The sequence below is a fragment of the Hemiscyllium ocellatum genome, chromosome 48, assembly GCF_020745735.1.
Source record: "Hemiscyllium ocellatum isolate sHemOce1 chromosome 48, sHemOce1.pat.X.cur, whole genome shotgun sequence".
Taxonomy (NCBI): domain Eukaryota; kingdom Metazoa; phylum Chordata; class Chondrichthyes; order Orectolobiformes; family Hemiscylliidae; genus Hemiscyllium; species Hemiscyllium ocellatum.
This window is the reverse complement of record NC_083448.1, coordinates 4722553-4793714: the sequence shown is the minus strand read 5'-3', so window position 1 is coordinate 4793714 and position 71162 is coordinate 4722553. Positions and strand designations below refer to the sequence as shown.

Genomic DNA, 71162 nt, shown 5'->3' with positions numbered 1-71162 from the left:
GGGAGTAATTCAGGAGACACAACAGAGATTCATCCTGAGGGGAAAAAAAGCATGGTCCAGGAAACGATGAGGCAACCATGGCTGACGAAGGAAGTCAGGGATAGTGTAAAACCAAAAGGGAAACCTTATAATGTGGCAAAGGGCAGTTGGAAACCAGAGGATTGGGAAGCTTACAAAGACCAACAGAGGGCAACAACAAAAAAAAGAATGAGGAGAGAGAAGATTAAATAATAGGGTAAGCTAGCCAGTAATATAAAGGAAGACTGGAGAAGTTCTTTAGATATGTAAAGGCTAAAAGTGGGGCAAAAGTGGAAACTGGACTGCTGGAAAATGAGACTTGAGAGAATGTGGGAAAGTGTGAGGTCATGCATGTCGATAGGAAGAAGCATGGACTATTTTCTCAATGGGGAGAAAATTTAGACGTCAGAAGTACAACGAGAATTGGCAGTTGGAATCCAGGATTCTCACCAGGTAAACTTATAGGTTGAATTAGTAGTTAGGAAGGTAAATGCAATGTTGGCATTTACTTTGATAGGACATGAATATAAAGGCAGGGATGCACTTCCTAGACTCTATAAGGCTCACGTCAGACCACATTTGGAGCATTCTTGGGTCCCATATCTCAGGAAGGATGTACTGGCCCTGGAGCATGTTCAGAGGAGGTTCACAAGAATGGTCCCACGTATGAAAAGCTTAAAGTATGAGGAACATTTGAAGAGTCTATACTTGATGGGGTTTAGAAGGATGAAGGAGGAATCAAATTGAAACTTATAGAATATTGAATAGATGTTGGGAAGATGTTTCCATTGGTTGGAGAAACTAGGATCTGAGGGCAAAGCCTTGGAATAAAGGGAAGACCTTTTAGAACAGAGATAAGGAGAAACCTCATCAGCAGTGAATCTATGGAATTCACTGCCACAGAAGGCTGTGGAGGCCAAGTCATTGAGTATATTTAACACAGGAGATGGATAGGTTCTTGAGTATTAAATCACTGAAGGGTTATGAGAAGAAAATGGGAGAATGCGGTTGAGAAACTTATCAGCCATGATTGAATGGCGGAGCAGACTCGATGGGCTGAATGGCCTAATTTCTGCTCTTGCGTCTTATGATTTCAGATTACGCATGATGCTACTGAATGGCTGAGCAGATTTGAGGTGCTGAATGGTTTACTCCTATTAATTTGTGGTTTGTATCTGTCAGTTCCTTCACATTTCTGGGTATGGAGCCCTGGGCACCAGGTAGTCACAGTAGCTTGTCCAATGTCATATGCGATGTTTGACAATGAGGTGACAACCAGTGAATGTCATCATCAGAGAAAACAATTTACCCGCACCTTGATTGTGGAGTAGGAGGCCACTTAAAGAAATAGTTTAAAGAATATGTTTGAGAATATAAGAGGAAAGAGATTAAGATCAACTCGTTTCACCTTGAGAAGTGATCTGAGCATTATTATTTTTCAGTCTCTTGCAAAGCTGCATTCCAAGGCCAGAATTTATTTAATATTTTTCCAGCTGAGTAATTATAAATAGCTTCCACCCTATTGTGTAATTCAGTTAATTTGTCTTGAAAATATTGATATCTGAACTGATCTTGATTTCTCCCTCATTTCCTAGCTTCTTCCAGACATCACAAACCCAGACGAACTGCTGTCCTACCTAGGACCTCCAGACATGCCGAACAACAGCAATGATGATCTTCTTTCCTTGTTTGAGAACAACTGAGAATCTTCCCCCCCTCACCCAATGGGGTGAGAACACCACAGTACCCTTTGGTCCACCTCTACTGAAGTTCAGCTGATACTGCCTCGTGTTGTTGACAGTGCAAAGCTGATGGAGGATGTCTGTGTGGACCGTGCGAGAAGGAGATCCATCCAGACCCATTGTAAAATGCCATCTCACACCTTTAGAGTTTGAAATACCTTTGGAACACCACTATACTGACCAGGTTTGGAAAGGCTGGCAAGCGGGAAGAAAGCGAATTCTCTACCATCAATGGTTGTCAAGGCATCAGCAGGGTAGTCTTTTACTACGAATTTCTGGATTTCAAAACATTGGAAGGCAAACGATGTGGAAGACTTGAGCGCAGCAATTAGCCCCAGGCCACTCATTGCAGACATTTTCTTTTTTTCAGCTGAGGAACGGTGTGGATTATTCTCTACATTCACTTCTGAAGTGAGGACTGATATCTTGGGACTCAAATGCCACGTACAGAACCTCCTTCCCAAAGTACAGTGGCTTTCCTGGATCCCTGCACTTTTGTTTATGTAAAAGAGATGAATGAACATCGACACTGACTCCTGAATTATTGAATAGCACGCAAAAAAAAGGACCAATTATTACATTTTTGGAAAAAAAAAGCACAAGAGATTCTAAGTGTATAATGTAGGAATACTACAGCACTGAAAGGAAAGAGCTCTCTTCTTCCCTACATTTCACAACCTGTGAGTAAAGATATTGGACATCACATGATTTTAATATAAAAGCAGTACACAGAGGTGATTAAATGACTGCGTTGTTATTCCATACCTTTTGACCATTTTTGTTCTTTTGTATATTTGAAAAATACATTTCCCTAATTTTAATGGAGACTTATCTGAACACATCAGTACTGTTCTACACGTAGTAGCTTTTTCACCAAGTCCGCGTGGCACTGAAATCCAGCTTGCTTCCCCTTTTAACGGGTCCTTCAGCAAAACAACTGACAACCGAGAGGTCTACAGCATGGAAACGGGCCCTTTGGACTAACATGCCCATGCCCCCCCACTTTTCACAATGGTGCAAAGCAAATGCACAGTGAGAAAAAAGAAAGACAGATTGCCATTTAAGATGGAACTCCTAACAAAACTGACACCCTCCACAGCCATGACCAAAATATAGAGGGGGCATGAACTGGTAAAAACAGACAATTTTCATAAAGGTATAACAACTTAGTTGAATAGCAAGAGAGACAGAAGACGTTCATAAGTTGCAAGGGTCAGGCTAACGGATTGGAAAAAGTAGAGTTAAACATCCCTGAACGGGGAGAGAGCAATGAAATGTAAATAAAAGTTAACAGCACGGGGGACCAGGACAGTAGGTTCCAGTTGAAGTCAGGAACTGTTGTTATTGCTGTTTAAGGGATCATCTGTTGTGCTGAGAGGGAAGAGACGCTGTCCAGAGGGGTAGAGAGTGATGAAGACAGCACATTGTTCTAACGGTCAGGTTTTGCTTTTCTTAATTCTCCCATGTTTACTTTTAATTAACTGAGCACCATTTCCTGAGCAAAGGTACAAGCAGGCAGCTGACCCCGAGGCTGCCTTGTTGTCACAAAGTGCTGAAGGGTTGTGGAGGACTTGATCTGAGTTTACCTCCCTCAGTTTCTGCTGGTGCTTTCTGTGCACTCCCCTTATTCCTCAGCCAGTATATTCTTTTTGAGGTACTGTAAAAGGTTAAATTATCATTGTCTTATCACACCACAGGAGTGTTCTCTCAGAGAGAGAGAGAGAGAGAGAGACTTAGGAGATGTATCAAACAGTAATGTTGAAGATATTAATCTCCTAAATAATATCCCATGGCTCAGTGATAAGTGAGACGAGAAGATAACATTTAGTCATTTTATGTAGTTTCATGAACATTTTAAATCTTTCTTGACGGTTTCCTGTGTGTTGACACTGTACCAGTTGCAGTAAAACATGTACGGTCCCAATAATGCACTGCAGTATTGTGCTGTACTGTTATTTTCATGGTTGTGAAACTATATTGACATAACTAGATATTTTGATTAAACTTTAACGAAACTTTAATAGGACATTCTAACAAACTTTATTCTGATAAGTGAGTCAGGCTGTCTGTGAATAGCTGAATTTCCATTTATGAAGACTGAATAAAAACAGCAATATCCAAATGTATAATATAACCCGAACAGTCAAACAGTTATCCTTGTTCCAGTTTATCTGCTCTGTTCCCATATCCTCATATTCCCATTTTCCTTCAATCACCGACCTATGTAATGTTTTAACAGTAACTCCAGTGGTACATTCCACTGTCGCACGAGCCTCAGTGTCAACAGGTTTCTGAATCAGGGACCGGTCTCTGTCTGCCTTTATTTTTTGTTCACCCTATCCTCTTGCAGCACTCTTTGGCCCTCAGATTCCACTTCCTGTGCCTCCCTATCTTTCTGCAGATTTGGATATCATGCGAGTTCTGGGCTTATACCCAAATATTCATATATAAAGTGAACAAATGTAGCACAGCACAGTACATGTTGGTTTTGCTCTGGGTCTATCTATTACTACCTAAAACATAACTTTGTTCTTCATTTCTCTAAGGAACAATATATATTTCCCATCAGATCTTGTAATTTGTCCTCCTTGTTTGGTCATTAATGTGGACTCTGTTCAGCTGGCTCCCATGCTACCTCTCCGCTCACAATCAGTCTTCGGTTTGAAGGTGTGTTGAAAATATTGCTAATGTTATCATCAATACAGTAACACCAATACAACACACCCTCACTCAAATTTTTACTTCTGATAATTGTAAATTAAACAGAAGATGGTTTCTATAAATTCTACCAATGCATATCGTTCTGTAATTTTTTCATAATGTAACTGCAATCTAGAAAACTGCCACCATAATTCTGGTCGGAGACTGACTGCTGGACGTGGTTTACAAAATGTAACTTGCTGTAGAACATATACCAAGTGCTGTGTGCAGATAAAACCCTTTAAGTATTTTAATAGAACAATGCTTTGGAAGAAAATAATTTCTTTATAAGTGCCAAGAAACCTTCTGATTTTGGGAAAATTATTTTTTATATATACACACATATGAATGTTCCTGTTTTATTACAGTGCTGATCTTACTTTTGGAGTGCTTTCAAATTATAGGACTAAATTATCTGGAAAATTTGAATCAATTCTGTTTTTTTAAGTACCAAAACAATTGTCTTATTTGCATGTTCCTGATTCACACTGTATATAATGATTTGTGATAGTCTCTGTTCTGATGTACTGTTGCTGTTTAGTTATATGTTCTAAATGGTTCAGCACCAAAAGAAAAAAGGGCTGGGAACGTCATCTTTATGTTTAAGATTAATTCTGAAGTCAGCATTCATTTCAAAACAATAGTTTTTTGAAAATATATTTTGAGTGTTTGTCTTGCCTTTCATGAAGGCTGGACTTCATCTCGGGTACAGTCTGAGAGCTAACTGCCCTCAATTAGTTTTTTTTCAGGTGACCATTCTTGACACATGAAGCTTCACAGCAAGTCTCAATAAACCTTTTGACCAATGTTGTCTAACTTCAGCTAGTTACCACAAACACATGCCTTTCTATCACGAGGTACCGGACAGTAAACGGTAATGGGAATTTTGACTCTTCTTTTTCTCCCCTCTCTTGCTGTCAGATCTTTAATATTATAATGACCCAAATCTTATCCTCACTCACTACTAACTGCACAAGAGCTGGAATTCGACCTAGAACCCTTGTCTGTATGGCTTGGTTGTACATTGTTCAGCAATACAGAAAAAAAAAATCCTTTCCATTAAACCTCAGAAACAATCTACTCTGGATTCAACTTTCTTTGGAAGTCTTCCCTGGTGTTATATATATTTCTATCTAGTTTGAATCTGGATTCACTAGCATGATGTGTAGAATGTCAGAATCTTTGGAGTCTATGAAACATTCACACCCTGTATCAAAGGTTCCGAACTGTAGACCTGAAGTGGAATAATTACAAATAACTTTTGTTTTCAGAATAAAAGGTGGAACATTTCTTGTCTGTATGTCCTTGCATTAATAAAATTGATATTTGTTCTGGACATTGTGCATTTTTAGGTTCCTTTGCAATGTATTAAAATATTTATTTTGCCTTACTTCCTTGGTTCTGAGATCTGCCATTCTGTGAAACCTATGAAGAAATATACATGGCACATCATTTGACGCAGTTACAATTTTAGATTACCTGACGATGTATCAAACATTGTTAGGGTAGATACAGTAAAAGTAGGATGCAGTACAAAATTACATCAACTTTATCCTTTATTCAGAATCTGAATAATTGGAATATTGCAATGCAGAGGGGGCTCTGCAGGTCCACTGTTCCCAAGCTGGCTCTAATGTCTAGTGTTGATCTTCTCCCTGCACACCTTTACTATCCAAAAGTCTTTCTTTGCTCTTCTGAATGCCCAACTGAACCTGATATAATATATAAATGTGATGCTGCAGTTTAAAATTCAGAAAAGTGACATTTTAGTTTTTCCCAGATCAGCCTCTTGTATCCACTGAGTTGAGATTTCTAGTTCACTGGATCCTGAATAAGTGACAGTTTTGTCCCTTGGATTGAAACTTTACAAGTTCATTTCATTTATGATCCTTAATAACCATCATGAGAAAAAAAACAACCTGGATTCCCGTTTTGGGTATGAATCATCATTTGCACAACCTATCTACAACAAATACCCACACCTTCCAAATATTCCACAACTTTTAAATAATGTCATGTGGCATAGTCATGCAACAAACTATTAAAGGCTAACTTCAACTTATTCAGTAAATTATTTTTGAACTTTTAAAGAAATATGACCCCACTTATTTGCAGTCAAATGCCTTGAAACGTGAAGGAAGAGGTATGAGGTGAAGTGACAATAAAGATAAAAGATCAAATAAATATATAATTATTTTTGTTCATGTTGTGGGAATTCAGAATGTAACATTTAAGGTACATCATGGTCCTTTTAGACTTAAACAAGCCAATGAATTTTGGTGGTAATGAGCTAGCAACCTAATGGTCACAAGCTCCACTCTGGGGAAGGGTCTAGTACACATACTGAGCTGCATGTGATTCTTAACACATTTCAGGAAAAACAGGGATGGGCAGTAAATACTGTCAAGTGTTGTCCACATCCCAAAAACAAATGGTGTTGAAAGGCAGGCTTTCTTCTTACAGTAACAATAAAATATAAAAGACTTGCAAGCAATTTAATCGGTGACTCAGAACTTCTTAAAGTTAACATAAGTCTAGCTTGCAGTTATATCTTAGTGAGTACAAAGATACTTACTGTCTTACATTTCTTTACAAGTATGTTCTGGGTCATTGTACGTACATTGCACTAATGCTGCCTAGTTTGTAATAATGCAAAGCTGGAATGGCTTTCCGTCTGCACACATTCCAACTCGTGAGAAAATCTGAAGACTCCTAAAGGCAAACCCCCATAATTGTGGCTTTTCCAGCAACACATTTTTAAGCTCTGATCTCCAGCGTCTGCAGTCCTCACTTACTCCTAGCAATATTTTAATGCTCTATTTTAGTGATTAGCATCTTCTTAAAAAGATTTAATTTTATTTGCTCTATTGCTGCATTGCTAAATACACCACAAACTAAGCCATATTGACCAGAAGGTACTGTACACAAATCAATGTCTCTGCTAATTTAAAATGACATATATGTGCTCCAGTGTTAAGGCAGGCTAACTGGTCAAGACGAGGATAAGATCTGGGTAACTAAATTGTTTCTCGGATACAAATAGCAAGGTACAAGCACTAAACAGGAAGGTAAACAGGACGTGATCTGCTTGTTCAGGTGAAGAGAGTAAAAACCAAATCAAGAAAATAAATACCTTTTGCCAGCGTTCTTAAACACAGGATAAACATGAACTGGACATGATGGCTGTTCAGGTTCCGAAAGGTTAAGGCGAGTACTGTCACCCAAACTGACTAATTTTGAGTACTTTCAAACGAAACTGACTGCTACTGTACATACTATCATCAAAACTGATATTCCATGAACTTGGAGCTGAATATTTATGGACTAGAAATATCTCAAAAAGCAGTCTATTTCTTGATTCCCATTTAGTGCTTAAACCAGAGTCTGAATCACAATGACCCTGTGATATGCTTTCTGCAAGAAGAAAGCCAACAGAAACATGTACATAGCCAACACAAAGGATTCTCCCAAGTTATTCTCATCTTTATAAATAATGTGACCAATTGCTGATGGACTAGTGGCAGCTTGCTAAGAGCTGTACTAACCATGCAGAACAGCCTATTTACAGATTTCAACTGGGGTTTACAGTTCCATCAGCATCCATCCATTCATCTTACCCATCAATGGCCATTAAGTGCTCTCCAGGTACCTGCAGTTAGCCTTGCTACAGTATCAATCGCTATTTACTTCCTGATTCACATGATTGCCAGACAGCAGCTTCCAGTTTATGTAACTGGCTGTATAAATCTGGTACAAAATAAATTAGGGCTGAGTTAGAAGATGCACCACATTGATATGACATTTATACTCTGAAGATCTGAAAAATAAAAGGCCTTAAAAAAAAATGGCGAATATTCAATCTTTCCTCTTGGAATCTTCATTATTTACTGGTGACATCAGCATAAATCTAAAAAAAAAGGAAAGATCCTGCAGACCACGTCAAAAGCAACGGCTTTTGAATAAATGGCATGTTGGTTGTCATCCAGGGATAAATGCATACTATATGGCAAAATGTTTCCATTAAAAACCACATGAGAATACATACATGTATCTGAAGGCAACATCATTTAAAAGGCACAATTAACATTTCCTTCGGCAAAAATGCAAGTAATCTACAAAGAGAAAAGAATTGAGATATTTTAATGACTATTACAGTTTTATATCACATTTTCTTATTTCTTTGTGTGTTATTTTTGCCATTGTATTTGTATGTACACATACCTGTATATAAGTACATACATGTTTGGGTCATGTAATTTGGTACAAGGTATCATTATTCTGGTATGGTATCTAGCTGCTATCTAAACTTTAATGTAACCAAGATATTGGTACAGAGAACCAGCAACTGCTATTCAGAAATGAAAGACATAGCAGGTCCATTTAATAATTAACCAACTGTATCTTTCTAAGGTGCTACAAATGTCAAGTAAATTAAAGTGGAAATAGTGTGATAAAGCAATTTTGTGAAAAAAATTGTTATTTTTAACATTTCTGTACAGTAAATGAAAACAGGAAAAATGTCTGCATGTAACTGCTAAATGCTGTACTTGTCCATACACTGTGTTTCTTGTTCCTTACCTCTATACTTGATGCTGAGGGAATCTGATTGTTATTTTTAAAAAGGTTCAGAGGAAATTGTACGTAGCTTGGTGATATGATATATTCATCTAATAAATGTATTTATATAACACTACTATGAATTTTCTCACTTTCATTAATATTGCTGTCAGTATGGAAAGCTTTTTGTGTCAACTATTTTTAAAATCTTACACGTAGTTTACTTGTTGTTTGTAACTAAAACTGTTTGATGTACTTTGCCCACGCAACATCTGGTTACAGGTTTTTCAGATGGTGGATTGCATTAGTGAGGTACAAACTCGATTTTCACCCTTTCATCTCTGGTAGGCAAGTCATCGCCTGGTTGCGTTCCAGTTCTGAGAATCAGATCAGTCATAAAAGAGCCCGTTATGTGCCAATGTGGAGGATGAAAGGAGTAACGGTGAGGAGTTGCTCCTCCAACGACAACACCGTTCTCTCCTGTGCTTGCTGTCACTCGGTTTATAAGCAAGGCTAAGGCAGGAGAGGAGGAAAAGCCTGTGACTGGATTAGCAACAAGTTGCTGGGGAGGTCAGTGCTGGTGCAAGGGAATAGTTGAGGGAGAATTTGCAAGGAACCAGGGCTAGCAGCTGGCAAGGAAGACTTGAGGTCAAGGAGCTGAAGCTGGGAGCTAATGGAAGTGCCAAGAATCATGAAGGTGAGAGATCTTTTGCAGATATTGGAATGGCCTTTTTAATAGATCTGGGAGTTCTAACTGTGGGAACTCTGGGATAGGGATGTCAACCTGAGGGGGTCAGAGTTAGGGGTGAAGGTATATGCAGGAGGGTTAGGGAGAGAGAAGAAAGTGTTGGGGGAGGAGAAGGAGGCAAGAGTGTGTGTGTGTGTGTGTGTGAGAGAGAGAGAGAGAGAGAGAGAGAGAGAGGGACACACACACAAAATTTAAAACTGTCAATAAAAGAATTCTTAGCCAATTAGATCCAAGAAAATTGTAAAATGATTGAAGCAACAATTCCTTGCAAACATGTGTGGAATCTCTTGTTTAGGGCTGCATAACCTGAAGAGCTACAATACTTAGAAAAATGTAGTGGATCCTACTAAATGCACACTGTCAATTGTTGAATTTAAATTTGAGATTGACATGCAATAAATGGGGTTATAGCTGCTTGGTTCAAAAATTTGAGTTGTGTGTATATACAATGGAAACATATTAGCTGTAACCTCTACAGTTTGCAGGAGTTGTGTTAAAGTGATGGTTTTTAAAGAGTGTAGGACTGTTTGTCAGTTGTTTTGAAAAATAACCTTACGTGTATTGCCTTGTACCAATTCAAATAGTGTGGTGTCTAGAAAGTTAATGTCTTCACAATGTGTTGTGTGTTTAGGATTATTGGAGAGTTAATTATTGAGGACACTGATGGAATTATTCTAATTCTGCTTCTGACAGAGTCCAAATACCCTGCACGTCAACACAATAAGAGAAGTATTATTGCCACATGGAAGCATCATTTAATTAACGGGAATAAAAATGTGGCCTCTGAATATTAAAATGTAGCCCTTGAAAATATTTGAAGAGGAGCCCTCAAAGACAGGAGCAGCATTTGACCCTATCCTACAATACCATAGCAATAAAAGTTTGTTTAATTCATTTTTGGAATGCATAAATAATTTGTTCAAGCACATGCACAGAATGAGCTGCCAGAGGAAGTGGTGGAGGCTGGTACAACTGCAACATTTGAAAAGACATCTGGATAGCTAAATGAATAGGAAGGGTTTAGGGGGATATGAGCCAAATGTCGGCTAATAGGACTCTAATTTGGGATAGCTGGTATGAATGGACGGGTTGGACTGAAGGGTCTGTTTCGATGCTGTACTTATCTATGTCAGGCAAACGGGACTAGATTAATTTAGGATATCTGGTCGGCATGAAAGAGTTGGACCGAAGAGTCTGTATCCATGCTGTATAAGGTATCCCTTTTATATTTTTCCAGCAATCGCAGAAAGGTGATAATTTAAAGGGCTCAATTTATTCACAGCTAACAAGCTTGTTACACAGCTTCACAGTTTGGAGGAAACCAGAACAGCCACAAAATGCTTACCTTTTCACTCTTTGTCTGTTTCTTCCCTGGTCTTCTCTTTATCCTTACTTCTGTGGCTCTCTCAATTGACTACACCATAGCATTCCTGCCTCTCTATGCTTTCCTGTTGCCGTGCAGAAACGAGGGAATGCTTGCATTATGATTTTAACACTTATAGGACTTTTTTGAGCTACAGATTACGCTCCTTTGCTGCTACTTTACTGCTGCCTACTTTCTTTAAAAGGAGTTTTAAAAAATGCACTTTTTAAGAACTATTTTCCAATGTAACCTCGCATTAATGTGTGAAAGTTAACGTGTCCCTAGATGGCAATAAAAGATCACTAAAGCAGCATGGTGACATTCCATACGTAATGATTAAAGTTCAAGTACTAAAGATCAACTTGTAAAATATCAAATAAATACTTAAAACAGTACTTTTAAAATACTTGGTAGAAATATTATTTTATGAACTCACCAGTCCATTACTTCATCAGAGCTACTTCAGCTCATGGACTTTGGCCTGCAGGCTGAGAGTGCTAGAGCCCAGGTCATTCTGCAGAGCCAAGGGGGTGAGCTTCGGCTCAGACAGGTTGCAGCTCAGCAATGGAGGCATCGTTCATAGTTTGCAGAAGACTGAATGCAGAACGTGGGTGCTTTCAAGAGCAACATTTGACAGTCACTGGCCACTGAGTTACTGCTGGAAGGCAACTCAGGCAGCAGGAGTCCGTGGCCCAGAGGAGGGGAGAGCGAGAGGCAGAATCTGAGACATTTTTCAGTGGAGCATAGGAGTTTGAGAGCTAAACTTACAGAGGTTTTTAAGATCTCAATGGTGGAGACCAGAGGCATACTTTAAGGTGAGAGGAGAAAGATTTAAAAAGGATGCGCGAGGCAACTTTCTTTTTAAACACAGTGGTTCGTGTGTGGAATGAACTTCCAAATGGAGCAGTGGATGCGGGTACAGTTACAATGTTTAAAAGATATTTAGAAGGGTACATGAATCAAAGGTCTGGAGGGATATGGGCCAATTGAGTCTGGTGGGACTAATCGATCTTGGGAGTATGTATGGCACAGACCAGTTGAACTGAAGGGTCTGTTTCCTGTATGACTCTACGAATCATGGAAATGTCAAGGTGCAGAACGAAGCTTTTTTGGTCTATCATGCTTGAACTGGTTTTATTCCCTCGCATTAATATCCTGCATAAACAGACAATGCCAGGGTTGGAAACCACCTGTAATGGTCTCTGTAATTGCACAGTTTCAAGGAGGAAAAGCTTGCAACCCTCAGTGATCCGACGATGTCACGATCTACTATGGAAGCTGCTGAGATTGGCCTCTCTAACCCCAAAGTATGGCAACTTGAGGGAAATTAGTTCAATCCATCCTCTCAATTTCTATTAGCACACCTTTTGTGGGAAACGTTGTCGGGCCCAACCAGGGATCGTAAAGAATAAAAATCAAAGACAGACTCAGGAACAACTCTCAGTACCTTGCTGAGAAATTAGACTGCAGTGATCTATTATGAGGTCTGAATCCTGTTAAGCATAATATTTTTAGGCCTCGGGGCAGTTCCCGAGTTGACGATCACGGCAGGTCACAATGGCAGCAGCCCCATCACTACAAAATGCTTTTATATATTAATGCACTTGTTTCAGCTTTAAAACCAGTCCAAGCAAGTAATTTCCTGATATTAGATGTTAAGCTAACTGGTGTACAATTCCCCAGTTTGCTCCTCTCATCTTTCTTAAATATCCTCATCCGAAGTAACACACTAGATAAGTAAAGCTCAGAAATAGACCCTTCAGTCCAACTCGCCCACTAGATGTCCCAAATTAATCCAGTCCCATTTGCCAGCATTTGGCCATTACCGCTCTTAAGGTTTCAATCCGAAGGGATGGTACCTGAACTGAGAGAACTTAGGAAAATTCACATGAGATAATCTCACTTACTTCCTTCAATTTTAGGAGATCGGAACCATCTGGACACTGATCATTCTATTGGCAAAAGAAGTAATGGCGACAGGAGGAAATCCTCTTTATGCAATGAGTGGTTCAGATCTGGGTTGTATTGCCTGTGATTGTGGTTGAGTCACATTTGATTGCCCCCCACCCTTTCTTACAGTTGATACTTTGCTTTTGTTCATTTTCATCTGTCCCAGTTCCTGATTCAAAGTTCATTTCCTTGGGATTTCCTGTGCACTGACTTAGTCACCGCTCCGCCATTTTCTTATTCTCACCCGTAACCTCATAGCTGCCAGTGTGAAGGGGCCCACACTGTTTGTGTGTGAAAAATATTTGGTGTTTATTTATCTCTTGCATGCTTTTTTTGGAGCTCTTCATCTGTTTTGTCTGCCTTCGTGTGTCTATCCCAACTGTCAGAATAAGTGCTACTTCTTGTATGTTTCCTCACTTTTACTTTCTTTTGTTGCCTTTAGCAACCACAGGTTTTTTTTTGTTAAGTAGGGCTCTTACTGCTTAGGGATAGAAACTGGCGCTGTATCATTTTGTAAACTTCTTTGACCATTTCTCACTGATGCTCTCTTGCCCAGTTTACTGCAGTCAGCCTTATTTAAATACATAGAATGTTATAGCACACGAAGCCATACGGCCCACTGGGACAGTACTGACCCCTCTGAAGGAGCGACCGGCCTCATGTTATTTCTCTGCCTTATCCACATAACCCTGCAAATCTTTCCTTTTCAAATAATAATCCACTTCAGTTCTGAAAGCCTCAATTAAACGTGACTCAACCACAATCACAGGCAATACAACCCAGATCTGAACCATTCGCTGCATAAAAAGCATTTCCTCCTGTCACCATTGCTTCTTTTGCCAATAGTTGTTTTTAAAATCTGACAGCTCTGGTTCACAATTCTTCCACTAACAGCAAGCTTATCCCTAACTACTCAGTCCTCATGATTTGGAGCGCTTTGATCAAATCTCCTCTTAACCTTTACTTTTCCAAGGAGATCAGTCCTAACTTTTCCAGTTTATTTACATATCTGAAGATCCTCATTCCTGGAACTATTCCTGAGGTTTTTTTTGTTACTGCATTCCCTCTACCTTCACATGGTCCCTGAAGTGCCAGACCCAGAACTGGATGCAATTACACCAGTTGAACCTGTGTTTTGTACAGATTTATCATAACGTTCTTGTTATTGTATCCTATCGCCATATTGACAAAGCCTAGGACACAATAGGCTTTATAAACTGCTCCTTCCACCCTTCACTTTCAATGAACTATGTACATATACACTCTCAGATCCCCCCCCTCCTCCGTTGGCACCTCCTTCGGAATTGTATCTTTTATTTTAGGTTGCGGCTCTACGTCCTTCCCAGCAAACTGAATCTTCACACTTCCCAATGACAAATTGTCTACTCATTCCATGAACCAGCCAATGGCCTTTTGATGCCCGACACCATCTTCCTCATGGTTTACGATGCTTCCAAATTTTATATCATCTACAAATGTTGAAATGTTCCCCAAAAAAGGAAGGTCTGAGTCATCAATATAGACCAGAAATAGCAATCCCTGGGTGGGGGAGACATTTTTTATGCAACGGTTCAGACCTGGAATGCATCGTCTGTTGCAATTGAGTCAGATTTGATTGAAGTTTTCAAAATGGAAATAGATTATCTTCTGACAAGAAAAGGCTGCAGATAAGAAGGGCAAGTAACATGAGGTGAATCTTTCCTTTAGAGGGTTAGTACTGATACAACAGGCTGAATGGTTCACATAACCATTCTATATATTGAGTTGAGGCTGACTTAACATGATTGGATGGGACATGGCTGTCTATAGCAAACTGAACAAGTAATCTTCAGTGAGAGACGTGCAATCAGCCAATTTTGTATGTACGTTGCTTCTGTATCTTCCATTTTACGAGCTCTAGTTGTGATTGCAAGACTGATGCATGACCCTACATCAACAGTCTTTTGGACATCCATGTGCCTCTTTGTAAAACTCGAACAAATTAGTTAAAAATCAAAAACAAACTTATGGCCTATTGACAGCAAACATGAGTGAGAAGCGGCCTGTGATTGGACGAGCAGCTGTAGAAAATTTTCAAAAGGCGTTGTTCCTCTGTCAGTTGTACAAGCCAGCTGTAAATCCATCTCCACAATATCAATGGCAAAACAAAAACTGCATCTCTACATGGATAGTCTGAGTCTGAAGCTTGATCCTAATGCCAACATACTCGGGAGTAACTTCATACCCACATTATATTCTGGAAACATCTGAAGCAAACATCGCAAGGATGAAAGAAAGAAACAACTGATGAACCAACCTTGCTGGATCTGAGTGGGGTGCTGCTGCCACAACATTTTGTACTGTAGCACTTGCTCAATCATATTCTCACACAACCTCATGTATATATATTCAGGTTTAAGCAACATTAACAAGTTAAACCCTCTGCTCAAGTCCATGCCTGTCCCCTCAGACATCACGCATTTGCTAAAGGACAAAAATCCATAGACTGCTTGAATCCCCTCTGCCTTGCCTTGGGAAATTATAATGAATTGGCACTAATGAGATTCTTGACGTTGAGGGGTCTTTCTGCATCCATTTGTGTGCACCAGAGGATTATTATTGCCTTACTTATGAGCAGTTTCCCAATGTCCCACCAGTCAGACAGAAACTAGATGGCGACAGTTCCTGACATGGAAGTCAAAGAGATTACCTGGTGACTCCAGCCCTCCATCTTGGACAGTAGTCATCAATATCTTGAGGCATCCTCCATGGACAAATGACTGCCCACACTTTTCATCTATTGGGTGCTGGCATCAGGAATGGACCAACCTCAGCACACCCTCATGACACATTTCCAATCCATTTGCAATATGGTTCTGCACATCAATGCTACATTTTGCAGCACACGGCCACATTTTATTAGGTGCAGCGACAGGCTCCCAGTTTCACAGATTCAACCCGGGTGCACCTCAGGGCTTCTCACTTGCTCCCTTACTGCTCGCACGCTTTGCAACTACTTCATGTTCTCAGCATCTCTGCCTTGCCCTGTCCTTTTTTGTTCCCTCAGGTACAGCTTAAAGGTGTTCAGGTGCTACCTGTTAAGTCCAATCGCTTCCAGAACTCACTCTTAGCCAGAGATTAAATGCTCATAGCCCTTCCATCTTGCCTTGCTGCATAGGGTAGACAAAAAGCCAGGCAGCTTGTCATGGTTGTCAGCAGCAGTGATCAGTCGAGGGATAGAGATGCTGCTATACAGCACCGTATGATGTCAATCTCAAACCTACAACATGGACCAGCTGATCAAATGGCAAACACGCTGCATGTGCTTTAACCAAATGGTCATAACTAAAAGCCTATGGGGAATAGTCCAAAGTCGGGCCACACGAGACAGCCTTCAGTTAGGGGCCCTGGCACAGTCAGTCAAAGGCATCATCTGACATCAGTCCAGGGGCTTGGACACAGTCAGTCACAGTTCCTTGGGGTGGTCAGTGCCAGAAATTGTGTGCCGGAGTCAGTCAGTGATTCAGTGCAACCAGTCTAGGGAGTCACAGTACATCAGTCGGGACCTGCACAGATCAGTCAGGGGTCTGGTTAAGCGTCAATCTGGTCAGAAGGTGGGCCCACAGTCAGTATTGGGGTTTAGCTCAATATAACTCAAGAATGGTCATCAGGGTCTATTACTTTGGGTTGGAAAACAGGTAAGTGCAATGTGAAGATTAGGGACAATCAACAAACAAGTGGGGAAGGACTGCAGGAGACAACAGTGCACTGAAGGACAGGAATCATCAAGAACTGCAACACCCTGGCTTTGACAGGGGAACAGTGCAGCACGAGGGTTGACATGACTAAGTTGTAGGCTACTCTGGGCATCAGGGGACAAGTGGCATTCCCTTGGACAGGACTCTACTAAGGAATGACACTAACAATGAGCAACCTGGGAAGCTTGGTCTCTAAACAGTAATAGATTTATGAACGTGCCACTTGAATTTGCACAGAAGTGCCAGCCATATTTAATAAGTGTCCTGAGAAGGGTTTATTTTTGATTCCCTCCTCACTACATGAGAGGTGAAGAGCAACTCCTGGTTGACCGTGTCTGACTGGGTGCACAGCTGAACTTTAAAAATGGTACAAGCACGATGAATCCCGGTTCTGTTCGGGTGCTAAAGGTCAAACCTGCGCAGGTCCATCTCCTCTGACACTCACCTGCGTCACAAGAACGTAAAACACCCCTGCTGCAGCATCTCTCCAGCCACACATTCATCTATTTTAAGCACCTATTCACTGTTGGTGGCACAAGGAGTAATCCCAACATTGCTCATTTCTTAACTCTCTTCTTAAATTCTGCTTGTAGGACCACAATCTTCATACGGAGAAAGTGAGGACTGCAGATGCTGGAGATTCGAGTCATAAAGTGTGGTGCTGGAAAAGCACAGCTGGTCAGGCAGCATCCAAGGAGCAGGAGAGTCAATGTTTCGAGCACAAGCTCTACCTGATGCTGCCCGACCGGCTGCACTTCTCGACCCACATCCTTCCTGTGTCATCTAATACCCAACTTGTTGGTACTAATGTGCACTATCACTGCAGGATCTTCATCCTCCCATTCAGTGTGAAGTTGGAACCTGGAAATCAGCTCGTGTCAGCAGGGCACCCTAGCCCTGTACTGATAATCAGGCCCATACTGCACAGAACTATCCCTGACATTTGGAAATTTATTGACTTTCTCGTGCTCGTTCGTCTGTTCATCTCAATTGCCTTTGCTAACTGCTTGTCAATTCTCTGCAAATTTAGTTCAGGGCTGCCTTATGGCGCCAAGGACCCGATTTCAATTCCAGCCTCAGGGGACGATCTGTGTGGAGTCTGCACGTTTTCTCCGTGTCCGTGTGGGTTTCTTCCCACACTCCAAGGACGTGCAGGTTAGGTGAACTGGCCATGCAAAATTGCCTGTAGTGTTCAGGGATATGTAGGTTAGGTGCATTAGCCATGGGAGATCTAGAGTTACAGGTTAAGGGAATGGGTCTGGGAGGGATCGGTGTAAACTTGTTGGGCCAAATGGGCTGTTTCCACACTGTAGATGTTCTATTTAAAATTTACTATTTCATAACTGTGACCAGAGAGCTTGTATAGAACTCCTATTACGGTCTGAAATAATTTCTTATATCTTAGTTCTACTGATAAAACCTGCATTACATGCTTACATCTGAGTATGTCCTCGCTTCTGATTGATGTAATTTTATCGTTTATCCATCCTTCATCCTGGAGACTTCATAACTTTGTAACTGCAGGGTGAATGCTTAACTCGTATGAGAAAGCTGGTCGCTTTCTGCAGGGCGGGGGGGGGGGGTGTGGGGGTGGCATTTGTTCAGTAGAATTAAGGACATCTGTTCTTAGTGTCAATGGATCGCTGTAAGTGATAACATTTGTTCACTTGTGGAATGCGGTAGTACTTCATTCTCACCTCGGGGGCTGGAGTTGCACATACTTCACAATTGAATGTCGGATAACTAAATTTCTGGTTTATAGCAAAGTCTCTTAACAAGTCTCATTCTCAATAGGAAAGGAACTTGTAATTTAATAAGCTGAGTAGAAGATGTTACAAAACAATCCTGATACATTTTCATGCATACCACACTGAGTAGATTTGAATTTACGAAATTCAGCTCCCTAAGTTTGGCTGTTCTGGAAGGTGAATGTTTCATTACCCATACAAGCTAGGAAAACACAAAGCCTGAAACTGACATAGTAAGGAAGTTGGAGGATGTTCATGTATAAGACAGACAAACACAGAGATGGACAGAGACGGACACTGGTGGAAAGGTTAACTCTTTTGTGGTCTGATTTGAACGTACACTTCCTTGGCATTGATTGAATGTTTGTGTGTAGTTCACTGGAGCTTGAGGTACGGGAATGTTATGGTTTTAGTTCGCATTTTGGGAATCTAAGATGATTTTAAAAGAAAAAGTCATTTTTAGGACAATGATACTGGCCATGTTAGCTGAGCGAGGTTACCTCATGACCTTTTCCACGTAGATTAGAAGTGTCTCATTATGATGTACTGTTAAAAGGGAAGGTTGGCTAGTCAAAGCAATTGGCCATTTAGCCCGGCTTGATCAGGGTTCCACTTTGATGTGCGTGTAGCTTAACTAGTCAAGCGTACTCACACTGGTCAATGAGTTCCTCTTCCTCTGCAAAGTTTTGCTACTAAGGTCACGTGGTGCTTTTATAATTTCTGTATAAAGACAACTGGTTTGCAGCAATAAAAAGAGTAGCCTGAGAGCGCTCTTAGGGGTGAGAGCTGGCACCTCTACTCTGCTAATGGTTTTAAAACCTTAGCTCAAAGCTTGGCCTGTAGGTATCTATGTTATAGTGTAACATTGATGCTATTGGTAATTAAGGATAATAATTTAAACTAAAGCGTCTGTAAGAGTTTGTATTCCAGACCGCTACAGAGTACAATCTCCAGGATGAAACAAGAGAGGCTTACAGGTCAAGTCCATCAGGGATTCCCTGAGCAGTCTTGAATAGGTACATTAACACCTTGACATTTGTGGTGTGGTTGACTGGAAAGGAAACTGTCAAGGAAACATACAAATACATAGGTAAGTTACCGGAGAAGATTGAGAGATAACATGCATTTGGAAAAACAAGGTCTGATTAGGAGTAGTCAGCATGGCTTTGGGAAGGGGACATCATGCCTCACAGATTTGTTAGAGTTCTTTGAAGTGACCAGGAAGGTTGATGAGGGCAAGGCGGTAGACATGGTCTGTTTAAGAAGGGCGTTAAAGACAAACCAGGGAACTACAGACTGGTGAGCCTGACCTCGGTGGTGGGCAAGTTGTTGGAGGGAATCCTTAGGGACAGGATGTACATGTATTTGGAAAGGCAAGGACTGATTCAGGATAGTCAACATGGCTTTGTGTGTGGGAAATCATGTCTCACAAACTTGATTGAGTTTTTTGAAGTAACAAAGATGAGGGCAGCGCAGTAAATGTGATTTATATGGACTTCAGTAAGGCATTCGACAAGGTTCCCCATGGGAGACTGGTTAGCAAGGTTAGATCTCATGGAATACAGGGAGAACTAGCCATTTGGATACAGAACTGCCTCAAAGGTAGGAGAGAGAGGGTGGTGGTGGAGGGTTGTTTTTCAGACTGGAGGCCTGTGACCAGTGGAGTGCCACAAGGATAGGTGCTGGGCCCTCTACTTTTTGTCATTTATATAAATGATTTGGATGCAAGCATAAGAGATACTGTTACTAAATTTGCAGATGACACCAAAATTGGAGGTGTAGTGGACAGCGAAGAGGGCTACCTCAGATTACAACAGGATCTGGACCAGATGGGCCAATGGGCTGAGGAGTGGCAGATGGAGTTTAATTCAGATAAATGCGAGGTGCTGCATTTTGGGAAAGCAAATCTTAGCAGGACTTATACACTTAATGGTAAGGTCCTGGGGAGTGTTGCTGAACAAAGAGACCTTGGAGTGCAGGTTCATAGCTCCTTGAAAGTGGAGTCGCAGGTAGATAGGATAGTGAAGGCGGCATTTGGTATGCTTTCCTTTATTGGTCAGAGTATTGAGTACAGGAGTTGGGAGGTCATGTTGCAGCTGTACAGGATATTGGTTAGGTCACTGTTGGAATATTGCATGCAATGCTGGTCTGCTTCCTATCGGAAAGATATTGTGAGACTTGAAAGGGTTCAGAAAAGATTCATAAGGATGTTGCCAGGGTTGGAGGGTTTGAGCTATAGGGAAAGGCTGAACAGGCTGGGGCTGTTTTCCCTGGAGCATCGAAGGCTGAGGGGTGACCTTGTAGAGGTTTAAAAAATTATGAGGGGCATGGATAGGGTAAATAGGCAAAGTCTTTTCCCTGGGGTGGGGGAGTCCAGAACTAGAGGGGCATAGGTTTAGGGTGAGAGGGGAAAGATATAAAAGAGACCTAAGGGGCAACGTTTTCATGCAGAGGGTGATACGTGTATGGAATGAACTGCCAGAGAAAGTGGTGGAGGCTGGTACAATTGCAACTTTTAAGAGGCATTTGGATGGGTATATGAATAGTAAGGGTTTGGAGGGATATGGGCCAGGTGCTGACAGGTGGGACTAGATTGGGTTGGGATATCTAGTTGCCACGCACAGGTTGGACCGAAGGGTCTGTTTCCATGTTGTACATCTCTATGACTCTAGATAGATTTCGGTAAGGCCTTTGATAAGGTTCCATAAGGTCGACTGCTCTGGAAGGTTAGATCGCATGGAATCCATGGGGAGCTGGCAAATTGGATACACAACTGTCTTGATGGTAGGAAGCAGAGGGTAATAGTGGAAGGATGCTTGTTAGACTAGAGACCTGTGACTAGTGGGATGCCTCAGGGGTCGCTGCAGGGCCCATTGCTGCTTGTCATCTGTATCAATGATTGTGAGAATGTACAAGGCATGATTAATAAGCTTACAGATGACACTACAATAGGTGGTAACATGGACAATGAGTAAGGTTATCAGAAATTGTAGCAGAACCTTGGTCAGCTGGGGAAGTGGGCTGAGAAATGGCAAGTGTGGTCGTGCATTTTGGAAATTCAAAAGGAGGCAGGAGTTTCATGGTGAGTGATAGGGCCTTAAGGAGTGTGTTGGAACAAAGGGACCTTGGAGTTCAGGTGCATTGTTCTCTGAAAGTGGAGTCACAGATAGATAGAGTAGTGAATAAGGCTTTTAGCACACTGGCCTTCCTGATGAAGGGCTTATGTCTGAAACATTGACTCTTCTGCTTCTCGGATGCTGCCTGACTTGCTGCGCTTTTCCAGCACCACACTTTTCGACTCTGGCCTTCATCAGTCAGGACATTGATTATAGAAGTTGAGAAATCATGTTGCAATTATACAGGATGTTGGTGAGGCCGCGCTTGGAGTATTGTGTTCAGTTTTGCTTTCGGAAGGATGTTACTGAACTGGAAAGAATGCAGAAGAAATTTACAAGGATGTTGGCATGACTCAAAGGGTGTGAGTTATAGGGAAAGGTCGGACAAGCTAGGACTTTTTTCTTTAGAGCGTAGGAGACTGAAGGGTTTGTCATAAATGTGTATACGGTCATGAATGGCATGGATAGGGTGAATGCACTCAGTCTTTTTCCCTGGTCTGGGGAATAGAGGACTAGAGGGCATCAGTTTAAGGTTAGAGGGGAAAGAATAAAAGGGAACCTGAAGGACAACTATTTTACACAGAGGGTGGTATGCATATGGAATGAATTGCCAGTGGAACTATTTATTTTTCCTATCTAGCATAGGGAAAAATCTAATGACAAGCCAGTGTTCGCTCAAATCAGACCACAAAGAGTTAACACCTTATTTACAGCAATCCATTGACACTAAGAACAGATGTCCTTACATCTACTGAACAAATGGCTTCCCTCGCCATGATCAAGTGCTTTCCTGCATCTCCTTGGCAGATGTGTAAGGCTACCAGCTTTCTCAAAGGCAATATGCCAGATAGGGGGAAAAAACCCAGTAACACTTGTGAATGGCATGCACAGACACTGGGAGGTTAGTTAGCTCAGTTGGCTGGTTTGTCATGCAGAGTGACACCAATACCGTGGGTTCATTTCCCACAGTGGCTGAGGTTAACATGCAGGACTCACCTTCTCAATCTCTCATGTTGTCTGAGGTGTGGTGATAGCTAGGTTAAACTACCACCACACAACTCTCTCTAATGATACAGTGGCAACTTTAAAGCTACCACTTCTTTCGTATACCTCTCAAGTGCTCCAGTACATTCTCTTCCCATTACTACTGGTTGGGCTTTTAAATTGTGTTTTGCCCCTCTACGATACTACTAAGTGCAAAAAACTTGACCAAAAATGAGCAAGTGCAAGAGGAATTTATTGAGCTAATACAACCACCTCACTAGGTTTGCCGCACACGTAAAAATAAGACCAAAAAGGGATTCACAACTTCAGTGAGCACAAAGAAAATTTACAGGCTGAAAAAAAGGCACCTTGCAACGTTTGCTGCATATCCACACAAAAAAGGAAAATTGAGCAAATGTGAGATTCACAATTTTGATGAATGCAAGAGGGAGAGTCCAGAACTAGAGGGCATTGGTTTAGGATGAAAGGGGGAAAAATTAAAAGGCAGCTCAGGGGCAACCTTTTCACGCAGAGGGTAGTGCTAGTGTGGAATGAGCTACAAAAGGAAATGGAAGAGACTGATACAATTACATTTAAAAGGCATCATGATGGAATATGAATAGAAGTGGTTAGAGGGATTTGGGGATGGGGTGGCGAAGACAGAGCAAGTGGGGAAGAAAGGGTGAGGGGATGAAGAGGGAGGGCAGGGATAAGGTGGGGACAAAGAGGAGAGGAGGGGCCTGGGCAGGATGGGGGTGAAGGGGAAAGGAGGGGCCTGGGCAAGGTGGGGATGAAGGGGAGAGGAGGAGCCTGGGCAAGGTGGGGACAATGGGTGGAGGAGCATTGGCAAGTTGCAGTCAAAGGGGGAAGGGGTGTGGGCAAGGGTGGGGACAAAGGGGGAGGGGAATGGGCAAGATGGGTTAAAGGGGGAGGGGCATGGGCAGGGTGGGGCCGAGGGATGCGGTCAAGGTGGGGTCAAGGGGGTGGGGCATGGGCAAGGTTGGAACGAAGGGGAGTGGTCATGGTGGGGAGAGGATTGGGCAAGGTTGGGACAAAGGGGGGGGAGGGGAGTGCACAAGATGAGGACGAAGGGGGGAGGAGGGGTGTGCGCAAGGTGGAGACGATGGGGGGGAGGCGGGGAGTGGGCAAGGTGGGGGGGGAGTGGGCAAGAGAATGGGGTAGGGGACATGGGGGGGGGGGGGGAGGAAGAAGAAATGTAAGTGCTGGCAAATGGGACTAGAGTAGTTTAGACTATCTGGTCGGTGCGTGGACGAGTTGGACTGAGGGTCTATTTCCATGCTGTACATCTTTATGACTCTGTAAAAGAAATTTACTTAGCTGACACAAGCACCTTGCCAGGTTTGCTGCACAGACAAGATAAAAATAGAGCAAAAATGGGTTCACAATGTCGATGAGTGCAAGAGAAATTAACTTAACGGACACCAAGCCCTCACTCGGTTTTGCTGGATGTATTCACATCAGAAAGAAAAAAAATGAGCAATAGGGGATTTATGTTTTTGATTAGTGCGAGAGAAAATTACTGTGCTGTTACAAGAACCTTATTAGGCTGCAAAAATACTCAAAGAAATAAAAAGCAAATATGGGGATTCACAATTTTGATGAGGTGACACCAAGCACCTCACTAGGTTTACTGCGCCAACAAAAATAAAGAGCAAAAGGAATTTATGATTTTGATGATGTAAAAGAAATTTGCTGGGCTGCTACAAGCACCTTCCTAGATTTTGCTGCACACACAGAATAAAAAAAGTGCAAAAACAAGATTCCCAATTTTGGAGTGTGAGAAATTTACTCAGCTGACACAAAGCTTTCACTAGGTTTGCTGCACAGATTCACAAAAAATAAATTAGTAAAGAAGGGAGATTTTTGTTTTTGATCAAAAGAAAATTACTGGGTTGACATAAATAAGCTCCTCATTAGGTTTGCTGCATATGCACACAAAAGATGAGCAAAAAGGGGGATTCATAATTTTGAAGAATGCAAGAAAACACAAGCCCCTCAGTAAATTTGATGCGTGCGCACACACACTTTAGAGAAAGGGTATTTATCATTTTGAGAATTTTACTTGGCTGACACAAGCACCCCTTAGGTTTGTTGCGCACAAAATTAAAATGAGCAAAAAGAAGGGCTTTACAATTTCGCTGAGTGCAAGAGAAATTTACTGGGTTGATGGACACAAGCACCTCACTAGATTTGGTGCAGACATAGTGAATAATGAAAAAAAAAGCAATAATAAAAAAAAGAGGCTTCACAATTTCAGTCAATGCAAGAGAAATTTACTGGGTGCACACTTACTGAATAATAAAAAAAACAATAAAAATTGGGGCTTCACAATTTCGGTCAGTGCAAGAGAAATTTACTGGGTGCACACTTGCTGAATATTTTTAAAAAAGCAATTTGAAAAGGGGGGGGCTTCACAATTTCGGTCAGTGGAAGAGAAGTTGACTGGGTTGATGGGTGCAAGCACCTCACTAAATTTGCTGTATACATGCTGAATAATAAAAAGGAAAGCAATTTTAAAAAAAAGGAGGGGGTCTTCACAATTTGGTTGAGTGCGGGAGAAATTTACTGAACTGTCACCAGGCTTGGTGCAAACACACACACAAAAATGAAAAAGAAAAATCTGCAAAATAGGAAAATTCTCGATTTCAACCAGCTCAAGCCCATTCGCTGCAACACAAGATTTATAAAGGAATGTAATTTTTTTTGAGGGAGATGGGGGGGGGTTAAATTCAAGGTTTCCACGAATGCAAACCCCTGCCACTTCTGCAAGGGTGATTTATTTGTAAGGTGTGACGAGGAGGGAGAGGTTTAACAAAAAAAAAACAAATAACATTAGCCCAGTGCCATTACCTCTGCACCTTGACCACAGAGAACATTCTGGAAGGCGGTGACCATTTTGAGAGCTCTTTCCCTTCGACCACAACACACACCCTCCCAGACTTACCAAAAAACCTTAAAAAAAAAGAAATAACGCCGACCCCGCTCCCGACTTTTCTTTGCAATCCCCGTCTTTTATTTTTGCGGGAAGGTTGGGTCAAAACGAAATTAAAATCCGTTCGGAAAACGGGACGGGAGGCACCAACCCCACCCCACCCCCTCACCCAAATCAAACCAGGTCACCACAAAATACACACTTGAATCAGTATTTTTTTATCTAAAATAATGATTGTTTTGGGAGATTAACAATGCGGGGATATCCTTTTGTCACCGTTTACCGTTATCAGTCGATAGACTTTGGACCGTCTCGCCCACTTTGCGCGCTCCCTCCATCAGTTCTTGTCAGTTTGATTTTTTTTTTAATTTATAGTTGGGGGAGAAATGTGGAAAAAAATAATAAAACACCTTTTGGATTTTTTTTTAAAACATTCACGGCTGAGAATTCCCGATGGGATTTTTCTTTAATCAGGGCAGGCGGGAGGTCGGCGGTGGTCTGTTCCCATTGGTCCATCCGCCCGTCCATCTCGTTACCGCCGCCACGCGATTTGCCCCGCCGCCACCCAGTTTCAGTCGGATGCCCGCCCACCCGGCAGCGGGCCGGCCGCCGATTGGTGAGAGCGGCCGCCCATCCACCGGGCGGGAAGGCAGCCCGGTCGCCGATTGGCGGCGGCGCCCGTCCGTCCAGCGGTGGGGGGCGCCCCTACCGCCGATTGGCGGGGGGCGGCCGTCAATCGCCGGGTCGCCCCGTCGCCTATTGGCGGAGAGGGGTGTCAATCGGGTGAGCGCCAGGAGGCGGGTCGAGTCGGGCGGCGCAGGCTATAAAAGGAAGGCGGGCGAGTGGAAGCTGGGACGTGGTGGTCTTTTTTTTAAAAATATAATTTGAACGGGCGGCGAGGAGGCGCAACGGTCCAACACGCAATGGCGAACCCGAAAGTCTTCTTCGACATCTCTATCGGCAACCAGCCAGCCGGACGCGTCGTGTTTGAGGTCGGGCGGGGGTTTAACCCTTGCTTTGTGTTGCTCCTGGCCGTTGTTGATGGTGGGGGTGGTGGGGCAACGGCCATGGCCGCCATCTTATCACATTCCCTTCCCCATTCTCCTGATGGTCCTCCATGAGGGAGAGAGAGAGAGATGGGTGGATGCTGATGGATGGGCGGGTTCGCCTTTAACCGTGCATCTGGTTAACTATAACTATGCGCGCATCGGTTATATTTCCGATTTTTGTTTCTCTCTCTCTCTCGAGGTTGGGATCAAGCCTCTTTTCTTCCATCATAGGCGATGCTCCCATCTTTCTCTCTGTTCTGCATCCTTCTCCCAGCTTCTTCTCCCCGTTATAAGGATGTGTGCCCTCCCATGACCATGCCTGGAGAGATTCTTTTCCCTCTCCTCTTTCTCCCCCCACCCATTTTTTTTGTCTTATTCTCTCCCATTTCCCAAAAGATCCAGACCATCTCCTTGGCTTAGAGTAAAAAAACGAGGTCTGCAGATGCTGGAGATCACAGCTGCAAATATGTTGCTGGTCAAAGCACATCAGGCCAGGCAGCATCTCAGGGATAGAGAATTCCTGATGAAGGGCTTATGCTCGAAACGTCGAATTCTGTTCCTGAGATGCTGCCTGGCCTGATGTGCTTTGACCAGCAACACATTTGCAGCACCTCCTTGGCTTGTTGTGCATCCAGTTGTTTGAAGAAGGCACGCTGGATCTTGCAGTGCTAACTCGCTTGGCCCCTCGTCTAACAGTTTCTCTGTGATCTGGAGGGGTTTAGAGTCATGCACGTACCACCCTCTGTGTGGGAAAAGTTGTCCCTTTAGGTCTTTTTTTATATCTTTCCCCTCTCACCCTAAACCTGTGCTCCCCTCCCCAGGGCCAACACTTTCTTGTATATCCTGTCCATGCCCCCCATGATTTTATGAACCTCTTCTCTAGTGATTTCTGTTTTGTTGCCTATGCCACTTCTATTGTGGCTACATGTGCCTTGCCCAGACTGGGTTGCTTCACAACTAATCGTTTTGTCATCTTTGTAAATTCTGAAAGGTTGTTCCAAAATTATCCTCCTGCTTAAGATGGTTATTGCCTGTGCCACTTGTGTCTGAGACTTCATGTGGCTTGAGTTTTTAACTAATTGCTTCTCTTTTTTTCTATCCACCAGCTGAGAAAGGATGTTGTTCCAAAGACTGCAGGTGAGCAGCTTAAAGGCATTTTTTAGGCTTTTAATGGAGATGTTTATGTGCATCATTTCAGCCCTGGTTTGTGGCTAATGAATTGTGGGAAAACAAACAATTTGTAACTTAAACAATTTGAGGGCTCTCCATAAGTCAATACATGGTAGTTTAATGGCTCAGATGATTTTCAGCAAAGGTGTTTGTATAACCCACTATCAACACCACTTGACAGATCTAGCTACATTGATCCCATTTTCCAGCCTTTGACCTATAATCCCTAGAGGCTGTTGATCAGTGAATATCTAAGTGTTACAAGACTAATGCTCTTTCAGGGAGTTACAGACTCTCTCAATCTTGATTGGCATCAGTTCTCCTTAACTCTGTTCTTGACATTCCAACACTTGTCTCTGGCTATTGCCCCTTCATACTAATGGAAAAATGTGCCTCAATCCTGTACTTGGATTATCTGCTTTCCTCTTCTAAGGAAGACCCCATTAGCAACTTTTCAATTCTTTCCCATTCAATTTTTCCACTTGCTCAGGCCCTTCAACCCAGGCAACATTTGGTAAATCTCCTCTGCTATTCATCTAGTGCAATCTCTTCCTAGCTCTCTGCACAGTACTCTAGCCTAAGCTCCCTGTTCTCGTATTGTGCTTTTAGCTAATAATGCTGTTGGGGCTCTTTGGGCACCGGTAGTGCCCCTACCCTTGGGCCAGAAAGTTGTAGGTTCGGGTCCCACCTGCCTTAGATGTCTTACATGTATTAACATTTTCATTTTTTAAAAAAAACTTCCCATCTGCTTTCACTACCTTGACTGCCTTCCCTATTATCTTTCCATCTGTTATTTAAGTATTTTTAGGATAGTACCATTCATAATCCTTTCCCCTAAATTTTTTTCAGGCTGAATGGTAGGAAAGGAAAGCCTATGAATTATATAATTCTCTAGGACAGCTAGCTTTTTTTATTTGGAATAAATCCATGTTGACTGTTCCCAAATACTGTTTGAATGGATATAGACTTTGGAGTACTTGAATTCTGGCCATAACTTGAATATAATAGCAAGTCATGCTCTCAGGAGGTGTAGTTGAGAAGGCAGTTGAGATGCAGTGACTGCATTTCACCTATTCACTTCCATTTAGAAGGTTGGAGTTTTGCTCAAATCTTTCCTTTAAACAGAGAACTTCCGTCAACTGTGCTTAAAGGAACAAGGTTCTGGCTACAGAGGATCAGTTTTCCACCGAATAATTCCTGGCTTTATGTGCCAGGTAAGTCTCCTTTAAGAACTGGATATACTGTAACTATATATAAATTTTCTTTTAAAATATTCACTTGAAGTACCATACAGATACTATCTCCTGCCACAACTTAATGTCCAAATGAAAGCATGTACAAGTTGGACCAAATAAGTTAATTGCTGGTTGGCCACAGTCATGTCTTGAGTTGCTTCCAGTTGTTGTAGTAGTAAATAGCCTGATGTGCAATCTTGCTGCATCACCTTGCATTTCAAACCAGAAACATAAAGCAGCAATTCTTCAAGATTTGCTTCCTGCCTTGGCTCCGAAGCAAAGCCTTCCTGCTCAATGTCTCTGACCCACTAGTCAGTTGAAGTCTTGCTTGACGTGTAGCAAATGAGGGTTGATGAAAAGTGACTTGACGACAGTTTTCTTTGTCTTGTAATTGCTTTTTAGTTAAGTTGAATCTGGGCTACTTTGAAGGTGTCTTTAACTTGTTTGTTTTAACTTGTGTATGGGGTGGCCTGACCTGAGGAAGAGAACTCTTGGGTTCTGAGATCTCTCAAATGAGAGCATTAACTGCTCAACCAGTAAGCAGTATTGTGGTGATCAGAGATATACTGGACAGGATACTCAGCATAATGTGATTTGTATTCTTACAAACCATCAGGCCTTGGTTTAATATTTCCATCTGAAAAATGGCATGTTTCAGTAGTGACTCTTGCATCCTGAAATTTGTACAACTGAATGAATAGTACCAATCTTTTGGGGTGTGTTGAAATGGCACAGCAGTTAGGTGCTGAATGTTGCAGTGCTTGCCATGAAATAGTGACTGTCCTGGATCTGACTAATTTGGATGTCTGCATTCTGCAGGGTGGAGACTTCACAGCTGGCAATGGTACTGGTGGCAGGTCCATCTATGGTCCCAAATTTGATGATGAAAACTTCACCCTGCGCCATGATGGCAGTGGTAAATATAATTGAATGTAACCTTGCTATGTGTGGAATTGTATAAAATGAAAAGATCTTTTGTGGAAGGCAGCTGTGGGTTTTACCCCTTTTTTTTTATGGTTGAGCATTGTAACTGCTGTGAGCAGCATCCCTGTCTGAGCCAGAAACATCTGCATTAAAGTCCTGTTGTCTGATTAGAAGTCTTTTTTTTTTGAAAGATTTAGGTGTACAAACCACTAACATTCACCAAAGCATGAAAAGTTATAAATATTTTGACTGGTGATTGAACAATTTACTGGACAGCAATCCAAATGTAGCTGGGGCTCTAACTGTCTTACCAGATGTCTGTTTGAACTGCAGACCTGTCAGCATAGTCCTGCACAACTTTGGTCTGTATTATGAGAGTTGGGTGGGTGGGGAAAAAACCCTTAAGTGAAGAGTGCTGTTTTTGATGCCTAGTTTTAGTCAGTAACTAATTGTTTTAATTACAGGTATATTGTCAATGGCTAATGCTGGGCCCAATACAAATGGGTCACAGTTCTTCATCTGTACTGCAGAGACTGATTGGTAAGGATTCTTGCCTGTAGCTAGTCAACAGGTGCTCTTGTTCGAGGTAGTATGATCTTATATTCTAAGGAATGGATTATGTCATTGGCCCATGGTGGAGGATGTGGTTGGATCAGACTGACATTGGATCATGTGAAGGAACAAATAGAATCATAGAATTCCTACAGTATAGAAACAGGCCCCTCAACCCAACCAGTTCATGCAGATCGATTCTCTGAACCTATTACTCTACATTTTCCCCCTGACTAATGCACCTAACCTACACATCCCTGAACACTCAGCAATTTAGCAAGGCCAATTCCTCACTTGTATGCCTTTTTGATTGTGGGAGGAAACTTGTAGATGCAAGGAGAATGTGCCAACTCCATGCAGATGGCTGCCAGAGGCTTGAATTGAACCTGGGTCCCTGGCACTGAGGCATTGGTGCTAGCCACTGAGCCACCATGCTGCCCCAAATCAAAGCTGTTAGTTGGGTTTGCAGCTGTTCTGTTGGATAGTATTCCTAAATTGGTGTTAAGCTCTCTTCAGAGCAACAAACACTTTACAAAGTAATTTACTTGGTTTCACTGTCTTGCTGTCACTTTAATCAGTGCTGTTCACCTGCCTGACTAGGACAGAGTGCCATTGCTGCCTTAGTCTTAAAGGTTGCTTTGTTCTGCCACTGGAACTTGCTGGCCTGAAGGTGGTCTGCTCCTGTGATCCTTTAAAAGGAATCCTTGGCACTAACCTATTAATCCAGTTGGACCAATTTTTTTCCCCCAACCTGTTATTTTCTTTGTATCTGGTTTGTCTGGTCATCACCAGACATTGTAAAGTAGAGCATCATGCCCAAACGGAATCTCATTTGATACATTGACTGAAACTTGAACTGGTTTTTCAACTTTTTTTCCAGGTTAAATGGAAAGCATGTTGTGTTTGGAAAAGTTGTAGAAGGGATGAACGTTGTGAAGGCGATGGAAGCTGTTGGATCAAGAAATGGGACACCAAGCTCCCGTGTTGTCATTACTGACTGTGGGGAGTTGTAATGAAAGCATTCAAAACAGCTACTGTATGTAGTCCACCCAACTGATGAGCAGAATCTCTCTCCTTCTCATTGTCAGAAAAGTGAAATTCAAAGATCATCACTTGTTTGCCATGATTAGTCATTCATGCTGTGGTGTAGTTGGGCTAGTATAACACTTCATACTAGTGATATGACAGTGCTTTGCTTCATTCAGCTACTGGACCAATGCTTGTTTTATAATGGGAACAACCATCCAGATGTAATTATTGACTATTGCCTTATACTGAATCACTGCATTCAAATAAACTAAATACTTGTCACCTAGTTCTCTGTCCCTTCATTTTTCAGTTTTGGAAACTAACTGTTAATGGTGATCCAGATAAATGGTGTGGTTAGCATTACTGGCTCCTGGGAATAACGAGCTTTTTAAAATTAGTCATGTAAGTAAGGTTCCATGAAAGGAAGCAAGATCAGCCTCAAGTACTGTATATAGTTTAGCTCCCTTAAGGAACCATGTAACTGCCCTTGGGACAGTTCAGAAGGTTTACTGGAGTCTTTCCAGAATTGACTGACTGGCTTTTATTTGGGATGGAGTTTAGGCAATACTTTAAATTTTAAAGATGAGATCTAATTCATGCATACCAAAGTGGACATTGCTCTTTGTGGGGTGATCTAGAACGGTCTGCTAAAAGTTGAGTAGACTTTAAAAGTAGAATTGGATCGTTTGGCCCATTGTTAGCTCTGCTCAACAACTAACCTTCAGAATACTGAAGTAGGACACAATTCCATTTGGGGTCCAGATTTGTGAAGCTTTACCTGTTGTATAAAATAGTCTAGACTCCTCTTGCCAAGTAACTTACCCTGTTATGAGGAGCAGCAATATAAATGGAACTGCAGCAATTGCAAAATTAATTCAGGAACATAGACCTTTGGAGGTGTACACAAATCTGACAGGGGTGGGCCAAATTTGAAAGCTTATCTCTCCCAAAGAGCATATGGTGGCCTTGGCCCTTTTTGAGTAGAAAAGACTGGATGCTGGACATCTGAAATCTAAGTTACCTGAAATTTCTTCTAGCAACTTTGAAGAAATTAAAGTTGCATGCATTTGAGATTGATAGAACAGAAAGATACAGCGCAGTACAGGCCCTTTGGCCCTCGATGTTGCGCCGACCGAATCCTACCTAACCTACACTAGCCCAATAACTTGCAAATGCCTATCCAATGCCCGCTTAAATGACCATAAAGAAGGAGAGTTCACCACTGCTACTGGCAGGGCATTCCATGAACTCACAACCTGCTGTGTAAAGAATCTACCCCTAACATCTGTCCTATACCTACCACCCCTTAATTTAAAGCTGTGTCCCCTAGTAACACCTGACTCCATTAGCGGTAAAAGGTTCTCAGTGTCGACCCTATCTAAACCCCTAATCATTTTATACACCTCTATCAAATCTCCCCTAAACCTTCTCTTCTCCAATGAGAACAGCCCCAAGTGCCTCAGCCTTTCCTCATAAGATTTTCCTACCATTCCAGGCAACATCCTGGTAAACCTCCTCTGCACTCGTTCCAATGCCTCCACATCCTTCCTGTAGTATGGCGACCAAAACTGCACACAATACTCCAGATGAGGCCGCACCAGAGTCTTATACAGTTGCAACATGACCTCAGGACTCCGGAACTCAATTCCTCTACCAATAAAGCCCAGTACACCATATGCCTTCCTCACAGCACTATTTACCTGGGTGGCAACTTTCAGAGATCTGTGTACATGGACACCAAGATCCCTCTGCTCATCCACACTACCAAGTAGCCTACCATTAGCCCAGTAATCCATCTTCTTGTTACTCCTACCAAAGTGAATGACTTCACACTTAGCTACATTGAATTCCATTTGCCACATTTCTGCCCAGCTCTGCAACTTATCTATATCCCGCTGTAACCTACCACTTCCTTCCTCACTATCCACAACTCCACCGACTTTTGTGTCATCCGCAAACTTGCTTACCCAGCCTTTCAAGCCCTTCCTCTAGATCATTTATAAAGATAACAAAAAGCAATGGTCCCAAAACAGATCCTTGTGGTACACCGCTAGTAACTGCACTCCAAGATGAACATAGTCCATCAACTACTACCCTCTGTCTCCTTCCAGCCAGCCAATTCCTAATCAAACCTCTAATGTATCCTCAATGCCATACCTCCGTAGTTTTAGCATTAGCCTACCATGGGGAACCTTATCGAACGCCTTACTAAAATCCATATACACAACATCTACTGCTTTACCCTCGTCCACTTCCTTAGTCACCTTCTCAAAGAACTCAATAAGGTTTGTGAGGCACGACCTGCCCTTCACAAAACCATGCTGGCTATCCTTGATCACGTTATTCCTATCCAGATGTTCATAAATCTTATCCCTTACCATTCTCTCTAAGACTTTGCCCACCACTGAAGTCAGACTCACTGGCCTATAGTTACTAGGGCTATCCCTACTCCCTTTCTTGAACAAGGGGACCACATTCGCTATCCTCCAGTCCTCTGGTACTATTCCCGTTGACAATGACGACATAAAAATCCAGGCCAATGGCTCTGCTATCTCCTCCCTAGCTTCCCATAGGATCCTAGGGTAAATGCCATCAGGCCCAGGAGACTTATCTATTTTCATCCTCTCCAATATTCCCAGAACCTCTTCCCTGCATATTTCCAGGCCATCCATTCTAATCATTTGTGACTCCATATTCACATCAGCAACAGTGTCCTGTTCCTGAGTGAATACTGATGAAAAGTATTGATTTAGTGTCTCTCCAATCTTCTCCGCCTCCACACACAACTTCCCACTACTATCCTTGACTGGACCGATACCTACCCTAGTCATCCTTTTATTCCTGACATACCTATAGAAAGCCTTTGGGTTTTCCCTAATCCTACCAGCTAAAGACTTTTCATGTCCCCTTCTCGCTTCTCTTAGCTCTCTCTTTAGATCCTTCCTGGCTACCTTATAACTCTCTATCGCCCCAACTGAACCTTCACGCCTCATCTTTACATATGCCGCCTTCTTCCCTTTCACAAGGGATTCCAATTCCTTACTAAACCACGGCTGCCTCACAAGGCCCTTTGCACCATGCCTGACTGGTACATACTTATCGAGGACACGTAGTAGCTGCTCCTTGAACAATCCCCACATCTCATTAGTGTTCTTCTCTTGAAGCCTGTTTTTCCAATCCACACATCCTAAGTCATGCCTCACTGCATCATAATTTCCCTGCCCCCAGCTATAACTCTTCCCCTGCAGCGCACACTTATCCCTCTCCATCACTAAAGTAAAAGTCACCGAGTTGTGGTCACTGTCCCCGAAGTGCTCACCTACCTCCAAGTCTAACACCTGGCCTGGTTCATTACCTAGAACCAAATCCAGTATAGCCTCACCTCTTGTTGGCCTGTCTACATATTGTGTCAGGAAACCCTCCTGCACACATTGGATAAACACCGACCCATCTAATGAACTCGAGCTATAGCTCTCCCAGTCAATATCTGGGAAGTTAAAGTCCCCCATAACAACCACCCTGCTACCTTCACTCTTTTCCTGAATCATCCTCGCAATATTATCCTCTACTTCTCTAGGACTATTAGGAGGCCTGTAGAAAACACCTAACAGGGTGACCTCACCTTTCCTATTTCTAACCTCAGCCCAAACTACCTCAGATGGCAAGTCCTCTTCCATCGTCCATTCCACTGCTGTAATACTATCTTTGACAAGTAATGCCACACCTCCCCCTTTTTTACCCCCATGTCTGATCCTACTAAAACATTTAAACCCTGGAACCTGCAAGAGCCATTCTTGTCCCTGTTCTACCCACGTCTCTGTAATGGCCACAACATCGAAGTCCCAGGTACCAACCCACACTGCAAGTTCACCTACCTTATTTCTTATACTTCTGGCATTGAAGTATACACACTTCAATCCACCCTTCTGTTTACAGGCACCCTCCTTCGAGATCGCTGCATTATTCATAACCTCCCTACACTCAAGGTCCTGTACCCTAAAGCTACAGTCCAGGTTCCCATGCCCCGGCGGAGTTAGTTTAAACCCTCCCAAAGAGCACTAGCAAACCTCCCCCCAAGGATACTGGTGCCCCTCAGGTTCAGGTGTAGACCATCCTTTTTATAGAGGTCCCACCTTCCCCAGAAAGAACCGCAGTTGTCCAGAAACCGGAATCCCTCCCTCCTGCACCTGATCACCTAGAAAAGTTTAGAAGTGGGGGAGGAGAGCAAACTAGTCATTGTTTGATTAAAATAGTGTAAGAGGACAAGTAAAGCAAATGTCTAGAAGAGGTGTTAATGGGAAAATAGTCATCACTGACAATGCAAAATAAATGGGAGCAGAGGCTAGAAGCTGAAATTGTCCTCTTGTGCAGTGGTAGTGTCCTTCATTTTGGGCCAGGAGACCCAGGATCCACGGTTCCAAGTCCATAGGATCTCTTAAGCCTGCTCCTCTGTTACCCTTGATTTCCAGACTGATCAAGATGCTCTCTTTCCATGGATGCTACCTGACCTGCTGTAAGTTCCAGCATTTTGGTTTTCCGTGTGGATTCCAGCATTGGCAGTAATTTGCTCCTATAAGAATCTCCCTTGGCTGTAAATGGCAAGGACACTTGCCCTACAACTGTGTGTAGAAGGAAGCTCCAAAGACACTCAGTCCTTTGAGTGGAGGAATTCCTCCTCTCAGTCTTAAATTGGCAGGTCCTTTGTTTCTGGCACTATGCCCTCTGGCTCTAGAATCGGTTATTACTGTGTCAAGCTCCCTTATCACCTCATTCTAAATACTAATGAGTAGAATCCCAACCTGTTTAACAGGGCAATCCCTCCATACCAGGGATCATCCCCGTTTGAACATTCTCTGACCTGCCTCAGAGGTGTGTAGTGACATTTCCCGACAGGCTGATCAGAAAATACCTGGGCTCTTGTGGTGCAGAGGTGGTGGCCCTACCGCTGAGCCAGGGGGCACAGATTCCAAGTTGTGTTTGACCTGCGGATGAGCCCTTGACGTGTGTCGAGTGACTAAACCATAGGTGGCAGTGCCATCACTTGAGCTTCATTTGAACAGTGTCCCATGGGGAGGTCGGGATGGAAACATAAAGTAAGAAACCTTTGAACACACGGAGTCGGGATCTACTCTAGTCCCATTTTCCAGCGGGCCATACAGCCTTAGATGTTATGACCCAAAATTAAAAATGCCAGGAGATTAGAAGTTCAGGTTCATGCCTGCAGATGTGACAGAGGCGCTCAGCGATGTAACCATTTGTATTCGACTGGAGGGAACACAAGACGCTGGTACCCAACCCATGCGGTCATCGCGTTCGCATGTTGCGTCATTGCGTACTGCCTCGGTGCAGGCTGGGAGTTGTAGTCCCCTCCCCAGCCGCCGTCCTTCCCAGGAGAGGTGCGCTTGCGCAGTGGGGAACGGGGGTTGTGGAGAGAGAGAGAGAGACGGGTCTGGCCATGAGCGGGCAGTGTGTGAGGCGGCGAGCGGAGCCGGCCTGGGTCCCGGGGAGGAGGGGAAGCAGCTCTCTCTGGTGAGTGAGTGAGTGTGTGTTTGAATGAGAGAGGGAGGGAGCGGGAGGCGGCCTTCTCCCTCCTTCACCTCTCTCCCCCTCCTCCTCCTCCCGAGTGTCCGGCGGAGGGCTTCCCGATGACTGCGTGGCTGATCCTGCCCGCCAGCCTGTCCGCCTTCTCCATCACCGGCATATGGATCGTGTGAGTAGTCTGCACCTCGTCACTTATTTATTTGGGGGGGGTCGGGGGAATTTTGCTTTCAGCTTGCCTCCCGTCGCTCTCCTCACGCGGCCGTTGCCTAGACACCCCAGCTGGCCGGACTGCGCCTGCTCGCACGGCCGGCGGACGGCTGGCCGGACTGCGCTTGCTCCTTCGGTCAGCGACCGGCCGGCACCTGGTCAGCACGTTGGATTGCGCCTGCTCGCACGGCCGGCGGACGGCTGGCCGAACTGCGCTTGCTCCCTCGGTCAGCGGCCGGCCGGCCGGCAGCTGGTCAGCACGTTGGATTGCGCCTGCTCGCACGGCCGGCGGACGGCTGGCCGGACTGCGCTTGCTCCCTCGGTCAGCGGCCGGCACCTGGTCAGCCCGCGGACTTGCGCTTGCTCCCTCGGCCAGCGGCCGACCCCCCCCTCCCCGGCACCTGGTCAGGACCTGGAGTGCGCCTGCTCGCACAGCCGGCGGACGGCTGGCTGAACTGCGCTTGCTCCGTCGGTCCAGCGGTCGACCCCCCCGACACCTGGTCAGCCCGCGGAGTGCGCCTGCTCGCACGGCCGGCGGACGGCTGGCTGAACTGCGCCTGCTCCGTCTGGCCAGTGATCAATGTCAGGGAGCCCCCTCATCCCAGACATTCCCAGGGCTGCTGTGTTTTTTTTAAGCTGACTAGTTCCAACTGCACAACTGTCTGATCTGTGTGCGTTGAAGATTTGAGGTTGTTTTTGCGTGGTTGCTGCAAGAGTGCATTTTACTGATCCTGGAACTTCATTTAACATGAGGCGTAAAACTGAATTTCAAAGTTCCTCCCCTGTCCCACGTTCTGTAACAAATAGAAGAAGCTGAGACTTTGCCAACTGGCACAATGTGCTCAGCAACACTTTCCTTACCCCTTACAGAACTCTAGGTTGTAAGTCAGTTTCTGAACTCAATTGGCAAGTGTGCTGCTGGTCAGCTAATGATCAGGCTCAAAAGGTTCACTCTGATCCCTCTAAAAAAGGCTGAGTTTCTCTGACACATGCTGTTTTAGATTTCCAGCATCTGCTGAATTTTGTGAGGGTGGCCAGTTTGTTTCACAGGTGGTGGGAAGGAATGGAGTACGCTGAAAATGGAGCTGGGGAGTGGGTAGCAAAAGCGTTCGGATGGATGTCATTGGAGTGGTTGACGACGGCGAGATTTTTAATGTGTGAACCTAGCCTGGGGCTTACAACCCAGCCAAACTTGGACATCTAATACTGTGACGATGCCGAGCTTGAAGAATTGCGTTTTGCCCTAGTTTTTTTTTTAGACAGAGAGATTGGGGGACAGGTGCTGAGCAGTCTATGAGAAGATGAACCAACTTGTGAGGCTTTGGGTTGTTTATTTTTAAAGGTTGGAACAATAGAAGCAGCCTGGATGGGTGTGGTCAAGCTCTGAACTCCCGGACTTTTGGTTAGCTTTCAGCAGTTGTTGCTGGGGCCTTAGTAGGGTTGGACTGTAGTGAATCTCTCCCGGCTGCGACGCTGAGTTTTGTTTTAGAATTGTCTTTTGACGTTTTTCCAGGATTGGAGAACTGCAAGTGAGTCATAGAGATAGATGTACAGCATGAAAACTGACCCTTCAGTCCAACTCATCCATGCTGACCAGATATCCTAAATTAATGTAGTGCCATTTGCAAACACTTCTGTGTTCCTTTGCCTTTTTGCCAAGGATATGATTATGAGACACCGACCAGACCCCTTCCAAATATACTAAGAAGGTAGCCTAGACCTTGACGTTTTCTTATTTCAAAGGCAAATATCAGGTGCTGTGTTCCAGCTGCAATTCAGTTAGTCAGACTTCTCAAAGTTAAGCAAAACACAATTTACTTAACACAATATTGGAACAGTTAATTAGTAATAGTTACTGCGTCTATTATTCTGTTTTGTTTTGCAGGAGAGTTGAGTTATTCCAAGTTCTTTTTAATTATAGTGTTTGAATAAAGTGTGTTTTATATTTGCTTTTTTATATATACTTAATATATTTGTAGGGAGTCAGGTCTGGTCCATTACAATACCAACATCTATGTTGTTCCTATGTACTCCCCCTTATCCTGCGTCACTGTAGGCAGTTGTAATGCCTAGTGTAATTAAGGATGAATGATTGATTGTGTGCTTCTTCAGTCTCCTGTGTACCTTACTACAACTTTGAATAGGCACATACTTTCCACGCAGTATGTGTTTTGTCCGAGCAGCCTGTGAACAGAGCTTGTCAAATTTCTGCAGTCTTTTATGGACTGATGGTCATGGCATTTGAGAGCCTGGAGTCTATTTACAGGAATCCCTGAACCAAGCTACTAAGGATTATGTAAATAGAGTCATAGAGATGTACAGCGTGGAAACAGACCATGCCGACCAGATATCCCACCCCAATCTAGTCCCACCTGCCAGCACCCGGCCCATATCCCTCCAAACCCTTCCTATTCACATACCCATCCAAATGCCTCTTAAATGTTGCAATTGTACCAGCCCCCACCACTTCCTCTGGCAGCTCATTCCATACACGTACCACCCTCTGTGTGAAAAAAGGTGCCCCTTAGCTCTCTTTTATATCTTACCCCTCTCACCCTAAACCTATGCTCTCTCTAGTTCTGGACTCTCCCCGACTCCAGGGAAATGACTTTGCCTATTTATCCAATCCATGTCCCTCATGATTTTATAAACCTCTATCAGGTCACCCCTCAGCCTCCGACGCTCCAGGGAAAACAGCCCTGGCCTGTGCAGCCTCTCCCTGTAGCTCAAACCCTCCAACCCTGACAACATCCTTGTAAAGGTAGCCAGCCCCTGGAGTTCCCCAGCTTAGAACCAGGCATGGCGCGATCAATTCTTGCCATCTGTTTCTTTTTGCAGGGAAAACAGGGACTGAGGGTCAGTGTGAGGCCTCCAGCCTGTAGGGTTGGCTGAAAAAAAATCCCAGCACCAGTGTCAGATGTGGAGTCTCTGTGTCTTATTTGTCTTGAAGCGTTTAATCCAACGCACTCAGCTTAAGGTGATCAGATTAGTCTACTCCTTCACAGGAACTGATACTGTAGATCTAGTTATGTGTGGCCTTACCTGAACCGCAGTTCCTGCCTAACCCCCAACTACTAAATGTTTTCCTTCTTTTCAGCTACGCGATGGCAGTGATGAACCACCACGTGTGTCCTGTCGAGAACTGGTACGGTGGTTACGATTTCGTTTCTCCCCTCTTGCCCCACGACCTCGGTTTTAGAACTTAGAACAGGCCCTTCAGCCCACGGCGTTGTGCCGACCACTGATCCTCGTGTGCGCACCCTCAACTTTCTGTGACCATATGCGTGTCCAGGAGTCTCTGAAGTGTCCCCAGTGCCCCTGCCTCCACAACTGCTGCTGGCGGCAACGCATTCCATGCTCTCGCAACTCTCATGCCAAACATGTCCCTTTACACAGAGAGGTAGAGGCGGTGATTTCCAGGGAAAGGGTTGAGAGGAGGGGGAGTGGTGGCGAGTGGAAAATACCACTGCTGACGACCGGGATCGCAGCAGCTGGCAAAACATCCTGCGTGCGTGCTGTGTAAACATTTACATCTGCTGGAGCGGTCGCAAAATAATCATTTGCTGGGGGCAGGCTTTTCGGGCTCTAACGCTCTGCTTTTCCCTCATCTCTCACAACCTGTACTCCTAGCAGTGTCGAGAAATTCGTTCCTGTGCTCTTTCCCCCTTCCCCCTCCTCTTGGAATCAGTCTTTTGGCTTGAAGTCGGTCCCTAATTCTCAGCAAATGTCTCAATATTAAACAAGCAAGATATTCCCGAAGGAATACCCTCCGATCTTTTCCGCCCGAGTAAGTTTGCAGCTGTACTGAGGCACGTGACTGCTGGTGTCCGTGCGGACGTTTGACTCGGCATTGAATTTGACGGTCTCCCTGTCGCGTCTCAGCATTTCCGGTCAGTGACGAGTGGCCGTCTGGTCAGGGCCCTTGCGTTTCTGTGTCAGCGTGTACGGACAGGCTGACGCGTCACAAGCTGAGCAGAGGTCTCCCCTCCTCTTTCAGCCTGTCCTTGGCTTGTGTCGGCAGGGATAACGAGGGTCGAGGCCCTGACTTGAATGGCCAAACTTTCCGAGACCGTCAAGCTCTTGAGGTGGTGGAGGGGGGAGGACACAAATCCCCTGAGTCTCTGGCTCAGAGCCAGGGACTCTCTCCTTTCAACACACTCCCCCTGGACGAGCACTGTAGAAGCAGAGTTAAAAATCACACAGTACCAGGTTATAGTCCAACAGGTACAAGCTTTCGTAGAGTAATAGAGATGTACAGCACCGAAACAGACCCTTTGGTCCAACCCGTCCCAGATATCCCAACCCAATCTAGTCCCACCTGCCAGCACCCGGCCCATATCCCTCCAAACCCTTCCTATTCATATACCCAGGTACAAACAGTGACCGCAGATGCTGGAAACCAGATTCTGGATGAGTGGTGCTGGAAAAGCACAGGAGTTCAGGCAGCATCCGAGGAGCAGTAAAATCGACGTTTCGGCCAAAAGCCATTTTCCTGATGAAGGGCTTTTGCCCGAAAGGTCGATTTTACTGCTCCTCGGATGCTGCCTGAACTCCTGTGCTTTTCCAGCACCACTCATCCAGAATATTCATATCCCCATCCAAGTACCTCTTAAATGTTGCAATTGTACCAGCCTCCACCACTTCCTCTGGCAGCTCATTCCATACCCGTACCACCCTCTGTGTGAAAGAGTTGCCCCTTAGATCTTGTTTATATCTTTTCCCTCTCACCCTAAACCTATGCCCCTCTCGTGGTGGTTAGCACCGCTGCCTCACCGCACCAGGGACCCGGGTTCAATTCCCGCCTCAGGCGACTGACTGTGTGGAGTTTGCACATTCTCCCTGTGTCTGCGTGGGTTTCCTCCGAGTGCTCCGGTTTCCTCCCACAGTCCAGAGATGTGCAGGTTAGGGTGAATTGGCCATGCTAAATTGCCCGTAGTGTTAGGTAAAGGGGTAAATGTAGGGGAATGGGTGGGTTGCGCTTCGGCGGGGCGGTGTGGACTTGTTGGGCCGAAGGGCCTGTTTCCACACTGTAAGTAATCTAATCTAGTTCTGGACTCTCCCACCCAAGGGAAGAGACTTTGCCTATTTACCCTTTTCATGCCCCCTCATGATTTTATAAACCTCTATAAGGTCACCCCTCAGCCTCCGACGCTCCAGGGAAAACAGCCCCAGCCTGTTCAGCCTCTCCCTGTAGCTCAAACCCTCCATCCCTGGCAACATCCTTGTAAATCTTTTCCGAACCCTTTCACGACATACAGATAGCTAGTTTCAAGTTTAGATTGCTCTTCATTAGATCTGGTGTGAAGTGTGTGGGGTGGGGGGACAGCATTTATGCTATAGTGGGAGAGTGAGGGTGGAGTGCTGGTAGAGAAAGGGTGCTGATAATACAGAGTAAGCGATCGAAATTGAGAATAGCTGAACGATGGTGTGTCTAACCGCTAGGCTGGAAAGAACAGACACAGTCTGACTGGGGTGGGGGCAGGGGGAGAGAGAGGACATGGTGACTGAGAATGTAACAAGTAAAGCCAGGAAAGAGAGAGAGAGAGAAGGAATGGGAGGGGGTTCACAATCCAAAGGTGTTGAACTCAATGTTAAGTTGTAAAGTGAAGATGGGATGTTGTTCCTCCAGTTGGCACTGTGATTCACAGGAGCTTTGCGGCATGCCAAGGACAGACAAGTGGGCAGGCGAGCGGGATGCTGTTTTAAACTAACTGGCTACAGGATGTTAAAAATCACACCACACCAGGTTATAGTCCAACAGCTTTAATTGGAAGCACAGTAGCTTTCAGAGCGACGCTCCTTCATCAGGTGAAAGTGGAGGGCTCGATCCTAACACACAGAATTTATAGCAAAAATTTGCAGTGTGATGTAACTGAAATTATACATTGAAAAATTGATTGTCTGTTAAGCCTTTCATCTGTTAGAATACGGTGATAGTGCAACAGAGAACGCAACTTTTTTAAAAAAAAATTTGTGATTTATACATGAAAGGAGTCTTATGCCCGAAACGTCGATTCTCCTGCTCCTTGGATGCTGCCTGACCTGCTGTGCTTTTCCAGCAACACATTTTTCAGCTCTGATCTCCAGCATCTGCAGTCCTCGCTTTCTCCTAACGTCTTACCTATAGCAGGGATACCGGAATTTAGCGCAATACTCCAAAAGTGGCCCAACCAATGTCCTGTACAGCTGTAATGTCACACATTGCAGTGTAGATTTTTCCGAATTTTAAATAAGGAGTTGGTTCGACAATATTTTTCTGTCACGGTGATTTTTTTAAAAAAAATCTTCTGTGGGCCCTGTTGAGTTTTTTTAGGGAAGTCCTTTGTTAGGTGATTAAATTAAGGAGGCAGTATCATTATCCTCGGTATTTGCTGCATTCTTTTCTCAAGGTCTGCTTCTTTAGGTAGAGAAAATGACACACATTGAAATGAAGTGACTAGCTGTAACGTATAAAACCTAGCAGAGAATCAGATCAAGATAGTGTGCGAACTATGTGTCAGTGCTTAACTTAAAACCTCGTTTCGCAACATTATTTGCAGAACGTGGCATAATGGAGGGACACGGAAGTTTTCATTATAGTTAGGATTTGTTTTTGATTAGATTAGATTAGATTCGGCCCAACCAGTTCACACCGACCCCCCGAAGAGCAACCCACCCAGATCCATTCCCCTGCATCTAACACTACGGGCAATTTAGAGTGGCCAATCCACCCTAACCTGCACATCCCTGAGCACTATGGGTAATTTAGCATGGCCAATCCACCCTAACCTGCACATCTTTGGACTGTGACAGGAAACTGGAGCACCCGGAGGAAACCCACGCACACACGGGGAGAATGTGCAAACTCCACACAGACAGTCACCCGAGGCTGGAATCGAACCTGAGACCTTGATGCTGTGAGGCAGCAGTGCTAACCACTGAGCCACCATGCCACGGTTTGATTGTCACCTATATTTTGCAGTAAAGACACAGCACAATTTTTAATCATTTAACATTAAGAGAAAAGAAAGTGTAGCAACTAACTTATTTGGGCAGTCAATATATACCAAATCTTTTATCCCTCGTGAAAGATTCAAGGTGTTCAGAATAATTGTGTAAAAGATTTATAGGACTTTTCTTTTTAAAAAAAACATGGTTTGCACAGACTTTTACATCTCGTTGTTCACTTTCTCAGTTTGAGTTGTTGCTTGTGTCCGTACTCACGCATTGGGCTTGCCCATCCTGCTGTCTACAAAGTCTTTGTTCACGAACTAAATAGAACTCCCCGTTTGCCGTGATAAATCAGATTCCTCGCTGACTCTCAAATGCGACACCGTGGAAATTGGATGGGGTGTTGGGAAAAGTCGAGCTGAATCTGCGTCGATGGCTATTAGTCTTCATGTTGTCTCCCCACTCTCTGCCCACCTCTCAAAACGTAAATGGTAACAGACCCTCCTCTCGACTGGATGCTGCCCTTGTCCATGCTGGCCCCTTGCTTCTGCTCCAACTCCTCGCTTCTCTCTCATCCCCTCCAGAGTCTGTGATCAGAGGAGCTAGCTCCTCCCGATTCCCTGACCCACACACACTCGCTGCTGCTCCCACCTGATCCCTGCCTGTTTTCCTACTTTCCGCCATTCAGCGTTGGACGACGTGTGTGAGAATTAGGAGCAGCAGTAACTGGTCCAGTCCCTCGAGCCTCCTCCGCCATTCGATTTGATTGTGACCTCAGCACGTCACATAATCATATAAAGAGTTATTAGCAAGTTTTGAGAAGATTTGCAGCTCAGGTTGAGGTTTTGGATGTTGGTTTGCTCACTGAGCTGGAAGGTTCATGACCAGACGTTTCGTCACCCTACTCGGTAACATCTTCAGTGGGCCTCAGGCGAAGCACTGCTGATAATTCCTGCTTTCTATTTGTTTCTTTGGGTCAGCGATGTCACTTCCTGTGACGGTGTCACTTCCTGTGGTGATGTCACTTCCTGATCCTTTTCTTGGGGTGGTAGATGGGGGTCGAGCTGGGTGTGTTTGTTGATTAGGAGTTATTGTGTGGAGGTGACTGTTCCTGAATTTGCCCGGCCCCGTCTTGACTTTCCCACGGGCCTGCTCTGGCCTTTCAAAGCACGTGTGCGGCGCTTCGGGATTCCACATCCCGGAAAATGGAGGTGTGCGGTTTCCGCGCGAGTCGGCCCTGGAAAACCGGGCTCTCTGCTGACCGGGTTTTGTGTCTTTCTGCTCCCCTAGGTTGTATAACGAGTCCTGCTCGGAGGAGACAGCGAAACAGGACTATCCCAAAAGCTGCTGCACCGTTCAGGATATCCCATTGGTCAGGTAGGGGGCAATTATTCTGTACAATTACTCCTCTCTACCCCCACCCGGGATAGATATCCGTTTGCAATGAAACACGCACAGCAGGGTCTATCAGTCCAGCAGAGAAAGAAAAAATGGTTCACATCTCCTGCGGGGCCTTGCATCAGAACTTTTCAGTGAGGATTTTGGGAGGAATAAGTTCTGCCTAACTCTGCTTCCGTCTTCTCCTGAGTTCCAGCCATTTTGTTTTTGTTCAGAGTACCATTTCCCTGGTTCGTTTGTGCCTTTTACTGAATGCACTTAGTTTCCCTTTTGCTCAGAAGGCTTTGGATAATTTAACGCTCTTTGCCAACAGTAGTATTTCTCATAAAACTGATGTAGATTTTATTGTCATGTGTACTCAATACAGGAGTACAGTGAAAGTGTACAATGTCGCCGCACACCGTACCATCTTAGGGACAAAAAGCTACAGTACAAAGTAGTAAACGAGAATCCAAGTTAAAAGCATCATTAAAAAAATAAGGTGATGGATAACATTAAAGTCATCGGGATGTGCAGCATGGAAACAGACCCTTCGGTCCAACCCGACCAGATATCCCAACCCAATCTAGTCCCACCTGCCAGCATCCATCCCATATCCCTCCAAACCCTTCCTTTTCATATCCCCATCCAAATGCCTCTTAAATGCTGTCATTGTACCAGCCCCCACCACTTCCTCTGGCAGCTCATTCCACACATGCACCACCCTCTGTGTGAAAAAGTTGCCCCTTAGCTCCCTTTTATATCTTTCCCATCTCACCCTAAACCTATGCCCCTCTAGTTCTGGACTGTCCGACCCCCAGGGAAAACACTTTGCCAAGGAAAACTAGCAAAATAAAGAAATAAAAGTTAAAAGTTCAGCAGTCTTTCTTGATTACTTAGACATAACAGGGCCCCAATCTCCTCTGCTTAGCTTACTGACTGGGAGACCCCAGCTGCCTATAATCCAGAAACCTGGATCAATACTCTGGGGACACAAATTCAGATCCCACCAAATTCACCTGGAACAAAATTCCGGTCTCACTGATCATGATCACAATCAATGGTTCCCAAAGGAAAACCCATCTCGTCCATTAATCTGCTCTCAGGAAGGAAATCTTCCATCCTTACCGGGTCCGGCCTACCTGTAGCTGTGGAGCCGTGACGGTGACTAGGTCAGGGTCTCGCTTGTATGAAAATACTGCAAGGCCCAATTGAATTTAGTGGTGACTATCTTCCATGTATGGCTTATTCTGTTTCTGAGGTGATAGCAGATCAGTTCTGCTTTTGTCTGCGCCAAAGAGCCCTAGCCTGTTTAATCTATCCTGCCAAGTATAACTGCTTGTTTTGGGTTTCATCATAGCTCATTTTATTTGCGTCGCCTTTCATGCCTCAAGGTTGTTTTGTGTAGATAACATTGAGACCAGAATGGTGTGCAGTGCTCACGAGGTCTGTATGGGCGGCACACTGGTTAGCACTGCTGCCTCACAGCGCCAGAGACCCGGGTTCAATTCCCGCCTCAGGCGACTGACTGTGTGGAGTTTGCATGTTCTCCCCGTGTCTGTGTGGATTTCCTCCGGGTGCTCCGGTTTCCTCCCACAGTCACAAAGATGTGCAGGTTAGGGTGAGTTGGCCGTGCAAAATTACCCATAGTGCTCAGGGATGTGCAGGTTAGGGTGGATTGGCCGTGCTAAATTACCCATAGTGCTCAGGGATGTGCAGGATAGGGTGGATTGGCCATGCTAAATTACCCATAGTGCTCAGGGATGTGCAGGATAGGGTGGATTGGCCGTGCTAAATTACCCATAGTGCTCAGGGACGTGCAGGTTAGGGTGGATTGGCCGTGCTAAATTACCCATAGTGCTCAGGGACATGCAGGTTAGGGTGAATTGGCCATGCTAAATTACCCATAGTGCTCAGGGATGTGCAGGTTAGGGTGGAGTGGCCGTGCTAAATTGCCCATAGTGTTAGGTAAGGGGTAAATGTAGGGGTATGGGTGGGTTGTGCTTCGGTGGGTCAGTGTGGACTTGTTGGGCTGAAGGGCCTGTTTCCACACTGTAAGTAATCTAATGTGTTCGTCGTAATTTCTCTGCTTTTCAATCCCCCCTCAATTCAAGCAGTTTTTTTTGCACTGCTTTGATTAATCTGTGTTTCCGTTCTGCTGGTGTCATTGATGAGTGTATCCAGGGCACTTGCTCCTCTTTCGATATTCAGACATCCAAGCTACTTGTGGCCATCCTCTTCTCTTCCTGGCACCTCGCACTTCTGGTTGATGTTCCTTTACCCCGTGCAGGCCCACGCTGCATTGTGTCACCCCCTGCACGTCAACTGGAACCACCCAGCCCGCCCACCCCCCTCTCCCCCCCCCCCCCCCCCCCCCCCCCCCCCCCCCCCCTCCCCAACACCTTCCTCTTGGCAGCCATTCCAGCCCTCCGTCTTCCTGTTCCCCTCTTTGTGCTGAGCTAGATATCCGTTCTGCTGCTCTCACACTGTCTCCACAAACCTAACCTTGGAGAGACTTCTGCATTTATCATCGAGGTCTTTCGATAATCGTGAGTGTATTCTGCCTCCTGCAGCTCCTTTTCTGTGCATTCTTTGAAGAATTCAACAAGGTTAGAAAAGCCTGACCTTCCCTTCAAATCCAGGCCAACTCCCTGGCAATCTTTTCAGCTTTCTAGACGTTTTCCATCAATAATGGCCTTCTGCCATTGATATTAAACTAATCAGTGTTTAACCACCCCCACCCACCCCAGAATAAGTCTACGTCCCTCACACTCAATTTGTTGGTCACCAGTTCTCTGACAATGGTCACTAACTCCCACAGAATGATCCTCATCTGTCCTCCCTGTTGTCTTTTTGTGAATTATCTTAAATCCTCATCAGAGGCAGTGCACTCTCCGTCAGTTTATAGAAACATTTAATCAGTCACTGTTAACGTTAAATTTACCCCGTATTGGAGAATATTCTCTGGCACCCAACTCCACCTGATTATAATTTCAATAAATTGTTTCCTGTCCCCCCCTTTTTATAAGCATTTTTGCATTGCTACTTAGTCTTTTCATTTCATCTCCCTGAATCGTGTATTTATTGACTTGCTGCTCCTCCAAGGCCCAAGTCAGGAGGGTGTGTGAGGGAATACTCCCCACTTGCCCTGGATGTGGGGGCAGCTCCAACAGCACTCGAGAAGCTCGACACCATCCAGGAACAAAACAGCCCCCACTCGATTGTCCCCACACACACTCCCTCCAACCCCCCCCCGACGCTCAGTAACAGCAGTGGGTACCATCTACAAGACTCACTGCAGCAACTCCACAGACCGAACGTTCCAAATCCCACAGCTACTTCCATCAGGAAGGACAAGGAGCAGCAGATACATGGGAACACCCCCCCCCCCCCAAGTTCCCCTCCGAGCCCCTCACAATCCCAAGTCGGAAATCTATCGGCCGTCCCTTCAGTGTCGCTGGGTCAGAATCCTGGGATTCCCCGTAACAGCATTGTGTATTAACCTACACCACATGGAATGCAATGGTTTAATGAAGGCAGAAATGGAAAGCCAGCGCTGGCCTAGCCTGGGTTGTTCCCATTCCTTGCCAGAATAAAAACAACTCCCCTCTCCACTGTCAGGGCAGCGGTGTGTTTGTGGATCTTCGTTGTTTGTGAGTGAACTCCCTTGGGGCGACTATTGCTGTGTGTTTTCTCTGTACTGTCCCCTCCTCACTGTTTGATACTAAATAAGACGCACTGACGTGACTGAATATAAGCCGGGGAAATAAACACTACACAACCGCACAGCCTACAGGGGGAAGCAATGAGCCCATTCTTTTCTCCCACTGTCCCTGACATCACTTCTGACTAAGGTGCTTCCAGCCTCTGGCAGATAATGTCAGACTTCGCTTTGACAACCATCTTGTCAGAAAGCCCGGTGCTACTCCAGTCAGCTATCTGTTGTCAGGGATGTCGGGTACGCTGCAGTCCCACTGGTACAAGAGAATAATGGGAAGCAATTGTTGAAATGACTCCCTTATTGACTACCTCCTTGTCTTCTTGTATGTTCTCTACAGTAAGTGTGGTTCGTACCCTCCTGAAAGCTGCCTCTTCAGTTTAATCGGCAACGTGGGGGCTTTTATGGGTGAGTCGTTCACTGGTTTGTCGCAGCCGGACTTGTAGGATTACTGCATCAGAGAGCTGGACCGTTCTTGCTGCTGTTCCGAATCGGTTATTATTGCCACCACTTTCGGACAGGGGGTCGGATTTAAAACTGGGCGGTCTGCTCTAGCGGTCTTTGTGCTTCTCACTAACGCCATCGCGATCAAAATGAGCTTTCGGTCTTTCGTCCAGGATTCGAAAGACAAAGCTTCAGGGCCGTTCAGTTGGACATTGAGTTTTACAGCACGTTGTGTCTGCCCTGCTCATCAAAAACATCCATCTATTCCTACTCCATTTCCCAGCACTTGGCCTGTAGCCTCATACACTCTGGAGTTGCACGAGTGCATCTACCTATTTAGTAAATGTCTCGAGGCTTACGGTTTCCAGGCACTCGCCACCCGCTCGGTGAACATTTTTCCCTTAAATCTCCGCTGACCTCACCTTCCATCTATGTCCCTTTGTCAATCTGCGTAGCTAGAAGGTAAAGATCCAAGCCAATGTAGCCTCTCCTCAGAACTGAATCACTCCATCCCAGCTCCATCCTGGTGAATCTCCTCTGCACCCCCCTTCCAGGGTAATATAGTGCGGTGTCCCGAACTGCACACAGTACCCCAGCTGTGGCCTTACAAACGTCGTACATAGCTCCATCTTAACCTTTGTAGTTAATGCTGGCACGAATAAATGCAAGTATCCCATCTGCCTCCTTAACCACTTCCATCGGGGAGGACAAGGGGCAGCAGATACATGGGAACACCACCACCCCCCCCCTGCAAGTTCCCCTCCGAGCCCCTCACCGTCCCGAAATAAATCGCCGTTCCTTCCGTGCCACTGGGTCCAACCGCCTTCAAGGATCTGCGGACATGCCCACCAAAATCCCACTGGCCAAGGGTCCCTCATTCATTGGGTCCTCTCTTTAATGCCAACTCTGTCTTCTCTTAGTCAATCCTCCCTCAAACACTACCTCCAGCAACCGTGCATCTTATCAGAAGCCTTTCGGAAATTCAAAAATATTACGCTTGCTCGTTCTCATTTTTGCCCTCCACATTGTGAAGGAAGGTCTGTAGTTCAGGCCAGACGATAGCTATCCCCTCGTGTATGGGGAGGAAGCGATGTTGGATCCTGTGATTTCAGATTGCATTGCCCCAGAGCCATCCCTGAGATTGCTGTTAACTTGTGCCTCAGCTTGGATGTTTCCAGCTTATGTAAATCCTGGCGTGGCCTTGCTTTTCACATAGTCTTAGGGATGTGCAGCACATAAACAGACCCTTCGGTCCAACACATCCCTGCTGACCCGATATCTTCAATTAATCTAGTCCCATTTGTCAGCATTTGGCCCACATTCCTCGAAACCCATGTTTCCATCTTGATGCCTTTTTAAATGTTACAATTGTACCAGAAGTTGAATTAAGAAGTTTGTTTGAAGCAGAATATAGGGATCTTTACTCTGTATCTAACCCCGTGCTGTCCCTGCCCTGGGAGTGTTTGATGGGGGACAGTGTAGAGAGAGCTTTACTCTGTATCTAACCCCGTGCTGTCCCTGTCCTGGGAGTGTTTGATGGGGGGGGACAGTGTAGAGGGAGCTTTATTCTGTATCTAACCCCTGTGCTGTCCCTGTCCTGGGAGTGTTTGATGGGGGACAGTGTAGAGAGAGCTTTACTCTGTATCTAACCCTGTGCTGTCCCTGTCCTGGGAGTGTTTGATGGGAGGGACAGTGTAGAGAGAGCTTTACTTTGTATCTAACCCCGTGCTGTCCCTGTCCTGGGAGTGTTTGATGGGAGGGAGCAGTAGTCTGTATATAATACTATGCTGTACATGCCCTGCCAGGTGGATATGTTTGATGGGTGACTTCCCAGGACTTTGTAGAGGGGGGTGGGTGGCTGTAATCTGTATATGTCCAAATACTATGTTCAGCCTGGTCACCTCAGTACAGGGAGGATGTGGAAGCTTTAGAGAGGGGGCGGGGGGGGGAGATTTCCCAGGATGCTGCTGGGAGTGGAGGGCAGGTCATATGAAGACAGGTTGAGGGAGCTAGGGCTTTTCTCATTGGAGTGAAGAAGGTTGAGAGGTGGGCAAGATGATGAGAGGCCTAGATAGAGACTTTTCCCGGGGTCAAAGTGGGTATCACGAGGGGGGCATAATGTTAAGTTGATTGGAGGAAGGTTTAGTGGAGATGTAGGTTCTTTACTTCAGAGTGGTGGGTGTGTGGAATGCACTGCCAGCAGCAGTGGTAGAATCAGATACTTTCGGGACATTCAAGCCTATCTTGGGTAGGCCGTGGAAGTTGGTACAATGAAGGGTATGTAGGTTAGTCCGATCTTTAGAGCAGGATAAACAGCCAGCACCACATTGAGAGCCAAAGGACCTGGACTGTCCCTTGTTCTGGTGGCTATAGCCCTGACGACCAGGGAGACCTATTGCAAATCGACAGCACTCAGGCTGAGGTAACACACACACACACCATAGAAACACGGGAGAAGCCGCGCTTAGGTGAAGGACGGGGCGGGATGGCCTGATGGGAACTGGCTTGCCTGCTGCTTGTGGCTGTCCTTGACTGATGGTCACTTGTCTGTCTTCTGTCCATCCAGTGGTGGTGATCTGCGTCCTCCGCTACGGTCAGATTCTGGAGCGGTGCCGCCCCATGTGGATCAACACCGGTGCCCTGGTCACCGGCTGTGTCAACGCGGTCGGGCTGATCATGGTCGGAAATTTCCAAGTAAGGCCTCCTGTTTTTTTTTAAAAAACAAAACAAAAAAAATCTTTGCTTCCCTACGCCCCGAGTGACCAAATGTTTGTTGTCTGCCTGAAGCCGAAACTTTGCAGAACGCGGGAGACGTTGGCAGACCGCCAGTGTGAGATCAGGTGCGGACGTGTTTATAACACTGCACGCCCCAAATATTATTCAATTATGTTCCTGTTACGTTCCGTTCCTGCGCTGGGTCGTTATGTAAACTGCACATCTGCCTCCTTTCTACTTTTACCTCATCCCTGCAAGCTGCTGTTGGTGCCTTGCTCTTGAACTGGCACGTTTCTCAGCAAAACGCTCGCAATTCCTTTGCGCTCAGCGTTTGTGCTGTGGGGCCTTTCGGTATCCGGGTCCGCGCATCCCTGGGATGATGGAGATGCGGAATCTCGTGCGACACACACACTCTCCAGTTGCAACTGCAGCTCCTGACCCTTCCAGTGACAATGTGTTATGGCGGACTTTTAAAAAAGGGACTTTTCTTTTGTGGAAGGATTCAAGTCCGGAGAAGTAGGAGCCTCGATCTGGTCAATGAGGTCAAAAGGCAGCATTTTATTCTCTTCCAATGAGAAGCTGTAAATAAAGAGTGCTGAAAGGGTGCCAGTCAGGATTAACAGCAGTTCAGTGTTGCTACCCCTTGTTTTAGCAATGTTTAAGCTCTAACTCTTTTGAGTTGGACAGACAGCATTTGTCTGTCCCGAATGGCTCAGTTAACAGTCAGCCACGTTGCTGAGAGTCGAGTGTAGGCTAGAACGGGTAAGGATGGCTGATTTCTTTCCTTCGAGGATGTTCCTGAGCCAGGCAGGTTTTTTACAACAATCGGCAGTGGTTGGCGTTAGTCCAGCCTTTTTACTGAATTCACCTTTTCGTTAGCTTCTAGCGGTGGAGTTTGAGCTCCTGTGCCCGCAGATTGCCAGCCCGGTGACATTACCACCACACTGCCACCTCGCTCCAATACAGCTGAGATAGAGAAATACCCTCGAAATGGGCAGCCCGACACTTAATTCATCACAACGGTCGCCGTCCAAAAGACCGTCTTAATTCAATGTTATTTTTAAGGTCAAGTTTGTTTTGAACAGTGCGTTCTCTGGCAAATTATCGTTAAAAGATGAAACGCACTAAGTCAGGGTTAATTATTTGTCCATTGGTGTGTCAATCAAGTCCATGAATCTTGCATTTGCAAACGATGCATTCTGCCAGCACAAAATATTTTGTTCAGAAATGTTTTTTTTTTATTATTTGCAGCTCCCTGTAGCTTTTATTTTGGGTCGATCTAATTAGCTGAAGCAACTTGTCAAAATAAAAATGTTGCCAAACCCTGCTCTGCACCGACAATGTAAGTTCTTGCCCCTCCTTTCGTTTGCAATCCTTTCTCTCGAAGCTGCTGACTCCTTGCTTGACATGCTAATCCCTCAGATTTTATCGCGGATCTACGAGACTAGGCCCTTCTCATAGCACAGGAACAGGCCCTTCGGCCCACTATGTTGTGCTGAGCATGATGCCAAATTAAACTAATCCCTTCTGCTTGCCCTTGGTCCGTATCCCCCCTCCATTCCCTCGCATATTCATCTGCTGATAAAGTCCCTTAAACACCCCTCCCGTATCTGATTCCTCCACCACTCGTTCCCCACTCCGAACACGCTCGATGCTTTTAAAACACAACCCTTCACCTTAAATGTATTCCTTTTCGTATGAGACATTTCAACTCCGGGAGGAGAAAGATTCTGACCCTGTCCATGCATCTCGTAATTTTTTGTCGACTTTTATCAAGTCTTCCCTCCGCTCCGGAGAAAACAATTTTTCTGGCCTCTCCTCATACCCTCTAATCCAGGCAGAAGCCCAGTCGTCTGCACCCTCTCCAAAGCCTCCACATCCTCCCTGTAATGTGGCTCAGATATACAATGCTCAGAGGACGCCATTTTATTTATTCACAACGCAAGCTGAGCAGGCCTTTTTGTTTTTGCTCGTGCCTAATTGCCCCTTGCGAAGGTGATGGTGAGCCTTGATCTGCTGCAGTTTGTGTGGGTTGGATTTTCCAGTTGAACAGATTCATTATGATCGTGGATCGTGGAATCGTTGCATGGGGTCCGTGCTTTAAGCTGTGTTCCTGTTTTCCCCAGGTTGACCACGTCAAAAGCTTGCATTACATCGGGGCTGGAGTGGCCTTTCCCGCGGGAATGGTCTTTGTCTGCCTCCAGTGCATCCTGACCTACAAAGTGGCGATATCACTTCTGGATCACTGGATAGGCCACATCAGGGCTATCCTCACCATCTTGGCCTTAATCTCTCTCGTCCTCAGTATCCTTCCGTCCAGTCCATCCGCTCAAACGCATGCTGCGTGACATACAACGGGGGGGCTTAATGCGTGCGGGTCTTTGCTGCTGGTGAGTCGGCCCTTTTAGGGCTGGGATCCTCTGTCATTTATCATATTTGCCTTCGTTGCTCTGACCTTTTGGGAAGTTATGCTGAGGTTATAGCGGATGTTGGTGAGACCACTTCTGGAGTACTATGTCCAGTTCTGGCCATCCTGTTTTGGGAATGATATCATCAAGCAGGCGAAGGTTTCAGAAGAGATTTACCAGGGAATAGAGGGCTGTGTGTTACAAGGCGAGGTAGGAGGTTGAGAAGTGACGTTATCGAGATTCATAACAGCGTAAGGGAGGGACATAAGGTGAATGGCAGCTGTCTTCTCCCTAGGGTGGGGGATTTCAAGATGAGGGAGCATATTTTAAGGTGAGAGTCATAGAGATGTACAGCAGGGAAACAGACCCTTCGGTCCAACCCGTCCATGCCGACCAGATATCCCAACCCAATCTAGTCCCACCTGCCAGCACCCGGCCCATATCCCTGCAAACCCTTCCTATTCATATACCCATCCAGATGCCTCTTAAATGTTGTCATTGTACCAGCCTCCACCACTTCCTCTGGCAGCTCATTCCATACACGTACCACCCTCTGTGTGTGAAAAAGTTGCCCCTTAGCTCTCTTTTATAACTTTCCCCTCCCACCCTAAACCTATGCCCCTCTAGTTCTGGACCCCCCCACCCCAGGGAAAAGACTTTGTCTATTTATCCTATCCATGCCCCCTCATGATTTTATAAACCTCTATAAGGTCACCCCTCAGCCTCCGACGCTCCAGGGAAAACAGCCCCAGCCTGTTCAGCCTCTCCCTGTAGCTCAGACCCTCCAACCCTGGCAACATCCTTGTAAATCTTTTCTGAACCCTTTCAAGTTTCACAACATCTTTCCGATAGGAAGGAGACCAGAATTGCACGCAATATTCCAACAGTGGCCTAACCAATGTCCTGTACAGCCGCAACATGACCTGTACTCAATACTCTGACCAATAAAGGAAAGCATACCAAACGCTGCCCTCACTATCCTATCTACCTGCGACTCCACTTTCAAGGAGCTATGAACCTGCACTCCAAGGTCTCTTTGTTCAGCAACACTCCCTAGGACCTTACCATTAAGTCCTGCTAAGATTTGCGAAAAAAGATTTTAAAAAAGGCATAAGGGGCAATTTTTTTTTAAACCGAGTGGTTCGTGCGTGGGATGAACTTCCTGAGGATGTGGGGACAGTTACAATGTTTGGTAAATACATGAATAAGGAGGAGGGATGTGGGCCAGGAGCCGGCAGCTGGGACTAGTTCAGTTTGGGAGTGTGGTCAGCACGGACTAGTTGGAGCGAAGGGCCTGATTCCCTGCTCTCTGACCGTGGGTCCTCCCCAGCGGCGGTTGTCTGGCGGAGAGGGGAGACTCCCGACAGCCTCAGTCCGGTTCCCCGGCCTCTGTAAAAGTGCGCGAGCTGTGCTCCCGTTGCCAATGAGCTCACTGAAAGCTCCGAGGTCGGGTTGGTGCAGCCCGGACGTGGTCGTTGTCACGGCCAAGCGGGCTCCTAACCGGGTCTGGGGCGCCGAGCCGGTCTCTGCTAGGTGGCGATCTCCCTTCCGGATCACTGGGGTAGGCCGCCACTCTGTCGTCCTCCTTGTGCGCTGCACGCCGAACGGCGCGGTGTGGGGCCGAATGCGTGCGGTTCTTTGCTTCGGGGCGATTTGTAACACCTCCACTTGATAATGAGCAGCTTTGGGAGAGAGGTGGGGGGTAAGCCTGCCTGAGAAGCCACTGTCGTGGGTGTGCGTCTGAAATTCTCTTCAGCCAGAGCTTCTCAAGCTTGTTTTTGCTGAGCTACCTCACAAGCCCCCTTTCGAAAACAACGCTGGTGCAGACTGGTATCCCACCTTTACCCATCGTCTACCCCCATCATACCGGCTGGCGTAGTGGCTCAGTGGTTAGCACAGCTGTCTCACTGCACCAGGAACCTGGGTTCAGTTCCACCCTCAGGCGACTGTCTGGGTGGAGTACCTACTCCCCTCTTTCTCCCCACACACACACACACACACACACCACTGCGTGGGTTTTCGCCCACAGACCAAAGATACGCAGGTTATTGGCCATGAGAAAATAGCCCTGTGGCGTCCAGGGTAGGTGGGTCAGCCCCGGGAATTGTGGGGTTACAGTGTGATGCTCTTTGGAGGGTCAGTGGGGAGCAGATGGGCCAAACGGCCTGCCTCCACACTGTCGGGATTCAACTGCTTTCTAATCCGAGGGAGAGTGGGAGATGGTTCCTTGGCAGGGTAACAATGTGTTGCTGGAAAAGCGCAGCAGGTCAGGCAGCATCCGAGGAGCAGGAGAGTCGATGTCCGAAACGTCGATTCTCCTGCTCCTTGGATGCTGCCTGACCGGCTGCGCTTTTCCAGCAACACATTTTGCAGCTCTGATCTCCAGCATCTGCAGACCTCACTTTCTCCTAACAATGGCGTCAGTCCATCATACGGTGGGGGAAGGCGAACTTGACTGGGCGTGGGGATCAAAGTATTTCTGGCTGGGTTTGCTTAGCAGACTCAAGTGGGCCAGGGATTTTGCTGATTCAGTCACCAGTTTAAGTTAAAACAACGATATAAGCTTCCCATCAGGTATTGAAGCGCTCAGGGAACTTATAATTCCCACAAGTGAGCCCACAAGCCAAACCAACCTTTCAACAGAGGAACTCGTGGCTTGAGTTGGTTGCGGTTCATTTATATTTCTTGAGGGCAAGTGGACTTGCAAGCTGTTCCAAAAATAAATATGTATACGCCAGACAGCAAGCCACACTTTTTTTTCTTCTTCTTCTTCCCCCTATCACTTGCACGATGGGAGACTGCTCCAGTGACTGACGCAGAGACAGGCGTATTCTGAGCTGTTTTCGGTTTCCAAGTTTATGAGCTAACCCCTCACCTCCGACCTGATTGAAAGCTCCTCCTCATACCCGCACAGCGGGCCTTCCCACCCAGCGTGCTGGCCCGGTTTGGGAGCAGAGAGTCATACAGCACGGACCAACTCGTCCGTATTCCCAAACTAAACTCTCCCGCTTGTCTGCTTCTGGCCCGTATTCCCTCCAAACCTTTGCTATTCATGTACTGATCCAAACTGTACCCACATTCACCGCTTACTCTGAAAGTTCATTCCATATACAATCTATGTAAAACAGTTGCCTCTCATGTCCTTTCTAAATCTTACTCTTAAAAGGATGCCCCATCCCCTAGTTTTGAACTCCTCCACCCTGGGGAAAAGACCCTTAGCCATTCACTTTACCTGTGCCCCTCATGATTTTATAAACCTCAGTATGATCACTCCTCAACCTCCTACGCTCCAGTTTTTTTTAAAAAAGAGAAAAGTCCCAGCCTGTTTTGATAACTCAAAGCCTCCATTTCCGGCAACATCCTGGGAAACCCTTTCTGAACCCTCTCCAGATTTATCATCTCCTTCCTCTAGCAGTGGGGGCAGAACTGCGCACAGTGATGCAGAAGGGGCCGGCCTCACCCAATATCCTGTACAACCTCAACACGACGTCCCGATACCCAAAGGTCTGAGCAGTAAAGGCAAGCGTGTCAAACGCCGTCTTAACCACCCTGTCTGCCTGTGATGCAAACTTCAAAGAATTATATACCTGGACCCTGAGGTCTTTCTGTTGTACAATATTATCCCAAGGCCCTCCTATTAATTGTTTCAGTCCTTGTGTGGGGTATACCAAAATGGCGGTCCCTCGCACTTATCCAAATTAAACTCCCATCTGCCACTCCTCAGCCCGTCGACTCCACAGCTCAGGATCACCTCAGGTAACCTCAGGTCCACTGCACCCACCAATCCTGGGGAACATCTGCAAACGTACTAACCAGTAAGCTAGCATTCCGAAGCTTCGGTCATCGTGCTGTATTCCCACTATTAACTTGGCAAGAAGTGTTGCTCGTCTGCTGCGGCTTAGTGTGGGTAGGACGCCCACGCCTGAACTCACGGGGTTCCCGGTTCAAGCACCACTCCCGGCCAGAAGGTGGAAATCTGTACTGGTGTTCCACTGCAGCACCGAGGGACTGCTGCACTGTCTGATGGGATATTAAGCTGAGACCCCACCCCTCTGTTCCACTCACTATGTTCTGAGGAAGAGTGAGAAGGGATTTATCCCCAGTGTGCTGGCCAATAATATTTATCCCTCAATCCACATCCGAAGGTGAGGCGATTCGACCGCCATCACGTCGCCGTTAGCGGGATTTTGCTGTGCACGCACTGGCTTGGCGGGTTTCCTGCACGACGACGGTGGCTCCCAACCCCAAAGTGCCTGATTGGCTGGGAAGCGCTTTGAGATCCCAGTGGGCATTGCAAGGGCAACGTGGGGTCAGAGGTAGCAGGAAAGGAGGCCCTTCGGCCCATCCTGTCTGCGGCTGTCACCAAGAGCTGGGCTAGTTCAGTCGTTCGAAGCTGAGTTAGCTGGATATTTGACAAGAGGATGAGTCACGGATAATGGGATACAGGTAGGAAAAGTGTGTAATGACCCACCCCTGCTCCTCAGTCCTAGGCTGCATTCAGCTCCTCAAACCTGCTAGACAGGAACAGTGGGAGGTCACTTCTTGCTAACACGTGGTGCGTACAAATTGGGAAGGGCCATTCAGCCCCTCGAGACTGTCTCACACAAACCGGGAAATTTGGAAAATGTAGTTGGAAAATCCGGTATGAAAGAGACTCCTCATCTCTCTTGACAGAGCTTCCCCTCTCTGCAACTTGTGCATCAGTCTCTGGTCAAGTTGTTAGACCCAGATTCAATGCGAATACAGTCCCCCCCCGCCCTCCCATTACTGCCTTCCGAAGCCTTGCATTGGCATAGCGCCTTTCGCCCACTCGGGAGCACTTCGCAGCCGGTGGGGCCAATGTTTGTGACAGAGGCAGGACACTGGCTGAGCTCTCGTCCCAGCCGACCCCGGCCTCCCTTCAGAAAGTTAACAGTCAGTCTTGTACAATTTGATTTTGAGTGACATGTTTGCCAAGATCTCCAACGTGACGTGGCAAACGTGTCTTGATCTCCGAGGCAACCTGGAAGGGTCAGGAAAAGAAATCCAGAGCATGGATTTAGTTTTTTTCCTTTCTGTTATTGTTGTAAAGATATTGTTTGATAGTTGGGTTAGCAGGACTTATCCACTTCATGGTAAGGTCCTGGGGAGTGTTGCTGAACAAAGAGACCTTGGAGTGCAGGTTCATAGCTCCTTGAAAGTGGAGTCGCAGGTAGGTAGGATAGTGAAGAAGGCGTTTGGTATGCTTTCCTTTATTGGTCAGAGTATTGAGTACAGGAGTTGGGAGGTCATGTTGCGGCTGTACAGGACATTGGTTAGGCCACTGTTGGAATATTGTGTGCAATTCTGGTCTCCTTCCTATCGGAAAGATATTGTAAAACTTGAAAGGGTTCAGAAAAGATTTACAAGGATGTTGCCAGGGTTGGAGGGTTTGAGCTTCAGGGAGAGGCTGAACAGGCTGGGGCTGTTTTCCCTGGACCGTCGGAGGCTGAAGGGTGACCTTAGAGGTTTATGAAGGGTCATGGATAGGGTAAATAGACAAGGTCTTTTCCCTGGGGTCGGGGAGTCCAGAACTAGGTTTAGGATGAGAGGGGCAAGATATAAAAGAGACCTATGGGGCAACTTTTTCACACAGAGGGTGGTACGTGTGTGGAATGAGCTGCCAGAGGAAGTGGTGGGGGCTGGTACAATTGCAACATTTAAGAGGCGTTTGGATGGGTATATGAATAGGAAGGGTTTGGAGGGATATGGGCTGGGTGCTGACAGGTGGGACTAGATTGGGTTGGGATATCAGCGTCGGCATGGACGGGTTGGGCTGAAGGGTCTGTTTCCGTGCTGTACATCTCTATGACTCTGAGTGGGAGCGATGAGTCAGTTCCCAGTCAGTTAGCACAGAGTCTGCTGGTTGCTGTTTGGGTCTTCAGTGTTACATCTTAGAAACAGTCATCGCTAATTGTGAGGAGATGACATTGAGGCTTTTATGACTCCAACCCCCCTGAGGGTCCAGAACAGATGCCTCCCCCCACCTCACTTTCTGCTTTGCTTCAACATCCTCCGCTCACACTGTGGTTCACGGGGAGCTGGTAAAACATAAGATCCCCCTCCACCTGACCGATCCACATTTCCCACAGCTACAAATGCTGCCGGTCTGTTTATTTAATGGTGAGTGAGGGGGGTGGGGGCTGTGCAAAGTAAACCGCAGAGCAGATCTCTGCACCAGAAAATGACTGGTGGGTAACCTTCTGTTTGTGGGGAGTCTGGCGTTTTTAGGATTCCCCCTTTTGAGTTGGCAGCCTGCCCTACACAAGCCGCATTATTTTAGCGACGTTTCGAGAGACGGCGCTGTTTCAACGCCGAAGATTGCAATGTTCCGTCACCTTACGGCAGTCTCATTCCCGCCCGCGTTAACCGACTGAGGGAGAGATGAGGGCATGACCCTGGGCTCCCTGGGGAAGTCTCCGCCCTGGCTGTGTTCAGCCCAGGGTTAGAGGCCGTCGGTCAATTTGACATTTATTCAGAGTGCCCAGCGAGAAGGGGGGGGGCGGAGGAAGAGAAAACGCACAAATTGAGAGTACCCCAGCCAGCAATTCTGGGCCGACCCAGCTAGGAACTGATTCGGATGTCCCTTGTTTTAAGAGAGAGTTGCTCAAAAGGAATTGGAGGAAATGGCCGTTCGGGGCCAAGGGGTAGGGAGATGCTTCCTAAAGGTTTTGTCCGATGGCACTTGCTGGTGTGCACAGGAAGAGCTTAAAAATGTGTTGCTGGAAAAGCGCAGCAGGTCAGGCAGCATCAAAGGAGCAGGAGAATCGACGTTTCGGGGCGTACGCCCTTCTGCAGCAACACGTTTTTAAGCTCTGATCCCCAGCAATCCTCACTTTCTCCTCGTGCACAGGATGAGTCCAGCAGAGTAGCTCTCGGAGACCAAGATATGACAACCCGGCCTGGGGTTCGTGTGACCAATAGTGTGCGGCACTCGGGGGGGGGGGGGGGGGGGGGGGGGGATATCTGTTTCCACTCGGAAGCTGGCATCACTGGTCAGATCCGCGTTTATTCGAACCAACTGCCCCTTGAGCTGAGTGGCACACTCACCATTTCCGAGGGCTGTTAAGGGTCAACCCCATTGCTTTGCTTCTGGAGTTATATGTCGGGCGCAGCAGGGTGAGGATGGCAGATTTCCTTCCTTAAAGGGCATTCGTGAACCAAATGGGTATTTGCGACTGTCATCATTGAACGGGGTTTTCAATTCCAGAACCCGTTGCAGAGTTAAATTTCTGCCCCCCCCCCCCCGTCCCCAAAACATTCGGCTCAGACTCTGGCTCACCAGCCCAGTGACCTTTCCCACTGGGCCACAGCCTCCCAGTAGCAGAAGCTGATCCGATTCAACAGCGTTCCTGTTACCTGTGAGAATATGAGTAAGCGATGCTTGAAGGACAACCGCCTGACACCAGGTTATAGTCCAACAGGTTTATTTGGTATCACGAGCTTTCGGAGCGCGGCTCCTTCATCAGGTGACGTGGAGCGAGGCGCACAGGCTCGGAATATATAGGCGGAAAGATGGTGGCAAGATAATTCCAGGTAATTAAGAGTGTCAACAGTTAAGCACAAATGGTGTGAGGGAATCGTCGACCGGCTGAATAGCAAGTGAAGGGATGACCAATCGACCAATTAACTGAGGCAGAGAGATAATTACAAAAAAACCAAAAATAAAGATAGGAGAGCAACCCAAAATGAGGAACGATTTGAGGCCTGTCAACTGTTTGGAAGAGAGAGGCTGAGGGGGGTGTGGGGAAATGGCTGCAGGAGGGGATAATATAATTGTCTGGAATGAATTCGAGACAAAGTGGCGACTCCAAAGTTGCCCTGAGTGTTTCAGTTCGAAGGTCAGTGACACCGTGGCTGATATTGGCACAGTTTTAAGCAGCCGAAGTCATTAATCTGCCTCTGAGCACATTAACAAATCTCATTTCTATTCACAAATAAAGCCCACTGAAGCACAGCAGGCCCATTGGTAACTATGACGACAGCACAATGTTTGGGGGGGGGGGGAGGTGAGAAGGTAGGTAATTTCCTGTTGCTAATTAGGAAGTGAAATCACCAGCCGGTGTGTTGTTGCTGTCAAAGGCCTCGCCTTCCCCTCCGGCCTGCCAAACCATGCCTTTTCCTCTTTGCCGGTCTAATGCTGTGTAATCTGTGCAAGGACTGAGCTGACTTGGATGAGGGTGTTCCTCCCTCAAGCTGGGGGCAGGGGAGTCTTCACAGGGCTTCTGGTGGGAGTGGGGATAAAAGATGTTGCGATGACCCCTCACTGCATTTAGTCCTGTTGTCACCTTCACACGTTAAGGGAAGGCTGAGGAGGACACAGTTTAACTCTAACCATATATTACTGCCTTTTTCATGTAGATTTGACTATTCAAGTCTAGGCTGGGCCTCCCCATTTTACTGTCCTCTGAAGCCATTCTTGTATTTGACTCATTCCTGAGCCCTATTTGGAGTTTGCTCGTGTGCTTTATTGACCTATGCAAGTTTTGAATTTACAACTTTGAGTTTTCAAATCCCTTCACAATCTTGTCCCTCTCTCTGTCACCTCCACCAGCCGCACTCCCTCCAAAATATGTGTTCCTCCAAGTCCACCATTTCCCCCTCCTCGGCTTTAATCACCCTGCCTGGACACCAAGCTCTGCAAACACAACAGAAACCGAACTGTGGATGCTGTAAGTCAGAAATTAGGAACGGGACTCGCTGGAAAAACTCAGCAGGCCTCCGTGGAGAAGAAGAATATATAAAAAAAAATCAGAGTTAACGTTTCGGGTCCAGTGACCCTTCCCCAGAACTGGGGAACCGAGTCCTGAGGAAGGGTCAACAGACCCGAACCGTTAACTCTGATTTCTCTCCACAGCTGCTGCCAGACCTGCTGAGCTTTTCCAGCAAGTCTGGCTTAAGCGCTCTGCCTGTCTACCCTGCACTCCTACAAGGAAACCCCCCCCCCCCCTTTTAAACGTCATTGACATTGGTTTTTATCGTGGGACTGATTGTCTGATTTTCACACCGAGCAGAGTGAACTCTCACTTTATGTATTTGTTTGAGTGAAGATTCAGAGGCAACTCGACTGGGGGGCACTTTTTTTTTAAAGATGAACCGTCAACTTATGACAGCAGAAATAGGCCATTCAGCTCATCTGATCATCCTCATCATAGGTTTCCTGCCTTTCTCCCCATAATCCTGGACGACTCCTTCCCAATTTAAAATCAGTCTATCCCAGCCTCGACGGGAAAGGATTCCACAGATTCACTGTCCTCCATGAAGAAATTCCTCCTCAGATCTGTCTTAAATGTGTGACTCCGCATTCTGAAATAATGCCCACTTGATCCTAGACTCTCGCAAGAGAAAACAGTTTGTCCACATCAAGCCCCCTAAGATTCATACATTTCAGTGAGTACAGGCCCAACCCTACTCCAACCTCTCCTCACGGACAGTCCCTCCATACCTAGAATCAACCTCATAAACCTCCTTTGATCTATCCTTAGATAAAGGGACCAAACTTGCTTGTATTCCAGTTGTATAGTTTTTAGCAATATGAAGGAAAGGCGAATATAATTTTAAATCAGGACGGTGAGGGGCTCAGAGCGGAACTTGCGGGGGGGTGAGGGGTGTCCCCATGTACCTGCTGCCCCTTGTCCTCCCCGATGGAAGTGGCCGTGGGGTTTGGAAGGTGCTGTCTGAGGAGCCTGGGGGAGTTGCTGCAGTGCGTCTTGTAGATGGTACCCACTGCTATCACTATACACCGATGGTGGATGTGACGCTAATCAAGTGGGGGCTGCTTTGTCCCTGGATGGTGTCAAACACCTTGTGTGTTTTCTTTATTCAGAGAGTAGTCAGGGTATGGAATGCTTTGCCTGCAACAGTAGTAGATTTGCCAACTTTAAGTACATTTAAGTCGTCATTGGACAAGCATATGGACGTACACGGAATTGTGTAGGTTAGATGGGCTTCAGATTGGTATGACAGGTCGGCGCAACATCGAGGGCCAAAGGGCCTGTTACGTTCTGTATGTTTTTGGAGCTATCCCCATCCAGAGCAAGTGGGCAGTATTCCATTACACTCCTGACTTGTGTCTTATCGATAGTGCACAGGCTTTGAGGAGACTAGAGACGGTTCAGAAGAGATTTACCGGGATCCCAGGTATGAATAGGTAAAGATAGGCTGGGACCTGTTTCAGGGGAGCGTAGGAAGTTTATAAAATAATGAGGGGTATAGATCAAGTTAATGGTAGCTGTCTAATCCCTAGGATGGGAGATTTCAAAACTAAGGGGCACATGTTTAAGGTGGGAGGAAAGGGGTTTTAAAAAAGACATGAGGGCAACGTTTTTACACCGAGGGTGTGTGAAATGAACTCCGAGGAAGTGATGGATGTGGCTCCCATTTTAACGTTTGAACGACATTTGGATAAGTACGTGAATTGAAAAGGTTTGTAGGGATGTGAGTCAAACGCAGGCAGGTGGAGCTAGTTTTGGGATTACGTTGGGTGTGGACTGGCTGGGCCGAAGGGTCTGTTTCCGAGGCTGTATGAATCTATAACCGTCTGTAAAAGGACCCCCAACCTACCCTTGCAGTTTCACAGTATTGAAAGGTTTCTGGTCAGTGGTAACCCTCAGAATGTTGATAGTGGCAGTGACAGTGATATCATTAAATGTCATGAGGAGATGCTTAGAGATGATGTTAAAAATCACACCACACCAGGTTATAGTCCAACAGGTTTAATTGGAAGCACTAGCTTTCGGAGCGTCGCTCCTTCATCAGGTGCTTGTGGAAGACACAGAATTTATCGCAAAAATTTACAGTGTGATGTAACTGAAATTATACACTGAAAAATGCCTCAATTGTTTGTTGAGTCTTTATCTGTTCGAATGCAGTGATAGTTTCACTTCTTTCATGTGTAAATCACAAAACGTTTTTTTAAAAGTTGCATTCTCGGGTTAGCTGTTAACAATGGGTGATAGCTAGACAATATGTTAGAGGTGTTAGCCTGTGTTGTCTGTCTATGCCATGATGTTTAGATTGATTCTAATCTAAAAAGTGAGATAACAGCGTTTTACATGAATGCATGCAGTTTTTGAGCAAAGTACAATGTAACTCCGCACGTACAAATTCACCCCACAAAATATATGTGTGCATGTGGGTCTTTGTGTGTGTCTGTCTGTCTGTCTGGTTGGGGGTTGAGAGTGTGAGAGAGGGTGTATATGTGTGTGTAGTGAGTGTAGTGTGTCTCAGTCCAACACTGTTATCTCCAACTCTTAGAGATGATCATTACCTTGCCTAAATATTACTTGCTGGGCTATTTTTTTGCCCAATCTGCTGATAGTTGGGGTCTAGACCCAGAGAAGTGTCTGACAAACTGTGCCCAAAAGGGTTTCCACATGAGCAGGAAGCCACAACCAGGCAGCAGACTTGCACAGTGGTTAGTTTCTGTTCTCCGTGTATAACCTCATTTCCTTAAAAAGCTGTTATCAGGTGGCATCTTCTTTATCAACGAGAGCTCAATGTTCCAACACGCCGCTGCCGTCTGCGAGTGGATCTTCACCGTCGACGTGCTGGTCTTTTACGGGACTTTCTCCTTCGACTTTGCCTCGATCACCAACGAGACCGTGCTGGCCATTATGAGGAGGGGGAAGAGCAAGCCCTCAAAATCCCCGGGGAGCAGTGCGTCCGCCCACCTCAACAGCAACCCAGAGAGCATCGCCATGATTTAACGGCTGCATTCTGGAATCCACACAGTCACCCTCCCCGCTTCAGAGCTGCGCACGGGTTCGGAGGTAAAATGTGAATTGATGGCTGCGTGTCGTGTACCACGCCCCTTTATTTCCCCCAAAATGACTCCCCTTGGCAGTGCAGAGCTTGAATAACCCTGAAGCGAGACACTTGTGGTCGCATCCTAACCTCATTTGGACCCACGCAAGAATGCCAAATTCTATAATCGGGAGCCGATGGTTTGCTTTCGTGATGGCAACACCCTGGCCCGTCAAGAGTCCAGCTGCGCTCTGCCCTCTTGTGGTAGAGATTTGCGCTGCTCATGTGAAATTTGGCATTCTTGCACGGAAGTCCTGAAGAGCGTGCAGGGTGGGGAAAAAAAAAGTGCATTGCATCTGTTCGCCGCACATTGTCGTTTCCTGCAGCCGAAACGGGGCTCTGCTGACTTTGTTGTTCGGCTCCCAGCGAAGAAAGGAGGAGCAACACCAAAGGTAAAAAAAAAACAACCTCTCCAAATCGAAGGGAAAGTGGCAGGGAATGCAGTCGCCGGGTGACGGTGCCTGGGCCTTCACGAGGCGACAATTAGCACCACAGTCGCCCAAGCCGCCGTCTCACCGGTTCTGTGGTAAATCTTGGTACCAATGTAAGTTTCGATGAACCAAAAAAGACAGGGGGTGGTGCAGTCCTGTCGACTCACCAAGCACGGTACGTTTCAGCGACACCAATTTCCCATAAATGTGAACTGTAACCTTGTCTTGTTTTCTCCCTCTCACGTACAGTGTGTGACCCCAGGTAGCTGAAAGGTAGATAACACTGCCAATTCTCTCGCCGCACATCGCTTTTGATCTCCCCATCCCCGGCTTTCACTTATTTTTGTCTCTCTCGCGAGGTAGAGAGAGCGTATTAAACACAAAAGAAGTGGGTACGGCTTTCAGATCAAAGGTAGTTTTCTTTGATCGGTTTTTGACACTTTATTTGTTCACAAACAAAGGTGGGTCCCCTGCTCTGAGTTTGCTTACCTAGGCCGAAGGAAGGAAGGGGCTGGGTGCTGTTGGGATACGTCAGGTGCATCCCTTGTGAGCCCACCAACCACTCGTACACTTGCGAAGCAAGAAAGGTTACCCTCTTTGCTCAGGGGGCCAAACCAGCCAATCGGCATTCGAGCCTGAAAGAGAGGCCGCTGTCATGGTTACAGAGTGGATGGAGAGACCTTCACCTTGCTCTGCTGTCCAGGTGGACTCTGGCTGAACTGTCAGCTAACTCTACACTGCACGCCTTTGTCCCACGTAACTTTTGTCAACAAAAACTCTTGATCAATCTCAGGTTTAAAGTTTACAGTTGAATGTGTGCCAGTTTGCTGTGTGAGGGAGTTCCAAACGGTGACTCTGCTTTGTAGAAATGTTTCCTAATGTCACTCCTGAAGGCTCTGGCTGTCTCATTTTAAGACTTGTAGACCTGGACGCCCAAACCAGCGGGAACTGTATCTCGCTGTTTTGTCTTGTGTCTTCCCTTTCATTTGGATGGAAAATTGTCAGCTCGGTGTGAGGCGAAACAGCTCCCAGCATTGTACTAAGTGCGGTCAAAAAGGAACAACAGACAGATAGGGAAGACTTGCCTTTTCTCGAGTGCTCTCTCTCGGGCATCAGACACTGCAAACTACTTTGGAACCAACGAAGGTGATTTAAAATGAGCCCAGACAGCTCACCTCACTATCTGACTCCGTTGATCTGTATCACTTCACATCCATAAAATGTGATTTCTGTGGAGCTGCAGTCTGACACCAGCCTCTCGTGGAAGAGGACCTTTAAAAGTAAAAATCCCAGCTCTTTGGTGAAAGGATGCTGTATCACAGTTTACTGGGGTGTACAGATTCTACACTGCAGGGAAGACTGGGTCAGCCTCACTTGGAGGTAACGGTGTGGTAGCCACTGAATTACAGACACCCCCCTCGCCCTTGCCAATGAGGTAGATTCCTGACTGAGGTGTTGCTGCTCCCTGAAGCTGTTAACACACCCTTTACCTACTCAGCATGGTCACTGAGCACTCACTCGGGGTCCTGTGCCCAGTACGATTGGCACCTTGTTGTGAAATACAAAACCACCCCCACTACCATCGAGAAGAAGCCTCCTCTCACTCACCAACTCCAAACAAGCCCTGGAGGCACCAGCTCATTGGAGTTGACTTAACTTTTGTGGACAGTACAAATCAGGAACACTGGCTATAAAGTCAGTTTGGCCTCCCAGTGGATTGAAATCGGAGAGGGAAGGGGTTTGAATGCTGTGAACAATGAATTCACTCCAAATTTAAAATAAAAAGCTGCTTATAAGAGGGGTTTATATCAACGAGAGTGCCTGGAATTCTTCAGGCGCTCAAGGAATGTTAAACAGAAGAGAAACTAGGTTCATTAACCACAACTGCCTCAGGACCCCAGACTGCTCCCAGACACCACAACCACTTTTGAAGAACTAACATTTCGGTGGTTGGACAGATCTGAGAGGGGTGGGGACACGTCCTCTGGCTTTGTCTGTTTTGAATTTATTTATTTTTTAAGAAGAAAAGGGAAACACTCGCTTACTGTGAAATTTTGTAACAAAAAATCTTTTTAAATTCTTCTGTCTCGACGTCGGAGGCCTCGCCTTTTCACCAGGTTCCTGCAGGAGAAATGTTCAGCACTACCTTGGAAATTATCTTGTGTCGGAGCCTTTGAAATGAACCACCGACTTCGAAGATCATGTGTCAGGAATCGCATTTGTTTTTTAAAAATAAACGTATTTTTAAATGTTGTCGTTCCGTTTCTTTCTTGACCACTCTGTTGACCCATTTTTTTTTCCTCCCAGGGAATTTAGTCCTAACAAGCACCATCCTTTTGGGGCAATGTTTCAGTAAATCTTATTCTTTTGTTTCCCCTGGCACTCCAAGCTGCAAGTGTATTCTCCCTAAGGTTGCAATCCAGACCGTCCTTTACCTCATGGAATGGTTCCTACACTCCCACTGCCCCATCGAAGGGAAACTAAAACAATACAGGCAGGTCTCCTTTCTAATGGTGGACTCTATTCCACTTTCCCTCTCTACTCACATACCCCATATCCTCTGAGTCCCTTGTCAATCAAGACAAGATTTGAACTACGGAAGTGATTAGGATTTTAGTTCAAGTTACCAAATGAGGCAAAATGTATGCGCAGTTCCTTACTGTTTTGTATGAGATCATTCTCTAGATGAAAACACTTTGTGACATTCAAGTTTAGACCATGCTGCACACGTGACACGCCTGAACTTTAAACAACGACAGATCCAAAAGCAAAGCCTTTCTGTTTTGTAATATTCTGTTTCTTTATCCTGAGAACTGAACAACAATCCGTTTTCGTTTATACAAAATGGGATCATTATTCAAACGCAGAGAAAATGTTGACTGACATTTCTTTAAACAAATCTCATGATTTCAGCTTATTCAGCCTCTTCCTATGGCTCCGAGTAACATCCTTGTAAATCTTTTCTGCACCTTTTCAAGTTTAACATCTTTCCGACAGCAAGGAGACCAGAACTGAATGCAGTGGCCTAACCAGTCTCCACACAGCCGCAACATGACCTCCCAACTTATTTACTTAATGCACTGACCAATAAAAGCACGGCTTCATCGCTATCCTGTCCACCTGCAACCCTAGGTCACTTTGTTCAGCAACACTCCTCAGGGACACACCATTTAAGTGGATAAGTCCTGCCCTACACTCCACTCAACGACTTTGCAGAGATAACTACACGAAAGACTGAACTAAAATTATATAAAAATCTGGTGTCTGCAGGCACTTCCTGTCCGTTTTTTCCTCCCCCACTTTAAATCAACTGTTGAGTCAAAATGGAATTTGGACATTTCCATGTAGTGAAAGTTGGCAACAGGGGGTGATTGTGTTTACATAATTTCCACTTTAAATGTCTAATGGGGAACTTAACAATGACAACCTCAAAATCAGGACTGGATTGACTACACACGGACCCTTTCAAATTATTCTTCAGTCACTGCCCTGCTCTGCAAATCTATATTTGGTCCCACACATGCCACATTTGTGCTGTGTATTGCTTAGCTATCTCCAGAAGCTATATGCTAAACCTTAAGATTGTAAAGAGCTACAGTGATGAATTTAAATATTCCTAAGAACTACTGTGCTCAATCCAAGAACCATCTGCAACCTTACTCTTCGACTCAAAGGAAGGTTTGACTGGAGTGTAAAAACGTTATGACGGAGATGAAAGGAATGGGTTTGTAATTTTGTAGGATGGTCCTTTGATAAGAGTGGGCTTGACTGCTTCCTTCAGTGACACTATCATCCTGTGAGCAATGTTACATTAAAGTATGCATTTCATCCGATGCACTTACAGCCGTAGAGATGTACAGCATGGAAAAGACATGCCAACCAGATATCCTAAATTAATGTAGTCCCATATCACTAAATCCTTCCTATTCATCCAGATGTTGTAATTGTAGCAGTCTCGACCGCTCCCTCTGGCAGCTCATTCCATACACGCAC

The 71162-nt window shown here is 45.7% G+C and overlaps 3 protein-coding genes across 5 annotated transcripts in view; all 3 read left to right on the top strand.

Moving 5' to 3' along the window:
* LOC132836851 (zinc finger MIZ domain-containing protein 1-like) overlaps positions 1-2509 on the top strand; it is a 91578-nt gene extending 89069 nt beyond the window's left edge. Inside the window, exon 18 of the mRNA XM_060856387.1 lies at positions 1614-2509. Within this exon, the coding sequence (XP_060712370.1) occupies positions 1614-1721 (108 nt within the window). The 3' untranslated portion in view covers positions 1722-2509. The remainder of the gene's footprint in view (positions 1-1613) is intronic.
* Positions 2510-26436: 23927 nt separating this feature from the next.
* LOC132837000 (peptidyl-prolyl cis-trans isomerase A-like) lies at positions 26437-31861 on the top strand. Of its 2 annotated transcripts, XM_060856628.1 has the most exons (6): positions 26437-26608; positions 27772-27802; positions 28961-29049; positions 29890-29986; positions 30459-30534; positions 31427-31861. In XM_060856628.1, the coding sequence occupies exons 1-6, from the start codon at positions 26540-26542 to the stop codon at positions 31557-31559; spliced, it is 495 nt and encodes a 164-aa protein (XP_060712611.1). In that variant the 5' UTR covers positions 26437-26539; the 3' UTR covers positions 31560-31861. The 2 variants fall into 2 exon arrangements, with proteins under 2 accessions (XP_060712611.1, XP_060712612.1); XM_060856629.1 differs by lacking the exon at positions 28961-29049 and having other exon boundaries at positions 26440-26608.
* A 5139-nt stretch (positions 31862-37000) lies between these two features.
* LOC132836953 (transmembrane protein 150A-like) lies at positions 37001-69418 on the top strand. Of its 2 annotated transcripts, none has more exons than XM_060856540.1 (7): positions 37001-37285; positions 40421-40468; positions 45544-45630; positions 49689-49756; positions 52359-52486; positions 54634-54811; positions 66403-69418. In XM_060856540.1, the coding sequence occupies exons 1-7, from the start codon at positions 37221-37223 to the stop codon at positions 66639-66641; spliced, it is 813 nt and encodes a 270-aa protein (XP_060712523.1). In that variant the 5' UTR covers positions 37001-37220; the 3' UTR covers positions 66642-69418. The 2 variants fall into 2 exon arrangements, with proteins under 2 accessions (XP_060712523.1, XP_060712524.1); XM_060856541.1 differs by lacking the exon at positions 37001-37285 and adding an exon at positions 37439-37481.
* The last annotated feature ends 1744 nt before the right edge of the window (positions 69419-71162 follow it).

Excerpts from the sequence above, each read along its gene's own strand:
- LOC132836953 (XM_060856540.1), top strand. The coding sequence starts at position 37,221 with ATGACTGCGTGGCTGATCCTGCCCGCCAGCCTGTCCGCCTTCTCCATC. Across the intron at positions 37,286-40,420 it reads ATCACCGGCATATGGATCGT|CTACGCGATGGCAGTGATGA; the intron begins GTGAGTAGTCTG and ends CCTTCTTTTCAG. Across the intron at positions 49,757-52,358 it reads CAACGTGGGGGCTTTTATGG|TGGTGGTGATCTGCGTCCTC; the intron begins GTGAGTCGTTCA and ends CTGTCCATCCAG.
- LOC132837000 (XM_060856628.1), top strand. The coding sequence starts at position 26,540 with ATGGCGAACCCGAAAGTCTTCTTCGACATCTCTATCGGCAACCAGCCA. Across the intron at positions 27,803-28,960 it reads TGTTGTTCCAAAGACTGCAG|AGAACTTCCGTCAACTGTGC; the intron begins GTGAGCAGCTTA and ends TCCTTTAAACAG. Across the intron at positions 30,535-31,426 it reads TGTACTGCAGAGACTGATTG|GTTAAATGGAAAGCATGTTG; the intron begins GTAAGGATTCTT and ends CTTTTTTTCCAG.